This window comes from Pongo abelii, chromosome 17 (assembly GCF_028885655.2).
Source record: "Pongo abelii isolate AG06213 chromosome 17, NHGRI_mPonAbe1-v2.0_pri, whole genome shotgun sequence".
In the NCBI taxonomy this organism is placed as follows: Eukaryota; Metazoa; Chordata; class Mammalia; order Primates; family Hominidae; genus Pongo; species Pongo abelii.
This window is the reverse complement of record NC_072002.2, coordinates 79,982,301-80,054,389: the sequence shown is the minus strand read 5'-3', so window position 1 is coordinate 80,054,389 and position 72,089 is coordinate 79,982,301. Positions and strand designations below refer to the sequence as shown.

The following is a 72,089-nucleotide window of genomic DNA, read 5'->3' as shown; positions in this document are numbered from 1 at the left end:
TGTGGGAGAAGGGTGTCCTAGGTTGAGAAAATTGTAAGTTAAAAGCCTTGAGTCTGGCATATGTCTGGTGTCTGGGCAACCAAGATGTGGCCATTGCAGCTGGACGGAGGAAGTTGGAGAATAATGCATTGGGTTAAGGGAAATTAGATCCGATGATCCAGGATCTTGTATGCCATAGTGGAGATTTAAGTTTTACTCTATGGTAATGGCTAGGCGCTGGTGACTTTGGAGCACAGTAGTGATGTGCTCACTCATGTTTCTCACTGAAACCTTCTGTCTGCTTTCTTTAGAATAGGCTATGCAAACAAGAATGATTTTAGACAGTTCTATTAGGTAACAGGGGATGAGTGTGGCTTGGAACAACATGAAGGTTGGGAGAAGTGGGGATAGTTACACGTTTTGTACCTGTTTATATTATGATTATATTTATTTAACTATTTTTGTCTGTTGTACCAGGGGAATTTAAAAGTCTGTTTTCATTTGTCTTTTCAATCACATTCGGGACATCTGATTCAATATATGTGACCAATTAATTGTTATTAAATTAAAGTGATTATTTCTAAATAAACACTGATATAGAAGCTGCATAGATAATTATTCAAATTATATGTCCAGTTGTGAAACATTTTTTGTTTATTTATTATGCACTTAAGTACATGGCTATATAGTAGGATACTAAAAAAAGAAGATTTTGAATCTGTCAAGACTGGAAATTAGTCTTAAATAGCGAAGCTCCTGCTTTGTTAAAAATTTCTTATAAAACTTGCTAAAATATAAGGAACATATATGATGTTTATAGTTTCTTTTGAATAAATACTGAAATTGACTCTCAGTCTTAACACTATTTTAACTTTATAAAATTATATTTCTTTTTGAGTAGAAAACAATTATACAGATAATATGGTCCCTTTTACTGAAGCAAACAAGTGGGATCTGTTATGCATCATATATCATTTTAGGTCTAACAAGTAGTAAGTTGCGGTTTTAGGTGCAGAACCTGGGGCCCTGTATTACTCAGGGTTCTCTTAGAGGGACAGAACTAATAGGAGATATATATATATATATATATATATATATATATATCTCCTATATCTATCTATTCAGATTACACAATTCTTACTAGAAGATTAAAGGTGAGTGAACTTTGCACTCATGGGTGCCAAAATGGTTGCATGCACATTAGCTACAAACAAAAGCAGAGCTTTCAATGGAAATTTAAAAATAAGTAGGATCAAGATCTATCTATCTATCTATTATCTATTTATCTATCTATCTATCCATCCATCCATCTATCCATCTATCTATCTATCTATATATATATTACACACATATAAAGGGGAGTTTATTAAGTATTAACTTACACAATCATAAGGTCTCACAATAGGCTGTCTGCAAGCTGAGGAGTAAGGAGAGCCAGTCCGAGTCCCAAAACGGAAGAACCTGGAGTCCAACGTTTGAGGGCAGGAAGCATCCAGTATGAGAGACAGTTGTAAGCTGGGAGGCTAGAGCTATCTCGCCTCTTCGTGTTTTTCTGCCTGCTTTATATTCTAGCCCCACTAGCAGCTAATTAGATTGTGCCCACAAGATTAAGGATGCGTATGCCTTTCCTAGCCCACTTACTCAAATGTCAATTTCTTTTGGCAACACTATCAGAGACACACCCAGGATCACTACTTTGTATCCTTCGATCCAATCAAGTTGACACTCAATATTAACCATCACAGACCCCCATCTCATTTCTTTCTAGAACATCTTTCGCTACGGAACTTCCTTATCCACTTTTTGTAAAATTGGCTGTGTTGTAAAATAACGAACCTTAAAAGAAAGGACCATTATTCTGTGCATTTAAAAAATGTTTCTCATAGGTACAAAATTTCTTTAAGATTGATATCAGATAGACATGTTAAACTGTACAAACATTTAGTAAACGTTGTTTACTAAATTCCTACTTGAATTATTTTCCTTGATGGAAAAATAAAACTAGTAAAATTAAAACATAGAAAATGACAAGGTATTCCATGTGATGAATATAAAACCATAACAAACTTACACAAACATATTCATGGACAACTATGCATATACAGAAAATAAGCTTAACAAATCCCAATGACTTTAAAAATCATTTAAGCATTATAAATGATGCTTCAATTTAATACTTTATTTTTTCAGAATATTTTTACATGGGATAACTCATTTAAATCTAAGAATAATCTTGTGATATAAAAAATACATTAATACCTCATAACACAAATAGTAAAATTGAGTGTAGGCCCTGAGATATTTTTACCAATACTTGATTTTTATGAACTTTCTTTTTTGAAAAACAGCAACTAATAAATTCTAATAAAATTATTTTACAATGCATTTTTCATAATTAAGTGGGCATCTCATAAAACATAAAAAATAAGCTCAGGGTTAGTTGCATAAACTATGTTTTCTGGTATGATCTTGATTCTGCCTAAAGAAAAGACCACCTCCTAAGAAACAGAGAAAACAAAAAAACCTAAAAAACCCGTCATACTTGGAGGTTGGTTTGTCTTTAGTCTACAAATCCATTTTTATATTTTTTAGTACATAAACAAAAGTTTAGTCTATATATATAGATGAGTGTGTACATACATATGTAGACAGAGATAATAAATATAAATATATTTATCTATCCTTCTAATTTCCACAACACTTTATAAAATATTTCTGTATTCTAGGTATAGTAGGTGAAAATGAGCAAATAAGAGCACTTGGCCAGGAAAAAACTATAGTATTCTGTAACATACTGAAATAATATTTTTAAATGTATTCTTCTAATTTTTATACATATGGGATTTTGGAGTGGTTCGGAAACACTAAAAAAACTAACAGTAAAAGTATTCAAAATAAAAGCAATCATTTACTCACCAGAATGTGCTAATTAGAGATTTATTATCATGTACCCAGATTTCACAAATTAAAAGGTTATCACAGAAAAAAAAAACACTACGATACAGTTAAATTTCAGAATTGTAATTACCTTTAAATATTCCTTGGAAGAAATACAACTTAATAATACTGTTGTAACTAAAATATACTATAGAAAATACAGATGCTTTCTGATTCAATCCTGTTTTCTTGTTAGTTTATAAATAACATTCATTTATTGCATTTATTTAAATGTCTTTAAAAAATAATCTAGCATGTTATTCCCTCTTTACAGAACAAAACAAAAAATAAAATCCATGTCATATCTAAATTTCAGAAATAATATATCAAATTGATAATGATTAAAAATTGTTATGTTGAAAAATCACCAGGTGTTCTTTTGTAATCTGAACAATGATACAGTTGAGAACGAATTTGATACTATCTTATTTCTGTACAAAGGCCTTTCTTTGTGTCTTTAAAACTGCTACTTCTCTGCTGATGACAGATCTACACAAATCATAGAAGTTGGTACTACATAGTTGGGATAAAACCTTGACAGGGCCCCAGTGAGAAAGCGCATCATCAGGCTCCTAATGATGCTAATGTAAACTGCCAAAAGCTGTCACTCTAACAGTTATGGCAGGCCCAAAGCAGAGAGCAGGGAATAACGACACATTCTGAAAGCTGACAAAGGAAAACAAATGCATTATGTATATGGATATAAGAAAGCAAACAGTTGAATCTTCAAAGGGAGATGCCTTTATACCTTGCTATCAAGTAGGCTTGTCTGTGACACTTTGAAGCAAATATGGACAAGATCTATGTTATCTGCAGATCCAGCCTACCTTAGCATGACCATTCAATAAAACCTGAAATGATCGCTGCATGCATTTAGCAAAACACACTCCATCAAACTCAAATGTAAAGTGACAGATCCTGAGAGAATGGAACTTGGATTCCCCTCAGTATAAGATTTTTTAATGCTTCTCAACAGTTTCCTGGATCAATGCAATTCTATATGGAATTTGAAGGAAATGACAAAAGTAATAGTTGCTTTTCATGAAACAAGGGCTCTCATTTTTCTCCCCTGCTAACGCTGTAGTGTGCATGAGCGTATGTTTTACTTGAGGGATTTCATTTGCAGCACTTTCTTTTACATACTTGGGAGGATAATCAAAGAAAATGTTACTTAAATGAGTCTTTCAAAAATGTGTGTGTGTGTGTGTGTGTGTGTGTGTATTCTTGCAGGTGTATAATTATTGACAAAGATACTATGGGTTAAGCCAGAATTTTGCTTCAACTTCTGCTCCACATGAGTGAAACTAGAGTAGAAAGATTAATTGATTTATTCCGGGTCATAAAGGAGCACACCTAAACCTCGAGTTTAACCTCAGGAGACTAAGTCTCTGATCTATTGTCCAGTCAGTTGAGCCATTCAGAGACCAAAAATAATATATTGTCTGTTGGTATTAGGACAAAAATTATACAATGTAGTAATTCAGGCATCACATGATTATATTTACATTTGCGACCACTGTATAAGAATCAATGATGCAGTCCTTGTCTAGCAAGGATTTGCATTTGCTAAGTGCATTTTATTTTCAGAAAATGTGCAGGAACAGCATTATCAGAAATCAATCCCCCATGTTTCCTTATAGATAAAAGCACAGGTTATGGAAGTGAAATTTTTTGTACATTTAATTGTTAGTGTGACTATACCCCGACCAATAGAAATTACTTGTGGGTATAAAAGGATTACTTATTCTTGACACAGTCTTTACACTCTCCCTTGAAGCTTGTGGCATTGGTGAAAAAGACAACTATGATTTCAGAGCTCAACCAAAGCATTCCTTCATTCCACAGAACCCAATACATGTTAGTAGAAAGTAAAGACTTCCATCATCCTAGCGTGAGCTAGATTTATGCAAGTGACTTCAAAATTAATGAAAATCTCCTAGGCTATCTAGTCCCCTGGGAGGATATGAGAGGAGAGCAGTAGATGGCAATTGGACATTTATCAAGCTTATCTTCCTATTTGCTACTCAATTTCTGTGAGACCTTGGGAACACAAATTACAGGATTCATTTAATGATGTTTTTCACTCATTGGGACAGAAGGGTGACAATGTAATATTATAACATGACAAATAATAAAAATTCTTTGATGTTAATGCCATAAAGGATATTAGAAGCAGATTCTTAACATACAAAATAAAAAAAAATGCACATTATAAAGCATCATATTAATGCAGCAAGAACATTGCAACTTTATTCAAAGATGCAAACACTATTCATATCTATTATTATTTTATATAAGTTGCTGTGGCAAATTTAGTGTGATCAGATCAACAGCTTTAAAAATATAAGATGCACTTGCAGTCATCCAGACTTAATTATTCCCTTTCAAATGACGTTTTCCTGGAGTTCATTTACAAATAATGTTAGGTGTTAGACAGCAGAAGCACACTATATTATTATAATAATACATCTTGACATCTTATTTAGTATATTAAAAAGGTATAAAATATTACAAAATTATTAAAGAGCAGCAGCAAGGAAATGTTATCTGGAAATATAGTAATAATTGAAAGTCAGTGACTTAAATTTCACTTATTTAAAGAGTAAAACCTACGTGTAACACTATAATATGCTTATTATAAATAGGCACAAAATTAAAAGAATTATCAGAAGAGAAAATGATCACATATTCTAATTCTCCGGTGAGTTCCAAAGTTATTTTTTGGTGTAATTCTACTCAGACATTATTTTTTACATGTACCTGTTGAGTTTTTTTCAGTTTCAATCATAAGATGTATAACTTTGTCTTTCTATTTTGCCTTCATTAAAATCATACTTTTCAGAAGTAACAGATGACATCTCATATGTTATTTTGAGTATGAGGCATGAACTATATAGCAACAATTTAGGACATGTCATTAATAAATTATTCACCTTAAAAATGAGAACCTACATTTACTTCAAAAACAAAGCTTTAAAGCACTTGCAAAATTTTGGCTTAGGCAATTACCTCAACCTCTCCTGTCCCAAACTCTACTGATATTACAAGTAGCATGTATGGATTATCTCTCTCTTTCCTTCAGAGGAATCACTGGCAGCTGGTGTATACAATTCCAGCAGACATGCCAGTTTCCTCCTGAAAGAGTAAAGTTTCCTGAAGGTAGATCTTTGTCCTGAAACACCGACACAAATACATCCTGAGTTGGTTGGGAATTTGAAGTATTTTGGACATCATTTGGATATTTTCACTTCTGCTTCTTCCTTCTCTATGAAGTTTTTGACACTAGAGATTTATCAAAAGCAATTAAATGCACCATGTTTTTCTTAGAGGTGTCTTGTCTTCCATGTTGCACAGAGATAGATTATGATCTTTGGTCAGCCCAGAGATGTGTCTTTTCCAGGAGTGGTCTAAAAAGAGAGAGAACTCTGTGGTGGTGCACTTTCTCGGGGGATGCTATTTATTGGGTGGAGGAGGGGGTGAATTACAAATCTGAGAAATATGATATTAACCATGGCTTTATGCTACTATCAAACTGCCCCCATTACCTTCATCAGCACCCATCCCCCAACACCACTATCACTCTGGGCACATTCCTCCTTTATTTTTTCCCATTCCTGCCTTCTTTCCACTCCTACCTGTCCCACTGAGCCAACCCTAAACATTTTGTCCTCATAATTGTTCCTCGTCTTTCCCATACAGGGTTCTGTATGCCAGAAGGGCTGTTCTGCTTTTTTGTCAACTGTCTTTTGTAAGCATTTGGATAACAACAGGTATCAAACAGAGATCAGATGAAAGAAGGAAGGAAGAAGCCAAGATACTTTTCTTTCTCCCTTGTCTTGGGTGGTGTGTCCAACAATGGACACGTACTTTTCTTGCCTCAAACACCCACAAACAGGCTTCCTGCTTTCAGCTTCTTCCTGGTGACCCCTTGACCAGGCTCTTTGGCTCCAATGCCATTGCCTCTTTGCTTTGTGTTATTATTTTTTTCCAGGCTATGTATAGTGGTGATAACCTGCTGTTACTAATGTATGTATTTCTCACTAATCTCCAATCATCTACTTAGCCTCTTTTATCTTCTGTTACCTGTTTCCTGTATTAATTTACTTTGATCTCAAGTATTCACAGAGGTGTATGTATGCTGGTATGACACTTCCTCTTTTTTTTTTTTTTTTTTTTTTGAGACAGAGTCTCACTCTGTCGCCCAGGCTGGAGTGCAGTGGCGCGATCTCCGCTCACTGCAAGCTCCGCCTCCCGGGCTCACGCCATTCTCCTGCCTCAGCCTCCCGAGTAGCTGGGACTACAGGCACCTGCCACCATGCCCGGATAGTTTTTGGTATTTTTAGTAGAGATGGGGTTTCACCGTGTTAGCCAGGATGGTCTCGATCTCCTGATCTTGTGATCCACCTGTCCCGGCCTCCCAAAGTGCTGGGATTAGAGGAGTGAGCCACCGCGCCCAGCAGACACTTATTCTTATGTGTAGAACTTTATCTCAGCAGTGGTTGAAGAAAAATACCTCTCATGCTGTGCTTCCAGGAGTGAGCTTATCGCCTATTTGCATGTGAACACAATCATGAAGACCTTGCAGTTGGAAAATGGGAGAACTGTAATCTGTGTCATGCAATGACATCAATTTAACCTAAATAATTATCTATAGATACTTGAAATAAAGGACTGGTTAAAGTCAAGGGTTCGGAAAATCAAGCTGTTGTTATATTCAACTCTTACGGAAATAAGGATAATTACAAGAATAAAGGGGCACGCTGCCCACTTCTGAAGGTAAAGAAGGACTGACAAAAAAGAGGTTCACTTATGTCTGTAAATTTTCAGTTAATAGCAGGCTTAGGGTATATAACTTTAAAAGAGTTTATTATGTTCCATAGCTTCAGGGCAGATGTGGCTAAGGATCAGAACAAAAATTTAAATCTTCAGAAGCATAAAGTACAAGTTGACTGTACAGCAGTATCAGTTAAGCATTACATTAATGCTTTGTTTAGGGTATGAGTGAAGAAGTACCACAACTCTGAGATTTGACATTTGTGTGCACTTGAGCAGACACCCAGAGTTGTCTGACCACCAGAGTTCACCCATTTTTCATAATATTGGCACAAACTCCAACTTCATTGTTAGAAAGGTAGACTTCCCTCAAACAGATATTATTTAATTATGCCACCTGATTCGGTTGGTGAGTTCCTAGTCTTTTCAAACCTGCTCCACAATATCCAACTGCCTTCAAGGCGATAACAATACCTATTTCCCAATATGCCCCCAATAGAGAATTAATTCTAGGAGGATATAGTATATATAGCAAAATAGAATTTATTTTTATCTGTACGTATCTGGAAAACAATAATGGTACTAGATTCACAGAGTCATCCAAAAACAACAAAATTTAATTTTGGATGAAGTCGAATTTACTATAATGTTTAACTAAACTTCTTCTGAATTTAAGTGCTAGAGAAGCTGAAATTTGATCTGTTTGCTAATTTGGCTGTTGAAGTCTAGATTCAAAGCTTGTATTCATGAGGTAAAAAATGCCAGCCCTTCCTCTGTATAATGTAGGGGAAGACATTTGGATTCTAGAGGGAGAGTAATCCTGCAGTAGATCTGGTAAGTGCAATTCTCTCATTTTCCCTCATCAGTGTATCTCTGGAGTGCCCAGAAGACCGTACCTTTACAAAGGAATTGAAAAATATATGGTGAGACTACCAGTATTTTAAAAGCTCTGTGGCGGCTGTCATCTCTGTGCTCAGGATAATAATGGAATTGAGTTATCGTAAAATTGAGGTCCTTTTTAATAATGGGATTCTGAAGAGTGGGAAACTGGGGTTTAAGTGTGTGAGACAGTCTAACTTCAATTACCATAATAGGCAATCATATTGGAGTGGTCATCAGAATGCTTTGGCACCCAAGGTTTTGTGGTGGTAGTTAAAAGAACTCAAAGTCATAGATGTGCAGCCTACTGATGTATTCATAAATCAGCCTACTGATGTATTAATCAATATAATATGAAAAGATTTGTTTGGTGTTTGGTGAACAGAAACCCCACTTTTGTCACAACAAGAGGAGTGACAATTTTTCTCCCAGTTCCCAAACACCAAAGTCAATTCATAGACTGGGTTTCTAACTGTCTTAAGTCTTGGCTTTAGCATTGATAATCCCATATCTTGTGAAACCTTCCAGTCCTAGGCAAATTAGACCATTGGTCACTCCATCACAGATCTGAAGTCCCTTGATTAAAATTCAGCCTGAGTTCCTTGAGGAAGGACACTGCAATTAGAATATATTGAAATCCTTCTTCAGTCTTCCTCCCAAACAAACTTGTCTTCTGACAAGCAGGCAATGGGAGAAAAGCAACACTCAAAAATTTAAAAATGTTATGCTGACTTTGATTTTATGTGATTTCTAGCAACCTGCAATTCTGCTTTTACTCAAGCATCCAAGTAAAGAATTAAGGAGCTCAAGTAATAAATGCAGATTTGCTGCAAAGTCATTCAAGATAAAACCAGTTGGAGTATTCCTAGTCAGCAACCAGCAGACTCTCTGCCCAGAATAGCTCTCTCACCTATGGTGTGAAGTCCAGAAAAATAGGACAAACCAAGTGAAACCCCATGGAAGTAAATGTCTTTATCATTTTATTTAAAAAATGTCACACTTCTTAGAGAATCATGGTTGTTAAATCTGCCATCAAGATTTGAAAATAGATTTCATTCCTATTACACACACTTTTAATTCACCTGTTTGGTTGTCATAAAAAATCATGTACATGTTGAAAATGATATGGATCATTGAAAATATAATTAGTGACTCCAACTGCAGCTGCTGCAACAGATATGGTGTGTTTGTTAGAGGAATTAAACACATGTCTTGCCTTGAAATAGCCCTACTGGCCTGGAAACATATTTTTCCCCATGCCGGTCACCAAGGATAATCTAAGCAGTTTGCCTTCACATGGGAGAGTTAGTAAATACAATTTCACTATCTTCTCTCAGGGCTAGGTCAACTCTTCTCTTAGTATTAAAATTAGGTCTCTAGGACTTTGGTCTTGTAGGCATCCCACCGATCATAATTTGCTCAACCTAACAGTATTCAGATTTTCCCTGGTGAGCAGGTCAGGGAAATCACCCCAGATGTGCTGGTTAGATGTATATTTGACAAAGGAAGAATAGTGCAAAATTCAGGGACCTTCCATTTTAATAAATACTTTGGAGAGAAGATGGTCTGGGGGAATAACAGTATATCACCACTAAAATGAGAAAAGTTGTCTTATTTTGAACCAAAGCTGACAAAACATATAACACTTATGGGCTTCTTAGATTGTAGAGGCAACCTATACCATAAAACTTGTGCATTGTCACCATATTATTTTACCAAATAAACTTTGAGGCTTCTCCTAGTTTTGAGTGGAATCTAAAGAGAAGAAAAGCTTCTGCATCAAGTCTAGGATGTTATCAAGAGCCATATTGTATGTTAAGCCTTGGACACACCAGATTTGATGAAGCTCAAAATGTTCATGAGTTAATGTGGATCTTGTATCAAACTTCTGAAAAGACACAATGGAAGTTACACAATTACGTTTTACTTTTCAATCAGTTCAAAATTTATTTTCTGGTTTCCATATATATTTGTGTCTTCATTCATGGATTATTTGGAAGTATATTAATTAATTTACAAACATATGAGAGGTTTCTAGTTATATTTTTCTTATTGATTTATAGCCTAATGCCAGTGGGGGTCAGGGAATATTTTATGCATAATTTTAATCCTTTTCATTTTCTTGATATGTTTTTATGATCCAGCATATTATCTAAACTTGTAAATATTAAATGTGTATTTGAGGAAAACGTGTATTTTGCAATTATTGAGTGCAATTTTTCTCTACAGGTCTTTTAGGGTAAGTCTGTAAATCTTGTTGCAAATCTTTCAAATCTTATTTTTTTATCATTGTAATATGTCTTTATTTCTAGTAATAATTTTTTCTTTGAAATCTACTTACTCCAAAATTAAGTAGTTAATTTTGAATGGTTTTACATAATTAACTACTTATTTATTATAAAAATTTAAAAATATTATTGTTTGCATAGTATATCTTTTTACATTATTTTACTGAAAATTTTTCTGTATCTTTATATTTAAGGATTTATATCTACTTTTAGATAGTCTTTTTATTTTTCAATCTGACAACCTTTGCTTTTTAACAGTAAGATTTAGTCTAATTATGGTTAATATAATTACTGATCTATTTGGGTTTAAATATGTTATGTTACTCTGTTTTCTTTTTGTTCACTTCTGCCTCATTCCTTCTTGTATCTATTTTTAACCTTCTTTGGAATTTTTTTAGATTATTCTATTTCTTTTTTTTTTAATGGAGAACTGACAGTAACTTTAATATATGTAAATATCTCAATTGGATAATTCAGGCACAAAAATATATTGTAGCTTGGTGCTTATTAAGTTTATGTTTTATGCATTTCCATTGCAGGAGTTAATATGTTTCTTGGTTTCTTGTTTTTTTTTTATTATACTTTAAGTTTTAGGGTACATGTGCACAATGTGCAGGTTAGTTACATATGTATACATGTGCCATGTTGGTGTGCTGCACCCATTAACCGGTCATTTAGCATTAGGTATATCTCCTAATGCTATCCCTCCCCCTACCCCCACCCCACAACTGGCCCCGGTGTGTGATGTTCCCCTTTTTGTGTCCAGGTGTTCTCATTGTTCAATTCCCACCTATGAGTGAGAACATGTGGTGTTTGGTTTTTTGTCCTTGCGATAGTTTGCTGAGAATGATGGTTTCCAGCTTCATCCATGTCCCTACAAAGGACATGAACTCATCATTTTTTATGGCTGCATAGTATTCCATGGTGTATATATGCTACATTTTCTTAATCCAGTCTATCATTGTTGGACATTTGGGTTGGTTCCGAGTCTTTGCTATTGTGAATAGTGCTGCAATAAACATACATGTGCATGTGTCTTTATAGCAGCATGATTTATAATCCTTTGGGTATATACCCAGTAATGGGATGGCTGGGTCAAATGGTATTTCTAGTTCTAGATCCCTGAGGAATCACCACACTGACTTCCACAAGGGTTGAACTAGTTTACAGTCCCACCAACAGTGTAAAAGTGTTCCTATTTCTCCACATCCTCTCCAGCACCTGTTTTTTCCTGACTTTTTAATGATTGCCATTCTAACTGGTGTGAGATGGTATCTCATTGTGGTTTTGATTTGCATTTCTCTGATGGCCAGTGATGATGAGCATTTTTTCATGTGTTTTTTGGCTGCATAAATGTCTTCTTTTCAGAAGTGTGTCTGTTCATATCCTTCGCCCACTTTTCGATGGGGTTGTTTGTTTTTTTCTTGAAAATTTGTTGGAATTCATTGTCGATTCTGGATATTAGCCCTTTGTCAGATGAGTAGATTGCAAAAATTTTCTTCCTTTCTGTAGGTTGCCTGTTCACTCTGATGGTAGTTTCTTTTGCTGTGCAGAAGCTCTTTAGTTTAATTAGATCCCATTTGTCAATTTTGGCTTTTGTTGCCGTTGCTTTTGGTGTTTTAGTCATGAAGTACTTGCCCATGCCTATGTCCTTAGAGACCTACAAAGAGACTTTGACTCCCACACAATAATAATGGGAGACTTTAACACCCCAGATTATTCTATTTGAAATCCTCTAATAGCTTGTCAATAAACACTGTTTTTTTTTTTCAGTGTTACATTAGGCTTTGCAACATAAACTTTTTACTAACTAAAAATCTAATAAGTCATATTTTTATTCCTCTTTAGATAATATAAAATCTTAAAATATTTTTAATCCACCTATTCCTCCTACTTGTTTTGTGATTGTAATCATGCGTATTAATTCTATAATATTAAATACATATTTTAAGCTTTGGAAGACGTTATTTTAAACAACAGTGTTGATTTAGATTTTGCCAGATATTTACCTGTTATTTGGCTTTTTATCTCTTACTGCACTTCTATGTTTCAATCTGGGACCCCAATTGCACGTGTATTCAAACTGTTAACTCAGCCCCACAGATCTTTCAGGCTGTTTGTCCACATTTTTATCTGTGTATCAAATGTGCTACATTTTCTGATCTTCAAGCTCAGTAATCTTTTCTTGTGTGGTATCTAAAATATTTTCGAACTTACCTACTTTCACCTAAACTTCATTATATCTTTCTTCAATTCTGAAATTCTCATTTAATTATCTTATTATAGTTTTCATTATACATTTCTTCAGTTTTTAGTCTAATCTTTTAAATATATCTATATATTGAATTTAAAAACTCTTTCTCTGTGATGTTTAGTTTACTGAGCTAAGGTGTTCTCAGATTGGTTGCAAAACATTATTTCTGGGTGTAACCATGAGAATGTTTCCAGAATAGATTAACATTGGAGCCAGTACACCAGGTAGGAATGATGACCCTCAACAATGTTGGTGGGCATCCTCCAATCTGTGGCCCATAAAGAACAAAAAGATACAGGAAGAGAGAATTTGCTTTCTTTGCTTGAGTCTGGACATCAATCTTCTCCTGCCCTGAGACACTGGGTTCCCTGGTTCTTTTGACTGGGACTGGGACTGTATACCACTGGCTTCCTCAGTTTTCAGCCTTTCCATTACAACTAGAGCTATAGGAGCAGATTTCTTGGGCCTCTAGCTTGCAGATGGCAGACTGTGGGACTCTTCAGTCTTTATAGCTGAGTGAGCCAATACCTTGTAGTAAATATCTATCCATCTATCTTTGATGTATCTATGTATCTATCTATGTATCTATATGTCTATGTATCTATGTATGTATCTATTATCTATCTATCTATCTATCTATCTATCTATCATCTATATCCTTTTGGTATTATTTCTCTGGAGAATCCTGATTAACATAGTCGGCCAACTTTTATCTGTATCTCCTATGTGTATGCTTCTTCCTCTTCCTGTCTCTCTCTCTTCTCTGTCCTCATTTAATCTTCTTTCCTGGCATACTGGTAATTTTGATTGGATTCTGGACATTGTAGATTAAATATTTTAGAAATACTTTGAAGCTATGGATTTTATTATTTTTCTCCAGAGACTTTTCAAAATGCTGATTTTGGAAGGCAATTAAATTGGCGCCAGTTTACCTAATTCAAACAGAGATTGCACTATTTTGGTGTAGTGCTTCAGTCTTTACGAGGACTGAATTATTTTCTTTTGCTTTTTCCTGTTATTCCAAGGATATGACTCTTTGGAAGAACCAATTGGTAAATTGAGAAATTTCCTATGGTATTTAATGGTTGGTGGAGCTTTGGCCCCTCTAGCCTCATAAGACTGCTGGAAGCTCTTCTCACTTACTCAGCCTCTCCACTGTTTTGAGAATTACAAAATTCAGTGACAATTATCATGTTCAGTTCTTTGTACTTCTCTTTTATCTGGGGTCTAGGAGCCTGTAGTCTGTACTGCCCTAGTAATTCTCCAATGTCTTCAAGCAAATACTTTTAATATTTTGTCTAGTTTTTATGGTTGATTTTGTAAGATGCTTAGAACTCAAAAAGTATTTTGCTATTTACCATAAGTAAAATTTATGATTATTCAGACTGAGTCTCTCCTCCTTGTAAAAGAGGTGTAAGTGATTTGACTTTTAAAGACAGGAAGTTGTCTCAGCTTAGGTGGGACCATAAACGTCTGCATGGTAAATTAAAATTGGTAGATGAGTGAGAATGTTACTGACTAGCAAAATAGGTAGATAGTGCCTATTTGGTGACCCTGTTTGCTGTCTCTCTTTTCTTCTCCTTTACTCTCTTTCTTCTAAAAGGAAAGATAAACTTTTCAGCCTGTATTTACTAGACTTCTATGTCTCTTTCATTTGTTTTGGGCAACAAGAGGAATTTAAAAAAGACAGGGAGCTGCAGGAAAAGAGAGTGAGAATGACAGCATTTCTCGCCTTCACTCCTGTTGGTGAGGGGCAACTTCATCAGGGCCAGATCTCTTCCCTGCCATTTTCTGCTGTGCTCTGGGACAGGTGACTCCTCTCTCACTCCTGATAGCCCAGGATGCCAGTGCTTCCTGTGCTTCCTTATTTCAGGCTTGCCTTTTTATGCACTGGCTATTTTTTCACTTTTTCCATATACCTGACCAGTTCATTGTATTAAAATCCCTTTGTCTTAACTAGAAAAAATAATAAAGTCAAAAATGGAAGCATTTGAAGTAATTCTGTTGTGCAAAAGAAGGAGTATCCAATTCTTTTGAATTTTGACATGGCTTTTCTACAAAAGACTTGCTGCAAGAAGGGAAACACATTTGTTGAAACATGACTTTGTGTTTTCACGAACTTTCAAAAACATGCTGCCTCTTCCTAAGAAAACAAAGCAACATGCCATGAAGAAGGACAACCTGATTTTTGTGAAGATATAAAAGGATTCAACAAGAGACAAAAAATAAGATCTCTGAATTAAAATCTATGATGGATGTAGCAACTATTAGATTAAATTTTGAAGGAATTTAGATTGATGAGCTAGTATATAAATGAAAGTTTCATTTAGGAAAATAACTTCTTAAAATGGCTCACAGATTGGATTAAAAAATAAAAATTAAGTGACTTCAGGTTGATGAGATATTTTTTAAAAATTGACCCATCAAACATAAATGTAAAATAAAGGTTAAAATTACATTAGACAAGCATAAATGAAAGAAAACAGTGATTGCAATGTTGATACTGAAGCACAATCAAATAAAATATTAAATAGGGAATTCATTTCATATAGATAATATAAACAGTAGGCAAATGTCACAGCATCAAAATTCATAAAACATATGATATTATTAAGAAAATAAGATAGATCAGAAAGAGTTAGAAAGATAGTAAGAGAGCAAGAAAATGAGAAAGAGAATGAAGAGAGCAAGTAGCCAAAAAGTGGTCATATGGTATTTGGTTTGCTCAAAACTTTGAACTAGCTTTCTACATTTTGAAAATTCATTACATTGTGAAATCTGCTTTTTAAAGTTGAATATGAAAAAATTTATCCGAGGCTCAATTGCAGTTGGTTAAAAAGCATATACATGAGACTGATTCAGAAGTAAGCTACGTAAGCTACATAAACAAATTGACTCTTTTTTGTTTGTTTGTTTGAGGTGGAATCTCACTCTGTCACCCAGACTTGAGTGCAGTGGCACGATCTAAGCTCACTGCAACCTCAGCCTCTCAGGTTCTTTCAATTCTCCTTCCTCAGCCTCCCCAGTAGCTGAGATTACAGGTGAGCACCATCACGCCCAGCTAATTTTTGTAGTTTTAGTAGAGACAAGGTTTTGCCATGTTGGCCAGGCTGGTCTCAAACTCCTGACCTCAAGGGATCCACCCGCCTCAGCCTCCCAAAGTGCAGGGATTACAGGCATGAGACACCATGCCTGGCCAAGAAATGGATTCTTTATGGGACACTCATTTCGTTGATTTAAGTTGTGGTAGAAATAGCATGGCTTTAAGGTCAAGGTCTACTTTATCATGACAGTTCTGTGTGTGGTTCAGAATGCTAATTCTGAAAGCTCAGCCTAGCGTCTTTCCCCCTGGACATTCAGTGATTTTATGGGTCATGTAATATCCACTTTTACTAGAGTGACTTCTATAATCTTACCAAATAATGCTGACAAATGCAGTATTTTTGATGAGGATTTTCAGAAAATTAAAAAAAAACGGAAACATAAGAATTTGGCTTTCAAGTATTTTTTTAATGTGATAGTAATCTGTGCAGTATTACAGAATCGAGCACTGATCTTTTTTGCAGATATTGATAACTCTATTAATGCAGTTATTGAATCATCACTGGTGGTCACCTGGAATAAAATTTATATTTAGAACAAGACTTTTACACTTCAATGAATGCCACTATTTCCCATAATAAAAGGCAGAAAGAATATGTTTTTTTCAGGTGGAAATTTTTTTTTCTAACTCTGCCTGATAATTTAAAAATAAAAAAGGCAAGTAGAAAAACAACTCGAGGCATTGTCAAAGAACCAGAGAGCAACTATGACTACTAAAATACAATATTCCGTGTATTGAAGCCAAAACATTCATGTAGCAGAAGTGTTGTAAAAAGATAAATCTTTCAGATAGTTTAATTATTACATACAAATTCACAATGTTCTTAGCTCTCATATATAAAATTAGGACAAGAAATGGGTGACTATAATCTTCAAAACTGGAATAGGGTATTGAGGAGGGTTAGTTTTTTTCAAGAAGCATAAACCTGTTTATTCTACTGAATGTCCCGTACAGGAAAATCCAATGAGCCAGGTTCAAGACTCTGTAATGATTTCATCTAAGGTAGGTTACTTTTGCTCTTTGTTTTTGTTTTTGGAAGAAAATACCAAACTTGATTGTGTCTAGCTCCTATTACTTTACTTTGACCCTAGGCTTCTTACTAAACTCCAATTCAGCATAACCAGATAGTTAAACCCTGGAGGAGAAGACATAAACGTAAAATGCGTTTATAAATTAATATTGTTGCAACTGTGGGGAATATGTGTGACACAGATTGGAAGATGTTATACACTGAAATACATGTGATACAGATTTTGAAGTTTTTATACAAGGAAAATATATTTAGATTGGTATGGTTTTATCACTATGAAAAATTTATCAAAAGTTTTGAATTCTATAGGATACATAGAATGACTAAAATAAATTCTGTTTCTTTACCTGGTTGACTTACTTGATTTTAGGTCCATGTTAAGCTATAATAGATAAAATTGAAAAACCAGGCTGGGTGTGGTGGCTCATGTCTGTAATCCCAGCACTTCGGGAGGCTGAGGCAGGTGGATCACCTGGGGTCATGAGTTCAAGACTAGCCTGGCCAACATGGTGAAACCCCGTCTCTACAAAAATACAAAAATTATCCGGGCATGATGGTGGGTGCCTGTAATCCCAGCTTCTTGGGAGGCTGAGGCGGGAGAATTGCTTTAACCCGGGAGGCGGAGGTTGCAGTGAGCCAAGATTGCACCATTTCACTTCAGCCTGGGTGACAGAGCGAGATTCCATCTAAAAAAAAAGAAAAAAGAAAACAACAACAACAAAAACAGCAGTCTATTGGTGTAATCTAGGACAGGAGTCAGAACCATTTTCTGAAAAGGTAAATAGTAAATATTTTAGGTTTTATAGGCCATATTACATGTTTGATGCACATTGTTCATATTTTTCCTTTTAAAAAAACAACTTTTAAAATATAAAATCCATTTTTACTTGGAGTTCAAACAAAAATAGGCTGCAGACTGTGTCATAGTTTTCTAACCTCTTATATACAACAAATAGTAAAACAGTGGAATGAGAATGCTGTAGTGTTTTATTAATCATATGAGTTTACTTACTCACCAAAAGAGTATGTCTCTTGAGCAAGAACAGAAGATAATTAATTCATCAATGCATTGATTAAAAATGTTGGCTAGTGATCATGAGCATCCTTAAAATTTTTAAGTCCCTGTAGTCTCTGTAGTAGGTATGGTAGCCAGCCGCAAAAATAATTCTTAACTCCTGCGATTCACTACACCCCATAAGCTTCTCACAAACTAAATAAAGCTGATCTTTCTAACCAATCAGATAGTTCAGAAATGATGATGTGTGACTTCTGATGATTGATGAGTTATAAAAGACATTGTGACTTTTCCATTGTGATTCTGGAACATTAGTTCTGGTAGAGGCCAGCTGCCATGCCATAAAGACATTCAGGCAGCTGATGGAGATACTGACCTGATGTTGAGCTATGGCTTCCTACCATTAACAAGCATTAACCTGACAAGGATGTGAGTGAGCCACCTTGGAAGTCCGTCTTCCAGTCCCAGTCATGTCTTTAGATGACTACAGCCTCAGCTGAGAATCTGAGCATAATGTCATGAGAGTCTTGAAGCTAGAACTACTCAGCCAAGCTGCCTCTGAATTCCTAACTCACAAAAACTGTAAGAGATAATACATGTTTGTTGTTTTAAGCCACTGTATTTTAAGCTAACTTTAATCAACAAAATACTAAGTTGTTATACAGCAATAGATAACTGACATAGCAGAAGAAAAATTTAGTAATGTATTTATGATTTTATTGAAGATAATGTGATTCTAGAGTGACAGAGAATAGTAGAGACCCTTGGTTTGCAGAGGCAAGTAATAGTGACATTGGAAACAAGAAGGATTCAGAGTTAATCAAAATAGATTGTCCCACAAGGATGCTAACGTCACTGGTTGACCATGAGGAGACTGGAAGTGAAGTACATGGCAGTGGGCAAAATCACTATGATTTTACACAACTATAACACTGATTCAAGATGTTACTGTTGGATATAGTAAAATAATTTAAATCTAAATATTCTTCTGGAACCCTTGGGCTAAAGAAGTAGACCTCTGCTTCTTGTTAAATGTTAGTGCTATCCCCCAGCCCACATCTGACTTCTAAGACATAATGGCCTTTGTAAAATCCCCTACCTTCCTCTAGTGTCCATAGAAATAACTAAATTAAGTCACATAATTAAAAACAAGGGAAGATGGGTATGTTAATTTATTTGATTGTAGTAATAATTACACAGTGTATATGTATATTAGGCTATTACATTGTATGTCTTGAATATTTTCAAACTTTGTCAATTAAATATTTTAAAATAAAAATAACAAAGACATCAAGCCAATTACCTAATCTTTCAGTTTATGACAGTGAAAAGGAACAAACAAAACTGAAAACAAGTGGAAGGAAGCAAATGATAAAAATTAGAGTGAAAGTTAATAAAATGTGTAGAAAAACAGTACAGAAAATAAACAAAATCTTGTGTTTTTTTCAAAGATCTACAAAATAGACAGAGCTTTAACTAGACTAAGAAATAAAATGTAAAAAGATTGAGATAACTAAACTAAGTTATGAAAGAAGTTCCATCACTACTAAACTTACAGTGATAAGAAAATTAGATAAAAATACCATGAACCAGTATATATAAACAAACTAACCCGAATGAAAGGTACAAATCCCTAGAAAGACATAAATTGCCACAACTGACTCAAGAAGAAATAGAAAATTTGCATATACCTATAACAAGTAGATTGATTTAATTCATAATGAAAGCAAAAAAAAAAAAAAGGTCAGGTCTAAAGAGGTTTCGTTGGTGATTTTACTAAACATGGAAAGAAGAATTAACACAAACTCTCACAAATTGTTTCAAAATTAGAAGAGAAGGAAACCCTTTCCAACTCATTTAATGCAGCCAGCATTACCTTGTTACTTAAACTAGACAACGATATGACAACAAAATCAAACTGAAGACTAATATTCTATATGAATATAGATACAGAAAATCAACAAAATACTATCAAATAAAATCCAGTAGATAAAAAATGTCTGTACCTAGATAAATAAGTTTTATCCTTAGAATGCAAGTTTAGTTTAACATATAAAAATAAATTTAATATACCATATTAACAAAATAAAAGAGAAAAACCACAATCATCTAAATACAAATGAAGAAAGCATTTAACAAATGTACTACTTTTTCATGGTCAAAGAAAGTACTCAATCAAGTAGGAATAGAAGAGAATTTCCTCAACCTGATAAAGAGCATCTACTAAAACTTGACAGCTAACAGCATGCTTATCGGTGGAAGAATGGGTACTTTCTCCTTAAGATTAAGAACAAGTCAAGGATGTCTAAGATCAACATTTCTGTTCAACATTGTATTAGACATTCTAGCCACAGCACTAAAGGATAAAAATAAATAAAAGGCATCACAAATAGAAAGAAATAATTAAAATCTTCTCTATTTGAAGATGATATGCTTTTTTATGCAGGTATATAGATAATTCTGATAAATTCACATATATAAGAATGCTATTAAAACTAATAAATAGATTCAACAAGATCAATATAGACAGACCTTCGAGATTAAAAATTGTATTTTTACACACTAGTAATCAATAATCTCAAAATGAAATTCATCAAGCAATGCCATTTACAACTTCCAAAAGAATAAAATATTTAGTCATAAATTTAATATGAGAAGTTCAAGACTTGTCCACTGAAAGCCACAAAATATTGTCAAAAGAAATTAAAGAGCTAAGTAAATCAAAAGATATAGTAGTTCATGGATTAAAAGGCTTAACATTATTAAGATGACAGTACTCCCCCAAAAGATCTATAGAGTCAACACAATTCCCATAAAAATCCCCAAATATCACTTCTACATAAATTTTTGTGGTTGATCTAGAGCTCATATTAAAATGCAAGGGACCCAGAATTGCTAAAAACAATTTTGAAAGTGTAGATTAAATTTGGAGGACTCACACTTTCCAAATTAAGACTTACTAAAAAGTACCAGGTAACCAAGAGAGCATGTTTATACATACACATCAATAGAATAGAATTTAGAGTCCACAAATTAACAGTTGTGTTTTTGCTTAATTTGTTTTTGATAAACAGGCTAAATAAATTCAATTGGAAAAATTGATATTTTTAATAAACATTGTCAAGTCAGCTAGATACCTACATGCAAAAGAATGATGTTGAACCTGCAACCCATGCTATATGCAACAGTTAACCAGAAATGGATAAAAAATTTAAATATAAGGAAAAAAGGAATAAACCTCTTAGAGGAAAATATAGAAATAACTCTTTGTGACGTTGGTTTAGTCAATTGTTTCCCAGATGTCACAACATAACACAAGTGACAAAAGAGAAAAACTGATTAATTGGACTTCATGAAAATTTTAACCAGTTTTGTGCTTTAAAATTTACCAACAAAAGTATGACCGGACAATCCACAGATGGAAAAAAATTCAGTTTATATTACTTATAAGGGACTTATATCCAGAATATATAATTTATTCTTACAACTTAATAATAAAAAGACAAATAATCTAATTTTAAAATGGACAAAATATATGAAGACACATTTTTAAAACGATATACAGAGAGACAAGAACATGTGAAAAAATGCTCTGCATGATTCATCATTAATGAAATTAAAATCCAACCCCAATGAGAGCCAACTTCACACAAACAAGAATGACTAAAATAAAGACAGGGACAATAGTACATGTTGGTGAGGATGTGGAGAAATTGGAACATTCGTACACTGCTGGTAAAGTGCTAAAATGGCATAGTCATTTTGAAAAACATGCTATTCCTAAATATGTTAAATATAGAGTTATCAAGCAATCCAGCAATTCCACTCATGTATATACTTGAAAAAATTGAAAATATGTTTACACAAAAACTTGCTATATACTATATATGTTTAGAGACACGTTATTTATTGCTAGTAACAAAGTAGACAGCTCAAATGCCTATCAACTAATTAACAAATGAGCAAAATATGATATATCCATAGAGTGGAATATTATTTAACCATAAAAATAACGTGTACTAAAGTATGGGTGAACTTTGAAGAAACTATAGTAAATGGAAGAAGCTAGAAAGAAAAGGCCACATATTTCAGGATTCTATGTATGTTTCATGTCCAGGATAGGCACGTTGATAGAGACAGAAAGCAAAGTAGTAGCTGCCAGGGGCTGGGGAGAGGAGAAACAGGGAATGGCTGCTAATGGGCACAGGTTTTATTTATGGGGGTTATAAAATGCTCTAAAATTAAATAGTAGTTGCACAATGCTGTAAAAGTACCAAAAAAGAATCACTGAATTGCACATTTTAAAAGAGTGAATTTTATGGTATGTAATTTATATATCAATAAAGCTGTTTTTAAATGACTGTAAAAATAGTGTCACAATCTCTTGCCAAGTTTCCATATCTGAATCAGCTTTATGTTGGAATCTGTATATAGATGGAGAGGTCAGATCTTCAGGAAGAAACACTCTTACAATATTTTGCCAAGTGTTTATAAAAAAATAGTTCTCATTTCTTCCAAAGGAATAATTGCTATTTATTTGAGAACTATACAGTCAAGAAAGTGTAAAGCCCAATTATTTTGAGAATTGTTGGATGTATTGTTCAAGTTTACATTAATCTCCAGTGTTCCAAACCTCATCGTGACTCCATATTTGAGTGGGGACATATATAGAAATATAGGAAACAAATGAAATCCTGGCTGCGATGTAGCTCACAGTGAGTCCACTGGACCCATGGAACCACCGCTATTTATTCTTCCAGTTCCTGAAATTATAGTTGCAATGGGATACTTGGTCATTAATAGAATCCCCATATTAATTAGTTTCTTTACCTGTGGGGTAAGAGCTATTGTAATAGAGAAGGGTAAGTGGAAGTCCATAAATTAGGATCTAATACTTAGATGAGTTTGAGGTAATACACAGTCATCTTTCAGGATCCATTTGGCTTTTGTAGGGTCACACTGGTAAATTAAAATGATACATAATGAGAACCACTGGCCCTTTATCTTTTTGTTGTAGGACTAGCACTAATCTGCAATATATTTTATTTGTTTTTCTGCTGATAAGAGGGTGAGCATACCTGTTTTAAAGACACTATAGCTAGAATGATGAACACAGCCTTGGTTCATTATATGTAGTGACTGATATGGCAAATGCATTCTTTCCCATCTCTGTCAGAATGGAGAATCCAAAAGCATTACCTTCAATAGAAATAGACATAGAATACATTTTTGGTCTCTTTTCCAAAGTTTGTTCATTCTTCTGCCCCTTGTTATAGTCACAGGGACCTAGACAATGTATTTTGTGGAATATCACTTTGATCCACCATATTGATGACACCATGTTAATCAGATTTGTTGAGCAAGTTGACAGGTGTATGAGGAAACTTTGGGAGACAAAGGGTCTCCACACAATGAAAGATAAACCCTGTGAAAATTCAGGACATTGTCACAAAATACATTTTTAGAAAAATACTGATATACTTCAATTGCAAGACTTTTGCAAATTGCAAATACAATTGCAATCACTTACACCTTCCCCCAGTAAGATGGAAGTATAATGTCTGGTAGGTCTTTTTGGATTATGCATACAGCATCCTCCCTTAGGAGTCCTAAAACCTGGGCTGTTTTCACATTTTGTGAAGCAGAAGTAGTAGTAATTTCATCTTTATTGTATAATTTTACTGAAATTGATTCATTTTGGAGTACAGATATGCTTTTGTTAGTTGCAAAATATGCCTCAGGAAGCACTATTATCTGAGGATTGGTAAACATATTTGATGAAGCAACACATTATCACACATAATATTGCACCTGATCAAGGTTTTTTTGTTTTGTTTTATTTTGTTTTTATAGCCAAAGAGATGTAACATTAGGCAGGTGACAAGGAGATCCACTGGAGTTGTCACATGCTCACCATCCAGTAGCTGCCAGCCTAGTAATGAAACATGTTCTAATACACAATTGAAGTCCTCACTTGGAGTCCAGTCTGCAATAGTTGTTACAACGTTCATTCTAAACCAATGACCATTATAGAATTTTGTGTCCATAATAAGTAATAAATACAAGTGTCTTGGGACACAATTAAGAAATTTTGCTTTTTATTGTTACAACTTTGGGCTCTGCAGATTTAAAGATCCTGGCTGCAGAGGGAAAATACTTTCACTAGGGGACATAGAACAATTCTCAGTAACTACACCTACCACCTACTCACTTCAATATCCTTGTGCTTAGAGATGATTAGACAAATAAGTCAACATCTCGTAATGCTACTTGATCTTGATAATTAGAAGGGGGAAGGTCTGTTGTTATGCAATGAACAGGGAAGAATATTTTGTACGTTGGTGATATAATTTGATATTTCTTTGTAATATCTCATTTGCTTTATTTTAAATGGACAGGATCACTAGCTCCAGCTTGATAAGGGCATGGTGACTTGACTGGTGTATCAGATGCCTTAAAGATGAGGGTCTAAGTTTAAGTAAACTTTATTCCCAGGGACACTAGCCAAGGGTGGGTAGAATCTAGAATGAGCATCAGAAGATGGTGATAATGAATATTAGTTTCATCTGGAGAGAAAGATACAACATCCCATTAACCCTTCCCTTTAAAGATTCACCAGGAAAAATGCTCACCAGAATCACAGAGGAGCCTATTCCTGAACTGAGAAGAATAGTTTAGAATATGGTGGATGCTATGTTGTGCCAGTCAGAACCTTTTCCACCTTCAGGACTGACACATTAATTCCTCTATTTTCTGTTAATGTTGTTGGCTGAGAGCTTTTGGCTAAATTTCTCTTTAAGAATTTGTTCCTCTGAAAAGTGCTGTCATTCTCAATATTACACCTCTTTCCTTATACAACCCACAGCCAATGACCGGTGATGCAGAGTAATGATGGCCCAGTTCCTTTGCTTTGATTTATGACAATATGAAGAATGATTTCAATTCCAGAGCTCTCCACAATGTTTGCTGAGGTCTTTTGGCAATTTCTCTTTTTACGCAATGCTGCTTCCTTTAGTGCCAGGTGATCATCCTGTGAGAATTCTTATTAACATTCTCTCATCTCAGAGGCTTGGTTTGAGAGAAACCAATCTTGACAGAGAAAGAAGAGGCTCTTCATCTTAGTCTGACTGTTGTACAAGCAACTTTGATGCTTGGCTTCTGTGAGTCAACAAATAAAATTCATTCATATCAACTATGGCAGACCAAGACGTACAGAACCAGTGGCAGACATCGAGAGGAGAATCTCAGTCACAGCCCTTGGGATTTTAAGGGAAAGTGAAAGTAAAAGTTAAAGTAAAATTGTCCTTTTAACTAGTAGCTCTTTTAATGCTATGGGGCCATGGTAGGGACTAAATGTATGTTGACCGCTTATTTGTTTACCATGTGACCTGAACTGCTCATCATAAACTAAATATGGTTTGATCTATCTGCCTACAAAGTCAAGTGCAAATATTTTTAAACTTGATGAGGGAAAAAAAAGGCTTGGAGAAGTTATCTATAGATGGACCCCTTGGGATGTGTTCAGAGTGTCAGAACTTTTTTTTTCTATTGGAAGAGACTAATTTTAAGGATTAATTGGAAAAGGTGACCTTTCCATTCAATGTTCTTTCCCAGTCAGCTCAGCGCTTTTTCAGTGGGCTTATATAAAAACAGCCATGAAGGCAGTGATGGATTGTATATGTGAGTTTAGCAACTTAGATATGACTTCACTAAAGCTGACTAGTTTAATATCCAGCTTGATAGCCACTGCTACCTATCTTGAGCACCAACCCACGTGAAAGAGTCAATGTTGTTACCAGGCATTAGATGGCAGACTGGTTTCCCCACAACATGAGTTCACATTAAGTGGGTTTAGTGATGAATTAACAGAAAACACAGCCGATCTTTCACTGCCTTTGAGACATAAATATTAAAGACCAAAAGGGAAACTTCAATAAGTTCCAAATTAAAAAAAATTAAACAATAATGCAAAATTAGAATACAAAAACATTCTATGCAACATGTATAAAATGAATAAGAAAACTTTACACAATAAAACAAACAATTTAGCAATTAAAATTATTCATAATTAAAAAGGATATGCAATATGGAACATATAATATTTATAAAATCACAACAATGAGTAATTTATACATGTAAATTTGTGGAAGAAAATAAGACTGGGCTTTGTTAGTCCCCCTCCTTCACTATTTATAGCCATGACTGCTTGCAATTTTCTTTACTCACTGGACTCTTTGGAATTTATGAAAATTTTCGCCTGCTGAATAACAAGTAATTGATAATAAATGGTTTATAAGTTAAGCTTATGTGATGTCTCAAAATGAAATGTAAATTTTTAGCGTTAATTGAATGAATTATTTTAAAACAAAACATAAAGAAAGCCTTCAGCATTCAATTTGAAAAATAAGAGAAAGGATGAAAAACTAAATATAACGAAATCAGGATAAATAAAATTATGAATAAATATTTTAAAATCAGTTTATAAAATGTGGAAAATATTTAAATTGATCATTAAATCTAAAAATATAACATAAATATTAAACTAGATGAACTTCTTGCAAGTGAATATAGTTTAGCTTGATGCATTGTATTACTCCATTTGCACACTGCTATGAAGATATATTTAAGACTGAGTAATTTATAAAGAAAAGAGGTTTAATTGACTCATAGTTCCACATGGCTGGGAAGGCCTCAGGAAACTTACAATCATGGCACAAGGCACTCCTTCACAGGGCAGCAGGAGAGACAATGAGTGCCACCAGAGGAAATGCCAGAAGCTTATAAAACAATCAGATCTCATGAGCTATCACTCACTATTCTGAGAACAGCATGGGGTAAACCACTCTTACAGTCCAATCACTTCCCACCAAGTCCCTCCTGGGACCTGGGGATTATTGGAACTACAATTCAGGATTATACTTGGTGGGGACACAGTCAACCCTATCATTCTGCCCCTGGCCACTCCTAAATCTCATGTACTCACTTTTTGAAACACAATCATGCCTTTCCAACAGTCCCTCAAAGTCTTAGCTTATTCCAGCATTAACACAAAAGTCCAAGTCCAAAGTCTCATTTGTGATGAGGAATGTCCCTTCTGCCTATGAGCCTGTAAAATCAAAAGCAAGTTAGTTACTTCCTAGATACAATGAGGGTACAGGCATTGGGTAAATACATCCATCCCAAATGGGACAAATTGGCCAAAATGAAGGGGCTACAGTCCCCATGCAAGTCTGAAATCCAGTGAGGTAGTCAAATCATAAAGCTCCAAAATAATCTCCTTTGACTCCATGACTCTCATTCAGGTTAAGCTGATACAAGAAGTGGGCCTTGGGCATCTCCACCCCTGTGGCTTTTTGCAGGGTACAGCCCCTCTCCTGGCTGCTTTCCTGGGTTGGTGTTGAGTGTCTATGGCTTTTCCAGGCAGACAGTGCAAGCTGTCTGTGGATTTAAAATTCTGTGGTCTGGAGGACAGTGGCCCTTCCTCACAGCACCGTGTGCCCCAGTGGGGACTCTGCGTGGGGGCTCCCACCCCAAATTTCCCTTCTGCACTGCCCTAAAGGATGTTCTCCATGAGGGCTCCACCCCTGCAGCAAACTTCTGCCTCGACATCCAGGTGTTTCCATACATCTTCTGAAAATCTAGGCAGAAGTTCCCAAACCTCGATTCTTGACTTTTGTGAACCCACATGCTCAACATGACATGGAAGTCACCAAGGATTGGGGCTTCCACCCTCTGAAACAATGGCCTGAGCCATACCTTGGCTCTGTTTAACCATGGCTGGAATTGAAGAAGCTGGAACACAGGACACCATGTCCTGAGGCTGCGCAGAGAAGCAGGGGCCCCCTGGACCCAGACCACAAAACCATTTCTTCCTTCTAAGCCCCCAGGCCTGTAATGGAAGGCGCTGCCATGAAAGTTTCTGACATGCCTTTGAGACATTTTCCCCATTGTCTTGGTGATTAACAATCATCTCCTCATTACTTATGCAAATTTCTGCAGCAAGCTTGATTTTCTCCCAGAATTTTTTTTTTCTGTCACATCATCAGGCATTTCTGTCACATCATCAGACATTTTCCAAACTATTATGCTCTACTTCCTCCTGAACCCTTTGCCACTTAGAAATTTCTTCTGCCAGATACTGTAAATCATTTCTCTCAAGTTCAAAGTTCTACAGATCTCTAGGGCAGGGATAAAATGCCACCAGTCTCTTTATTAAAGCATAGCAAGAATGACCTTTTGTCCAGTTCCCAACAAGTTCCTCATCTCCATCTGAGACCATCTCAGCCTGGACTTTATTGTCCATATCACTTTCAGCATTTTGCTCAATGCCATTCAACTGGTCTCTAGGAAGTTTCAAACTTTCTGACATTTTTCTGTCTTCTTCTGAGCTCTCCAAATTTTTCAATGTCTGCCTGTTACCCAGTTCCAAAGTCGCTTTCACATTTTTAGATATCCTTACAGCAGTGCCCCAATCCCAATATCAATGTACTGTATTAGTCTGTTCTCATGCTGCTATGAAGAAACAACCAAGACTGGGTGATTTATAAAGAAAATAGGTTTAATTGATTAACAGTTCTGCATGGCTGGGATGGCCTTAGGAAACTCACAATCATGATGGAATGCACCTCTTCACAGAGGTGCAGGAAAATGAATGTCGGCAAGGAAAATGTCAAATGTTTATAAAACCATCAGATCTCATGAGAATTCACTATTGCAAGAAAAGCATGATCCAATCACTTCCCACTGGGTACCTCCTATCACACTTGGGGATTGTGGAAACGAAAATTCAAGATGAGATTTGCGTGGGGACACAGTCAAACCATATCAGGCATCATTAGGTAGAAGAGTTCCACCAATGTCTTTGAGACTAATTTTCTAGAATTTCATCTTGTGCCTGCTTACATCTACGCTGACTCAGGCATGTTAAATCTCACCAAGTATATACAGGAAATAGATTATTCATACTCAGATTATATTTCCTTCTCGGAATGTAATGTAGAGGATTCACTTCACTGAAACTGCATGGACCAAGACTAGCACAAACGTTTCCCATAATGAAAATAAAATAGTAGATGTTTCCATTTTCATCACTTGGTAACATCTGTCATTCACTTCACCATTTCAACTTTTCCACAAGTTCAATTTCACAAATGTCATTTCATTACTTACTGCAACAACGTTAAAATTTGCTAAAAATACATTCAACTCCATTTTGCAAAAAGAAAGGTACTTAAACACAGCTTTGGACTACTTTGGACTGGAAAAAAACATGAGTTAAATCTTTCTTATTTCTGAATAGAGTTTAGAACTCAGAAAACATTAAAAATGCAATACGTTAAAAGCATATGAGTAAAGATACTTTCAAAATGAGCAATGCAAATAGTTTGCCAACATTTCAAAAATGCTCTCCTCTATAAGCAAAAAAAGAAAAAAGCTCATTCCATCATAATAAACAATCAATGTTCTACACTTAAACAGGCAAGGATGAATAAAGAAACTAAGCAAAATAAGGATTTTTCTTAAAGCACCTGAGAGTGTCATCCTAAAGACACTCTAAAATAAAAGGAAACAAGTGTGATATAGGCACACTGTTTGGAGATATACCATTTTAATATGTCTGAAGAATCATGAAAATTGTAAGATGCCTTCAACCAGTAATTCTATGGCTAAGAGCTATTTTAGATAAAATACTGTATAATCATTTTCATATAAATTCTCATCTGGAGAAATTTACCTAAATGAATTTATACATATAATGATCATAAATATTATTTGTAAAATAAAAACATTCAGTCTGTACTCAATAAATTATACTTTATCATGTAGAATAATAAAACTTTAAATTATATTTTAAATAATCTTTAATAATATATGAAAATGAACATGAATATAATATGAAAATATGTATATATTTTGTATCATTGATTTATTGTGCCTATAATTCAAAGAAAAAGATCAACATAAACAGTAGCAAAAAGAAGAGTTAAAAAAAAACCTTTGACACAGAGATTTGCAGCAATTTTGGAATGATAGGTTTATATAATTTTACTCTACATATATTTCTACATTTCCATGTTACCTTCATTAGGCTAGTATTATTTTATAATATATTTATACATATTTATGTGTGTTCATGTCTATATATGTGTGTTTGTATGTACATATGTTTTATGTCTTAGTTTATTTTTTGTAGGCTGCTAACTCGTCATTGTTTATGGGAATAAAGGAATAAAAAATCCAAAATTTATTTTTTATTTAAAAATACATGCAGTCACAGGAATGCATTTGTATTTGGAAATGTGAAGTTTTTGTTCAGTGCCAATTCCCTTAGGCTCAGCCTACTTTGTCCATGTTTGGATGTACCTAGTGATGTTTCCTTTAAAATATAGTCTTCATTACATTAAAAAAAGTCAACAGGGTCTAGGTCTGGATGTCTAAGTGTATGTAATGTTTTTCTTTTCAGCTAGAATCATGCATGGGCTTGTTTTGTTTTGTTTTGTTTTGTTTTACGTATAGCAGAGAAATAATGCAAACAGTGGAAACAACTGGGAAGATAAATGGCAAGTCAAGTGCAATAACTATTAAGAATTAGTGATTATCATTTATTATAAGGGCTCCTCTCTTAAAAACGTGCCCTAGAGCATCTGAAAATCACAAATGGCTAAAAACTTGAGATTGATGTCAGATGTAGAGAGAAGTATTGTATTCTTTTTTCTAATATCTTCCTCAGATCTTATTCCAGAACTAATCCTTAGTGGATAATGTCATACACTGACCCTAGAAATCAAGTTATGGTCATGTGGAAGTATTGCTTGGAGGTCTTTAAATTAGTAACAGGTCCTGTATGACAATTTTTTTTTCAGTGAAAGTGATTTTGAACACAAGCTGCCATGGCTACAGGCAACTTTTAATTATCCACCAAGGGGAAAAAAGAGAAAGTATTACAGCAAAATGTTGATCCTTTCTTACCTTCATAAAAAAAGATATAGGAAATGAATTGCATGAGGGCCAAAAAAAGGAAATGGTGAAAAACTATTGGTTAACTTTGAGTGAAGAGTTTAAGTTTACAACAGAAAGAAAAAATACTCAGGGGAAAATAGGCTTTTGAGAGGAAACTTTTGGGGGATCTCATATATTACAGTGTTGTTTGTTTCTTTGTTTTTGCCTAGAATATGTGATGGAGATTTAGGATGTGGAGGGAAGTTGAAGTGACTATACAGGTAGCTAAGATCAAAGGCTTATTCGCTTATGAATATGTTGCCTTTTGAATAAAATCTCTGAAAATTCATTAAAAAAATTTCAGGAAGTAGAACTCTGTAATATGACTTGTGTTTTAGACAAAACGTTTGTATTAAGTTGTGAAGAATGAATTGAAGAATTCCAGGACAGAGACAAGGTGACAATTAGGAATTTTTCCAACAGTCTCAGTGAAAAATTTGAGAATCAGAACAAAGGAAGTGGCAGGGAGAATATGTAAGGAACAGAGATAAAATGAAGTAAAATCAAGAGTAAGTGACATTTTGTAAGGTATGTAATGATAATGAAAAACTTTCTGCCTTAAGTAGTAATAGGATTGATGGTAGTACGCCCTTGCCTGTTAATAAACGTGTCGGGCCTGATCACCCCAATATTCTGGGAAAGCAACCAATTTGCTGGGGAGGTAGTCACTTTAATTTTGGATATGTTGAATTTGACGCGATTGTAGGACATAGAGATGGAAGGTGACCATGGATACATTAAATATAAAGCTTAGAGTTTAGAGAAGACTTAGTGTTTAGGGAAGGGTTAGAAAAATGTAAATACTAGCTTATAGCCAATATCTTCATTTATTCTAGCTTTTTCTGACTATGTCAGAAAATATGACCTAGCGAAATATATTAAAATCAAATAATATAATAGAACACATGGCAGTATTTTCCGCAGTATTTTAAGTAAAGTAATTTTTAGCCATGGGATAGCTATATAATTTTGAATTTAAGTAAAGGAATGTGAATATCTAAAAGAGGAGCACGCTTGTCAAATTCTCACTGTTTACTGTTTATCTACTATAAAAGAGAGCTGAGTGTTCGGTAACTTTCCATTTTCATTCCAATCTGAGACCTACATAGGATGCAATCTGTGCCCAACTTTGGGAGTTGTTAGTTACATCAAAACATTGACTTGACAGTTGCTGAGTCCTAGAAGTTTGACATTAGACAGTGCCTTATTAACTCTAAATTTTCTCTCAGAAATGACTGGACTATGTGATCATTCAGATTCTTTTTAGATCCGACATTTAATCTGTTTTTTTTTCTGAAAACTTATATAACATGGAAGATAAGACTATCATTTCTAGGAATTAAAACATTTAGAGTGGTGATATTAAAGTCATTTGATATTTGGAAAACAAAATGAGAAATAAAATATGCTAATCTATATTACCAGTTAATTATAACTATGAACAATCAAACTGAGCACTGTTGGCCTCCTGGTATAAATTAACCAAACTGCAATGTATAAGCAAGGTGGAAATAAGCAGTCTCAGGCATATGTCTTCTGATAGCCATACAGGTACTTAATGGATTTTCTAGATCATTCCATTCGAATAACCTCTGTAAAAGAAACTGGGTTCCATACTTGCAAGTGACAGAACAGCCAGTGAATACGAGTAAATGCTGCGAAGGTGAAAACAATATGTTTTCTCCATATAGTAAATAAAATGTAAGTAATACATGGTATCTAGATGTTTTACTTGAGTTACCAAAGAGCTTAGTTGGGCTTTTTTGAAACACCAAAGGGATCAAGGCCAGTCTACATACACACATATGACTACTATATATTCCAAAACTTTAAGAACTCTGTGGCCACTAAAATGTGCCTTTCTTTTCAGAGCATCTAGTGAGTGTATAGGTAACAAACACAAACCTACAGGATATAGAAGTTAAAAAAGGGCAAAGGAAGTCATTTCACCACACTAGTAATAAACATGACACCTGCAAGAGAGTAGATTCTAGAATAAAGTAAACAGCTGGATGGCTTCTGAATGACTTAGAAAAGAAATTCATGCTCACTACAAGTTTAAGTGGAGTTAATAGCAGACCTTATGATCAGCAGATAATCATATTACTATATATGGAATGTTCAAGCTTAGGCAAAGTATTTGTTACCATTCCTAACAATGTAGATTTAGGCAACACAAAGAAATATCAAGCACATATTGTAATAAGTAAGTGGATTAGTGATTCAGTATATTTCTTAATGCTCTTAAAAATATTTGAAGTGAACTAATAAATTTATGTGAACTAGGAATTGTCTTTTTTAGAAATATGTAGCAAATGCATTTCTATGTCATTTTTAGAAATGTTTCTATATTTTAATAATATTTGCCCCAATATATGTTAATAAACTGATTTACCAACTAAATGAATGATTGGAATGAAAAATGGAAAAGATGCAAGTAATTTTTGTGACTATTATTATTTGATACTAACAGCAAGTATTTTATGTGACAAAATTATTATGTATGTGTAGAATGTGTGTAATCATACTGCATTATCTGTGTGTATGTGCTGGAACATTGATTCAAAACACAATATGAATTAAATGGTGATTAATGTTAGTTCATAATATTAGGTTTTAATATCTAACTATAAAACAAGGAAGAAATGCATTTTGGATAGGAGAAATGTGTGAGGTTTAAGGGTGCATGAAGACTTGCTGTCAACTGAGCACATGTGAGAAAATGTTTGTCCAAAACTTGCCTAAAATGAAAGTAAGATTACTATGAGTTAAATTTGAAATGGCCATCAAAGTCTTTATATAAACTTAGGCTGTAATTACAATTAGAGTGTCTACAACAATAAGAAGAGAAAATATTACTCTTTTTTCTGTTAGCTAGACCATGCTTAGGATATGCATGTATTTCTTGATATTTCACAAGTGATATTAGCCCTATTACTTCATTGTTTCACTGTATTAGTAAAGAATAAATGTAATACAGGGGAATTACAAACTTACTTAGATTAAAAATATACTTTTTTTCTATAAAACAAAAGTTTTAGGGCAAATATGACAGGTGGCTTTCAAAATTTGGAAGGAATGTTATTTAAAAAGGATATATATGTTTTCTCTATAATGCTCATTGATGGAACTGGCATTAGGAACGCTACCAGAAGACAGATTAATTAGTTAGATAACTAATGAAAGATTTGGGTGTTAAAAAAGATTAAAATGTACCATTGCTTTTCACTAGCTGGTCTTAATAAATGTGTAAAATATATAGGCAAAAACAATTATAATACAATCTAACTAAGGGGTCTTTAAAAAGTCAGTCCAAAAGCTCCAAAAAATGATGACAAAAAATGGGGCTCCATCTGTGTCTGTGACATTCAGAGGAAGCTTTATGGTGGAATGCTTGGATAAGTATTCATTTATTTCAAATACATTTAAAAATAGCCAAGTGGAAGACTTTTAAATAATTTTATTCCTCAATTACATGCAACAGTCCTCAATTTTAGAATAAACTTAAAAGCTCTCAAAATATTTTTAATATGGATTCCTACTGTTTCCATACAAACATAATTATTAGCTTTATTCAAGTAAGTTATATTCAAAATATATATAATATTTTAAAAAGTTTCAAAGTTTATTTATTATTTGTCCTTATATGGACCTCTTCAGCCTTTCAAATGACATCTAGTCAAGGCCTGAGGTTTATTTTTAACCTATTATTATTTTTTCTCATTTTCTTAAATAATTTTTCTGGCCAGATGCATTATATTAAGATTTTCAGTTTCTATACAGACTAACTGCTGAAATCATGGCAATATTTTCCCACTTGAAATTATTCAAGTGGGAAGAGAATGCTCAGGTGACAAAATATTTTTGGTCAGCTACATAATGAACTTTGATAGCAAAGAGCATTCAAAAGAGAAAATATTTGATGCTGCAAAGTCACATATTTATTTTCTTATGGAGAATAAAATAAGAAATTGCAAAATTAAGGAAAAGTATGATTTATAAACAGAACATGACAGTGACTGTCAAAAGCATTTTATCTAGTGATATGTTCTATTAACTAGATCCAACTGTAAGAATGCAAGTCTATTTTTTTTTATCTTATGTTTACCTGGGGAACCAAAGAGCTCCCTATTGTAAAACTGTGGCTTATAACATTTTTTAAAGATGATTTCCGTTTTTGGAACTGCTTTTTTATCATTTGGTTTTTAAAAGCTAAAGGATTGATACTACCACTGTTCTAAAATTACACAATCATATTTCTAATAACTGCTCACATGACTGGGCACTAAAATAAAACAGGCAACTGGCCATTATAGTTATTTTAATTTCTGTGGATACTGTTTACTTTTCCTTGATCTTGAGGCACTATATTGTCTACTTATATACCCTTGTATACCTATTATTTCTAGTTGTCATTAAATTATGGGATTCTTAAAGAAAAATATATATGATACTCTGTGATAGATATTGGAAATATACAGCCAAATAAGATAAAATGGCAGCTCTCTAAGAGCTCAGAGTTATACAGGGGAGATAGAATTTAAATAGATAAATTACTAAAACCTATAATAATGGGCTTGAAGTATGGAGAAGGCAATGTATTCGTGCAAAGCAGTGAGATATTAAGCCTATCTGAGTCCATAGATAAGGAGAACTTTCTCAAGTAGGTAATATTTAAAATGGGCTTAACATGATATCTTCCCAAATTTCAGAATTAATACAATGATTATTTTTACAAATGGTAAACAAAAATTTGATGATCAAAAATAATCTAGTTGTTTATTTTCAAGATTCTAGTTCATGATTTGACACTTGCAAATGTCATAAGCCCTCCTATTTATCTGTCTTTAAGTTCTTCCATTTTCCCTGTGTCATTGACAAAATTAAGAAATTGTTAAGCTATACGTATTTGAGAAATGAATACATGAATGAAATGTTGACTAGAAAACACAATGATCACATGTCTAAGTTTTAGATTGACATTGTTCAAATAATTTTCTTATCATAATAGAAAAATGATGTTTTGAGAAAAATGTACAAGAAACATGTAAAAGGACACATTTTGTTTCTAAGATAAAATAAAAATCCTATATTAGTTTTCCCTATTATCAAAGATATTGGTTGATCATATCAAATGAACTCAGAGGATCTTTCCTATAGTATGTTCCATGGAACAGAGGATGGGTGGAGCAAATGATAATGTAGATGCTACACTCAGACATTCCATGTGCTGAATTCTGCTTATTGGAAACAGCTATGGCCTTTGTCTCATCACAGGAACATACTCCATCCTCTTCCAGACGTGTTGATCTGTTAATCCTCCCAAAAGGAGAGAAGAGATATTAGTATGCAAATAAAGTCCCCTAGTTTTCTTTCCCTTTCATGACATAACTGAAATAACTTTGAGACATGTTCAGCACTCTCTGTCCAAGTCCACTAGTAAAATTTAGTTACCGTTGTCCACAGCGGTAATTTGCTTGACAATGCAGCTTTCTGAAATATCTTTCTTTCCCTATGTTACTTCCTTCCCTCCCCTGCTAATGTAGGATCAACTCTTAAATAGAATGCATGCATTTGTATCCTTCAGAGTCTTCTTAGGAAACCTCAACCAAGATGGAGTATTAATAATCATTTATTCATATTTTTGAAGGAAAAAGAAAATTTATTTTATGTTTTAAAGAGTTTGTACAAAGTTAGGGAAAGTTTTTTTTTAAGTTTCTTTACTGTGTCACCTGATGAGGCTGGTGATAGATAAGTTATGTGATATGAGCCATTTTACATTGTGTAATAATGTTTCACAAACTTATTTGACCATAGATTCATTTTCATTTTGGTAAGTACATTTTTAGGGCCATTCCATGATACAATCTTTAGAACAAGTTGCTTTTGAAGAAGAGTGACGTTTTTATCTTTCCTTAATGCTGTTAGTGTCTCCGTCTTTCAAACTTCAAGACCATGGACACCCAAATGTACCTTTACTGCCTTTCCCTGAGTCTGTCTCTACTATTAAAGTCACTAGCCAATCCTAAATAAAATTAAGAAACATTTCTGTCACTTACTCTCCACTTTATTATTATTGTTTTTGGTGTGTTTTTAGGTTGACCCCTTCATGTCGGACTTAGTTCTGGCTCTTCATAATCATGGCATCATTTCAAAATTTTCTAGGATGTCTGAAAGTGCTATTATTCATATTAGCCCAAATGAGAAAGGAAGTTGGAGAGATTTTATTCTGGTATAAAACAGGAGATTTGCCTCCCAAATTGACGCATCACCTCTATCTGCTCATGTATGCGTTTCTCTTCTACCAGAGTTTAAGTTATTCTTGAGGACGAGTAATGACCAATATATTTCTATTTTACTCAGGTTGGTACTATAAAAAGAATAATATGTGAAAGCATTGCAAGAGTAAAATGTCCTTTCCTCCTTCTCCTTTTTCTTCTTTGATAATAAAGAATATTGCATTGGCAAATAATTCAATGTTCCAGAACCTGTGAACAATATTGACGTTTGACCTCTTTGTATGCTATAAAAGCAGGCAGCTTGAACAAACACAAAATATAGTTTGAATAACAGCAAAAAGTTGATAACGTGATAGTTACATTTCCATTAAGTATTTCCTTGCTATATTCAATATCAACTACCTCTGAGATATCCTAATAGTCATTTAAATGATGGGCTTTAAAATGGTTTTATGCTGGGCATGGTGGCTCCTTCCTTTAATCCCAGCATTTTGGGAGTCCAAGGCAGGCGGATCACGAGCTCAGGAGTTTGAGACCAGCTTCGTCAATATGGTGAAACCCCATCTCTACTAAAAGTACAAAAATTAGCCAGGCATGGTGGCGGGAACCTGTATTCCCAGCTACTCCGGAAGCTGAGGTAGAAGAATCGCTTGAACCCAGGACACGGAGGTTGCAGTGAGCCGAGATCACGCCACTACACTCCAGCCTGGGTAATAAAGTGAGACTTCATCTCAAAAAAAAAAAAAGAAAAGAAAAAATAACAACAAAAAATGGTTTTATAAGCTTGTTATTTGACAAACAATTTGGGAATACATTATTTGAGAATTTAGTTTCAATTTCACAAATAAAAAGTAATACTTATATTTTATGTACAAATGAATAATTTGCAAAAGTTGCACTATTTTAGTGCATGTATCTCCAACATTGTATGTCCCAGAATTTCTTAATAAATTTGGGTTTCTTCTAAATTACTTATTATTTCCCTCCAAAATAAGTACATATATCCACCTGCTTTCTTTAGCTGAGCAGAACTATCAGATTCCTAAATATCACTTTATTCATAAATGATAAATTATTCATTGAATAAATAAGTATTATATTTCACATTTGTGTCTGGAATGTGTTAATGTTATAAGCAGTTGAATAGAATCTAGGTTAGTCTCCCAAGAATAAAGGAAAAAATATGAAAGACATTCAATCTCATGGGAAAAAATACAGAATATGTTAGAAAACCAAAACTATAACTTAAAGGTACATAGATTTGTAACTTGCATTATATAAATGACATAAAATGGTCTGGAATTGAGATTTTGAGAAAATTCACAAATGATTATTTTGGAGACTCTTGGACCCTCAAGATTGACAGACAGAGTGCCTCTCCTCATTCCCACATATACAAAGAAATGCTTCCAGGAGGTGAATTTAATACAACAAAAGGAGGAGACATTGTTGGAGAAAGCAGTATGGTGATCCCAATTCCATCTACTGGAAAAGGGGGAGAGAAGGAGCTACCACCTCACGTCAAGAGAAAGCAAATGTAATAAAATCAGTGGAGAGGTTCACTTGAGTCACCTACACTGATGTACAATTCACTGCTAGTTAGCCTGTACTCAAGGTATAAAAGGCTATGAGAAGTGGTCTATGACAAAAAAAAAATTGGAAAATAGCTTTCTTTCCAGAATTTGTCGAGATAAAAAACACATTTGTGTTTCACAGGAGCCAAGTCAGTCCACGTGGAAGGAAGAGCCAGTCTGTATGTCTTAGGCTGTGTCCAAAAACACTGCACGGAGAGCTGAGGTAATTATCAGGGAGATGGGTGATGGTAGAGAGCCAAAAGTTGCCTAAATCTAGTGGGATGTGTTATACTAAATGTTGGGTACAAGCCCCCCAAAATCTGGCCACAAACTGGCCCCAAAACTGGCCATAAACAAAATCTCTGCAGCACTGTGACATGTTCATGATGGCCATGATGCCCATGCTGGAAGGTTGTGGGTTTACTGGAATGAGGGTAAGGAACACCTGGCCCGCCCAGGGTGGAAAACCACTTAAAGGCATTCTTAAGCCACAAACAATAGCATGAACAATCTGTGCCTTAAGGACATGCTCCTGCTGCAGTTAACTAGCCCAATCTATCCCTTTAGTTCAGCCCATCCCTTGGTTTCCCATAAGGGATACTTTTAGTTAATTTAATATCTATAGAAACAATGCTAATGACTGGCTTGCTGTTAATAAATATGTGGGTAAATCTCTGTTCAGGGCTCTTAGCTCTGAAGGCTGTGAGACCCCTGATTTCCCACTTCACACCTCTATATTTCTGTGTGTGTTTCTTTAATTCCTCTAGCGCCGCTGGGTTAGGGTCTCCCCGACCGAGCTGGTCTCGGCAACCAACCCCAACCAGAAAAGAGTTGGCTTTGCCTCTTGGAAAGGACAGAGGAGAGATTCCCAGCAATGGAATGAACTGCAAAACCACCCATTAACATGCCCCAAAGAGAAAGCTTCCACTTTAAATATCCACTAAGTTAATTGATGATAACTTTTCATGGCAGTTCTTGTAAAGAGAAGACCTTTCTCTTCTTCCTTGAACTTGTTCCAAGCCCTGGAAATTTTGGCTAGTGAGATACAGGTAGAAAAGTAGAGGCCCACAGAAAGAAGAAGAGAACGTGCTGACTACACCTCATTTTTGTCAAAGCATTTCTAGAGGTAGGTACAATTGGAAGGATGGTTAACACCTCAAATTGAAAATGGCTTTAAAATATCTGTTATAATTGGGCATTAAAGTTGCTAAACTAAAACTGTCTTCTGTGACGTTAAATTGTTGTAGTATGTCTAATTCCAAAAGATTGACCAATGGTCATATGGAACCTGCCTAAGTTTGTATTTAAGTTCAGGTGAAGAAGAAAGTCCACTGAATATTTTTAAGAGATGAGAGAGACATGAATAGAGCTCCTTCCCATTCTCTCCTGCACATCATACCCTTATTTTTCTGTGACTGTTTTGCTAAGCACTGATGATCTGGAGATGTACTGTTGTACCTGATACTGCTTCTGCTCTATAGCAGCTCACAGACTTACTTAAATTAACATATTTAAAGATGTTTAGACTATTGTGTGTAATAAATGTAAGTAATACTTGCTGTAATTATAGTGATTAGAAAGTGCACACAAAATACATACTAAATAGTATCTAATCGGATGGAGGATAGGTGTTCAAGGAATTTCCTACTATTATGGTTACATTAGAACAAGATTTTACAGGATTAATAAAAGACCTTTGGATGCACATGAATGAGCAGGTAATCCAAATGTCATGTGCAAAGATATTAAACACAAAAAAGGAAGGCGCATTTTCAGACATGTTATAAGATTTTGCCTTGTTTGTATTCTGCTCTTTCTTAATAGACTAAATAATACCCCATAGTAGATGCCTTACTTAAAGTAATAATTTATAACCAGAATAATATTTTAATGGGAAGAACAAGATGCTTATCTATTAGCCCTGAATTTTTCTACCAGCTAACTTTTGACTTTGAGCAATTTATGAAATATCGCAAGGCCTTAATTTTCTCATCTTCAAAGCAGAACAGTTGCCCAGAGTATTTTTCAACTCCAATTATTCACAATTGTATCATTTTATCGTTTGGTGGTAAGATAGGTTTTTAGGAATAATTAAAATCATCACTATGGTATTAGTGATATATAACATAAAAATAGAAAGGGCTACTTGATGTTTAAAAGGAAAATATTTCATTTAAACCTTTAATATCATCACAATTTATCTAATAATCTGTTTCAAGAGTAATCAAGGTGATCCATGTAAATAAGTAGATTATCTCCTTGGTTTCTGCCAATGAAGGTTAACAAAATCCACAATATTTCAGACCTTCAGAATGCAATAAAATGCCATAAAGAAATTGATCATGAAGCTAAATTAGCTGAACTCCCCCTTGAACCCTGTTTTTCTTTTGATAAGAAAAACAAATCAGGGGACTTTCCTTGAATTACAAAAAGAATAAAAAGTAAATCAGGACACCTTTTTTTTTAAAAAAAATAACCCTCCCAGGTTCGAGACAATGAGATCATCTCAAATGCAGCAATATTCAGTTTTGTAGAAATTGCCAAATATGTTGAAACTTGTGGTACCAGTGATACATGATTTATTAAGAGCTAACTTAATAAGAATTAATACAGTATCTATCACCAAAGTAAGAATAAATTCAAACACGCTGTTTAGGACTAAGCAATTTTCTTCAAATGTTTGCCATTTATTTAAGCATTTATTCATTTGACAATACTTTTTTGAGCAATACTGTTTGACCAGCCTTATGCTAGGTATTGGGAATGTAGTTATGATCAAGACTAAAAGTATCCTTACCCTTATATAAGGAGCTTGCATTATATCATGGAAAAACTAAACAAGTAATTATTTAAAGTTCCAGTGTACATGTGCAGGATGTGCAGGTTAGTTACATAGGTAAACGTGTGCCACGGTGGGTTGCTCCACCTATCAACCCATCACCTAAGTATTAAGCCCAGCATGCATTAGCTATTTTTCCTGACGCTCTCCTCTGTACCCACTGGACAGGCCCCAGTGTGTGTTGTTCCCCTCCCTTTGTCTATGTGTTCACACTGTTTAGTTCCCAGTTATTAGTGAGAACATGAAGTGTTTGGTTTTCTGTTCCTGTGTTAGTTTAGTTTGCTGAGGATAATGGCTTCCAGTTCCATCCATGTCCCTGCAAAGGATATGATCTCATTCTTTTTTATGGCTGCATAGTATTCCATGGTGTATATGTATCACATTTTCTTTATCCAGTCTATCACTGATGGGAATTTGGATTGATTCCATGTCTTAAAACTAAACAAGTAATTATTTAAGTAAAAAGTTATGATAAATGCCATAAAAAGAATAAACAATTTAGTATACCTCAGGGCACCTGATTTGCATAAGGATGTCTTAAAAAGGGCTTCAGGGACACCACCTTGAGGAAATATAATCTGAACTGAGAAGGAAAAGTAAGGGTGAGCCAGTCCTGAAAAGACGCGAGTCAACCCAAAGTAACAAAAAATAAACACAACCTAGAAATAGATCCAAATATGGATTAAGTCATAGGGTAGTCTATCATCAGCAGAGTCTGTAACTTAATATTCTTGTAACCTTGAAATTGGCCACAGTAAATTATTAAAATTACAGATAAAAATACCATCCCTTTAGTATCCCATTCTATCCTGAACAATCCCAGCCAAAGCAATTCTGTCAAAATCTGGATGATATAAGCTTTTGTTTATTGTTGTTCCACAATCATTGTTAAAACCAATGATCACAGAGATAAAGAATATCAACATATTAGACATCCACTGCAAACAAACCATGGTATATGGAAGAAAAATAGGAAAACCTTTGGGTGAGTTTTGTCTCTAACAGGTAAAGCTACTGAATATATTTTCCTTTCTCAGCCCAGCATTCAACTCTCCCATGCTATTGAATTTGCCAGTTCTGTTGCAATTGTTCCTAAACAACCTTCAGTGGTGTCATCTACGTTGTGAATGACTTAATATAGCAGAAAAACATTTACACTGGATCCAGAGAAATCCTGACTTGAATAAAAGACTGCATTATTACCAGCTATAATGAATCCAGGGTGTAATTATATACAAGAGTGGCAAACATATTTTTGCAGTGTTCTGACAGTAATAACCCGAGGTACTGTACATATGCTTGTAATTCTTGTCCCAGTCAAGCTGGAATTCATAGTTGATCATTTGGTATTTAGATTAGAGGTCAATTATGAAAATATAAGCTGGGTATGGGAAAAGTCACACACACAATACATAACACAGATGGTCAAAGAGATATCTAGCTCAGCTATCTACAAAGTTTTTCTTCTGTCATTTAAAAAAAAATATATAAAACATCATCTTTTAAATGGTTTAAATGTATGAATAGGCACAAGATTTGGCCCAAATTAGGTAGTGGATAAAGGTGTGTGTTTTGTTGTTGTTTTTCAGACTATTTCTGTGGAATGTATCTACACAGCACACAAAATTTACCACTTTACAGTTTTCTGTTTTTCAGCTTACTTCAGGGCTCAGATAACTTTTAATATTTGTTTGAAATAAATGCATGATTTCCATTATTTTGCTATTTATTTAATTTTTAGTCAAGAAAATATTTTCGAAAAAATATTGTATTTTAGACCTCATAATTAACAATGTTAAAATTTTGATAAAAGGATTATAAACATTAACAATCAAATTAAAGCAGCATTTTGTGATCTTTCTTATCCCTATAAAATAATCCTATGATACTGATTTGGATAATACGCATGTTAAGAAAATATTTTCAAATTCAGTATAACAATGATTTGATATTCAAAGATTATAAACAATAGCATAACACCAATATAAATAAAAAAGAGTAACTAGACTCTGTGAGTGTACTGTCTTGGGAAACATTTATTCCTATAGGTATTCCTTGGAAAGGAATTTTTCAGAACTATTATATCATATATCTTTCTCAGAAGAAAAATAACAAAGGAAAAGTCATTCCACATAGAAAAAGCACTAGAGGATATGCAAATATACTGAAAATGCAGTCATGTTTCTTTCTATCCTCCCAAGGGTTTGCTACCCTTTGAGCACAACTGTCATTTCAAATTCTTGCCAATGTAGGCATAACATATAACTCAATTTTATTATCAACGTACTGCCCAATAAAATAGATTGAAATTCTTGATGGGAAGGAAAACAACATTTTATGAAACACTTGCTTATAATTACTGTCATCATTATTGACCATTTATGGGAAGATATTTTGACTTTTGAGTTATCATATTATACGTTATATTCTTATATAATCTTTTTCTTCCCCTAGAGTGCAACTAAATGCATGTATTGAAACCTGGATCTAATGAGATCGTGAAGATATCATTTTACTAATCTTTTATTTATGTCCCACACTTGGTAGGGCACAATTCAGAGAAAGCAATAAACATTATCTGTTAATTATTGAGTTGCCAGAATTTTTCATTTTTAGGAATACAAGATTTGTAGACATCCTAAAGAAAAATAAATTAATAAAACTTTTCCAAATTAGCCAGATGACACATTAAAACAGAATAAAAAGCAAAGCCAAAAGTTGATGTTTGTTTGGTTGCGTTCTGATCACAGACACTTGAAACCTTTGCTCTATGTAAAACATTGAAAATAAGTGAAAAGATAGCTACATGTTTTTATTAAGCTATCTTCACACCCCTCCCCACCTACGAGAATTTCCTAGTATTATACAAATGTGAAGATTCACACTTAGCCCAGGATAGGAGAGAGAATGATTGTGATTATCTGTCATTGTTAAAGCTTTCAGTGTTCAATTACCATGAAATGTATGTATGGAATCCCACTGAGTAAGTCTAAGACACTGTTAGATCTGTATAATGTTACCCATTCAAATAGGTTATTTTCACAATGTAGTAATGAGCACAGGGAAGACATACTCACTTGTTGAAGGGATGTTGGGCTATGTGATCTACTGCAGTCATAGTACATTTACATTTCGACTCAAATTGTTTTATCACTTGGCATTTTTTCTTCCTTTTAAAAAATAAGTTTCCAATATGCTATGTAGGAAGTTGATATCTTAAGCTATTATAAGCTCACAGTTACTACTAAGATATTTTGAAATACTTTGTCAGAATTTGGAGGAAGGTCACAAAAGACAAGTAAAAGGTATGCCAAATGGAAAATATTCTCCTGAAGCCAGAAAAATAGTGTTTGCTATCTGAAGACTGGAGAGGCATACCAAAAAAGTCTGTCTAGTTCACAATTTCTCTAAAGTTAGAACCTATTTTTGAGTATCTCATCCTTGAGTATGTGAGTCATTCAATAGGGTTTCTTCGGTTAACTAAAATTACACATAATTATATTCTAATTTAAACATTCATTCACAGTTAAAATTAAGTATTCTATGTATACATTATGAATAAGAAGAAATTAAAGAGTAAATTTAGAAATAACTTTATGACCTATATTTATTCACCCAATCAACAATTATTTCTTAAACTACCATTGTGTTCTGGGTCAGTGTTTGGCTTTGGGGACATAGAGAGGTTAGAGTATTGCACAGGTGAGAACTTGACCTCCTGCTTATGACTGGATCTCAGATCCTCACGGATTCATTTACATCCTGTGATATTTCTATGCAGTTTTCAAAGACTCAGATAGACATACGTTATGGACTGAATGTTTGTGTCCTCCCAAAATGCATATATCCAAATCTTAACCTCCCGTCTGATAGTATTGGGAGGTGTGGCCTTTGGGAGGGAATTAGGTCATGTGGGTGGAACGTTCATGAAGTGGAATTAGTGCCCTTATAAGAGGAGGCAGGAGAATTTTTTCCCTCTACTCTCTCTCATTTGCTTTCTCTCTCTCTTTCTCTCTCTCTCTCTCTCTCCCCCCCTCCTCTCTCTGCCATATGAGGACATAGTGAAAAGACAGCCATCTGCAAGCCAGAAAGAGAGTCCTCACCAGACACTGAATCTGCTGACACCTTGAGCTTGGATTTCCCAGCCTCCAGAGATGTGAGAAATAAATGTTTGTTGTTTAAGCCACCCAGTCTGGGGTAATTTGTTATAAAACTTAACTGCCTAAAACCAACATAGTAATCAGACTGAGAGAATATCCTTCTGGAGAAAGAACATGTAATAGAAGAGTTTGAGCTCTGACCTTAAGCAGAAAATATATTTTGAAGGTATCTGCTCCTAAAATAGGAAGAACCAGTTATGATGAATCAGCAATCTCTGTAGTTGTCTGTTATATAATAAACTCACTACTCTATATTTGCTGACTCTAATTTCTACTTGTGAATTCTTACACCTTTTTTTCCCTGAAAGATCCAGTGAGTGTCTTCTGTGCATAAGAAACCTTGTCCACTGATCATGAGCTATTTAACAGTGTCTACTTCTACCTCAAGCCATATCCTCCCACCCCCAAATGATGAATACTAATAATTCTCTTTTCAAAAGCTTCAAACTGTCCACTTTAACTGTCATTCCAGCTGATCCACATCCCACTAAAAACCCCATTGTCACTGTTTAATACCACTATCTTGTTTGTATTTTACTGAGTTCAAAATCTTGTATTCTATCCAAAAGAGTCAAAGAAGTTCTCTCATCTTTCCTTAGTATTTTAGTAAACAGCTACTAAAACATGTATGTTTGGCTTGGAAAGCTTACAGGAATTTTAGTCAAAGTCGATTCCATTTTTACTTATTTCAACCTGTCTCCACAGGACTCAGCCAGGTGTCTGTGAGAGGGCTGGCTCCAAGACAAATTTGAAAAGCAAAACCTGTTTCTGTATGTACAGCATAATTTTTCTCCCAAAAATATTTTTGGTCTGATATATAGTGTGTTTTTTAAGATGTAAAATGCCTCATAAGCGATTGGGTAAATGGTGAATGATGTCCAAATAATGTGAGAGGCATTCTATTGGTTCAAAACTGATTTTTTCCAGAATATTCTTTTGAAACAAACAAGAAAAAGTCTTTTCACATTAAATAGCAAGCATTAGAAATAAATGAAGACCTTAACAGAAACCTGAGTAACTCAAAAGTCCAAGTAGTAACTAGTTTAGTATCTTCAACAAATTCTGCATTACATTAACTTATCTAGGGGAAACTATGACTGAAGATAAAGAAGCTGTAACAAACACATTTTCTCTCTCTTACGCATATTGAGAAATTAAACAAGTAAGGCAGATTGGAGGTCTAGATATCAATCTATTTCTTAACAAATGTTAAATAGAACTATGTAACCTAATGTAAACTCCTCTAGGATGTGAGATCTCAATTCCAGACCTAGGCAGACTTATATAACTAGTCATGGGCAAAACAGACTGAAAAACAGAGTGGATTTGCTTTCCCGTGTGTGTGTGTGTGTGTGTGTGTGTGTGTGTGTGTATGAGTGTAGGGGCTTTCAGAGATGAATGTGTGAAATATTAGTATGTTGAAAAGCAGAGCAGAACTCTCATTAGGTTATTTTCTTGAGAGAAGGGACAGAACTTAGACAAGTGCACCCAACTTATTCTTCCCACATTTATGAGAAATGCAGTGTAGGCCTTATCAGTGCAGTCATCTTCTGTAAAATTTGCAGAGGCAAAGATTTTACCTGCTATTACATACAACAAAGGTCTCTTTTCACACTGACTTCCCTCAATTACACTTACCCTTGTGCTGGGTAAGGTTGCCCTAGGTATAGATTTGGTTTTGGATTCATCAATGGGAAATTGAGTTGAGGATACATTTACTTTGAGTTTATTGGAATTTAAGTATGTGGTTCAACTTCATGTATAGTTAGGTTAGTGGTAGGCATTCAGAAAGAGAAATGTAACTGTGCTGAATACCCATCTTGATATATTGCAAAATCAGAGGTGATATCACATCCCATGACATCCAAAGCTGGACCAATGAGGGTAGCTGGAGGATAAAGAGTTTGAAGTGTAGAGCCAGAAGTTAGCTTGGAGAAAGTTATGTTAAATCTTACACTATTGGGCCAGGTACCATGGCTCATGCCTGTACTCCAACACTTTGGGAGGCTGAGGTGGGTGGATAACTTGAGATCAAGAGTTCGAGACCAGCCTGGCCAAAATGAGTAGAACCTATCTCTACTAAAAACACAAAAATTAGCCGAGCCTGGTGGTGTGCACCTGTAATCCCAGCTACTCAGGAGCTTGAGGCAAGAGAATCACTTGAACCTGGGAGGCGGAGGTTGCAGTGAGCTGAGATCATGCTACTGCACTCCATGTTGGGCAACGGAGTGAGACTCTGTCAAAAAAAACCAAAAAACAAAAAACAAAAAACTTTACACTGCTATTATGAAGGAAACATGAGCAGAGATTTTTCTCCTATTTAACAGTGATTTTAAAAGTTTATATGGCATCATACTATAAATTGTAAAGTTGAAACACATAATTATCAGCTATCAACATAAAGTAAATTTTATCTGTTTCATAAATAAATATGGTAGAAGAATGACAAAAATTTTTTTCTATTATATCTATAAAAATGATATCAGACACTGTTGGTTATAAAAGGGGATGATCAAAGAGTGTGAAGCCGAGAAAATGGAGTGGGGTTGTTATAGAGATATGAGGCCATTATTTGACAAAAAATATTATACCTTTTTGATTTTTTTATATTTAAAGTAACTGTCAGCCTTTTAAGATGTGAAGTTTGTTGTAATCTGTTTTCTCAAGGTGAATATATTCATTTCTGTACAACCTTTTGTATTTGTACACTTGAATTTGGTAAGAGGACCTGTAGAATTGAACAGGCTTCAGGTTTGTCAAAACCTGAGCCAAAGCCTGCAAAGAAGTGACTGCACCTTCTCTTCCTCCTCTCTGTACCCCACAGAACAGGGAAGAGTGCTCAAGAAGCACTCTGGCCTGCTGGGAGGCAGGAAAATCCTCTTCCTCTGAGGAAGCATCAGGATTAAAAAGAAACATTTTCTTTTTGGAATCTTTTGGCTCTTCTTCTCCTAACCCACTCATTTTATTCATTTATCCAGAAAAAAAAAAAAGAAGAATGAGTTCCCCCAGGAATGGAAATCAGGGTAATTCTGTGCTTACCTCCTTGCCAGTTCACTCACTGACAGGCCCTGAAAGAATCTATAACAATGCATGTATCAAGCCCCCTTTCAGTCAGTATCAAGGCTGGAAAACAAGGCTGTAGGACATTTTCCACCCAAATTATGTACAGCTACATTCTGTGCTGTGGGACTGCTCCACACTGCAAATGTCAAAATACCAATATTCCCTGGCCTTATTAAAATCTCCTAATTGTGGTTTAAGCTCTAATTTTTACTTCCTTTCTTATTTTCCAATTTTCCTGGGCCATTCTCCAAATATCGGTGCTTGAAAATGACACACTTTTCTCCACTTGAGCTCTGACCAAATTAAAAAATAAAATGCTATCAGGATTATAAAAGCCAAATAAGTAATAATGATAACGACAATGATGATAACAGTATTTTATATTCATAAGGAAAACTTTTCTGGGTAAAGCACTCCTCCAAGCCCATTATATGCATTAACTAATTTAATTTTCACAACACACTGATATTAGGGACTGTTATTCTTTAGGTCACATGGATGAGAATACTTATAGATGCATGTTTAAGTAGCTTACTGAAAGCCACCCAAGAAAAACTGTTAGAGCCAAGATTTAAAGCAGGCCATTGACCCCCGGAATATGACCTTTTCAACAAATGGACTTTATTATAGACCAGACCTATGACCCACGGGGGCATTGTGGCTATTCTTTGGAGGAAAGGGGAGAAATAATGGTTTGGAGAGGCTTGGGTACTTGGGACAATATTTCAAAGTGGAGGCTTTGCTATTGTTTCATATAGGTAGCTGACTATTCTGAACCCAAAACACGTATGGTACTACGTAATAAATACAATGAACAAACAAATAAAATAACACTTAGGTTTGGGAAGATTAGAAATGTTATGGCTGTTTAAAATTCAGAAATTGTTTTTGTAGAAATTTAAATGTTCTTATATGTTTCTACATTTCTCTGCTATGGTCACAAGTTTTCAGATGTCTGTGCTAATTTCTTCTTGAATAGAACATCTACACCCTCCAGCAGCTATTGATGTTCAGCTTTAGGTGGTAAAAGCATCAATGCAATACTGTTCCCAACTGCTAAGCTTATTCGAGAAACATTTTCTCCGTCTTAGTACAGTTCGTAATATCTCCTTTTTGTAAAATTGCTTTTTCTATCATTTATTCCTTCATTTGAACTATGCAGAAAAAAATAATAAAACCCGAAATGTTTAATAGTATTTTATTTCAACGAGTGAACGTAAACATATATATGTGTGTATATATATATACACACATACATATAGTAGAGCTGATTTTATATATATGGCATATATAACTATAGTGATAGTACATCTAACTATAGTTATAGTAAATAACTATATATATATATATATATATATATATATGGTTAAGTTATTTTCCTAACTTGAGCAGACCTGAAAATTAAAAAAAAATAAGCTCTAATATATATGTATGTACAGCTGCATTCTACGCCACGGTACTGCTTAGGTTAGGAAAATAACATAGAAAATCTAACTTAAATTTTGTATACTGATAACACATATACATTGATAAAGCTTTCTTTAGTGCATAAGATGTGAGAAGCACTCTTCCAAGCACAATGAAAATCAACCAAACACAAAAGATAATATGAAAAAGAACAGAAGAAAAAATATGTCATGTTACCCCTACATTATAAAATCATTCCTTCTCTCCCGTATTGCAAAGTTATTCTTTGGCCAATTGCTCTGTTTTATTATTTTAATAATTGTCAGTAGCTGAATATCACTAATCAAATTTATTTCATTTATGTGTTTACTTGGCTATTTTTTTGTTTTGTTTCTCCGTATAATGTAAAACAACATGATGTCACAATCCTATTTATTTATGGCTATATCCTCAACAATTAGAACAGTGCTGAGATGACTAATAAATATTTGTGAGTGAAATGTACTTGGGAGATGAGTTTCAGTAAGCACAAAAGGAGTCAGGCGATAAAACCAGGTCATGAGAGGAGATAAGAAGTCTCAAAAGGACAGAAGAATTGGACATCAAGATTTCTGTACGCTGATACATAGAGGAAGACAAATACTGATACAGGCACTGTCTACATCTAAATAGACACTCCCAAAGTCTTATATAAGTTGTGCTTTATTTTTCATTTCTACATTCAGAACCTGACTCTCTTTAAATGATGAGTTTCTCAAAAAATAATCTAGGCTCAGCAAACTTCAAACAAGTTGAAGTTTATTAGTTAGACCTAACTATTATCCAATTTGTTTTATACCTGAAAGTGCTTACGTTAAATGCTATCAGATAAAATTCAAGTGTTCAGCTATGGGGTTAGGCACTTCAGCTTTGGAAATACTCCATTATGGTCTTCTAGAATTGTAATTTTATGGTGTGGCTTTGAATCTAGGAGATATATTCACATATTTTCTGTTCTGAAACATCCTGGCCATTTCCTGACCATACTACCTTTATAAAAACACGGAAATTAATGTTCTTGTGACCTGAGTTTGAACTCCTGGAATACTTCATATAACCCAAAGGGTATATTTAAATATCAGCAAAAGATGTACTGACTTAGAACCATCATGATGAGCTTTTAGGTTTCCCAGTTAACTACTGTGGTTAATATTGCACAACTTACCTGTCAAGTTTAAAGTGTTTGCACATCTTTTTAATGATCAGATTTACATCCATGTCAGTCTTAGCCCACCTCAGCAAGTTGATTTCAATGTCATGTGTATCTACTACACTGGGACTTGTATCCTAGATGGGATGATGACCACTCAAGGTCACAAAAAGAGATCTACCGCTTAACAATTTTAGCCCTTGGAAAACAGAAAAGGACAACAAGGAAGTCCATTTTTAAGGTCTAAATGTTCAATTTCAAAAAATAGCCAATAAATTTATGAGTTTTGAAATTATTTAACCTTTTAGAAAACTGATCAAGGGTAGATATAGCTAACTGTCACTTTTCATTTGTTTAATGTGAAAACTACATGCTTCTATGAAAGTCAAGTTGTGTGTAATGCCGTGTGTAAAAAGTCATAATGATTGCAGGACTTTCTTTGAAATATCCCATTCAGACAATACCTACAGAGTAAATCCTTCTATAGAAATGATTAAATGTTTTGAAGAGCAAAAGCAATAGGACAGAAATGCCTAATGTCCTAAAGATATGTATCACCCATTCACTGAGCAGTTTGCCTTCAAAGGTAAAGAAGACTTGTAATAACTAGCGCTATATCCACCAAAACTAGTAATTTCTACTCATCACTTGCATCTCTCGTGCTTCTTTCTTAACAACTGAAAAGTATATTGAGGATGACTGCACCACCAAGGAAAGCCCAAGATTACTCTTCAATGGAATGGAAACGTGTCTAGGATCATGGGTGGTAAGAATCAGACTTCCACATGGCAATGCTGACTATCAGGTCAGGAGATCAATATGGATTTTGTTGTATTTGATTATTCCTTTTTAAAAAAAACTTTTTTTTAAAAAAGTTTCATTTTGCTGTCTACACAACTTATTTCTTCTGTAACCAAGAAGATACATTTTAAAACCCATCTAAATGCATCTGCTAACAATGCTATCCTGCTATTTATGCGTAATGGAACAAAGTCAAACATCTATGACATGCCAAGTCACCTTTGTTGAATGGTTTAGATGATTACAATAAAAATTTATTTTCATCAGCTCCAAAACTTTATTGTTTATGTGTCATATAACATAGGACATGGCTTGTAATGTTAAAATATATCAGCACAAATTTGTCCAGGAATAGTTGCAAGAAATGGAAGCTGGTTCCCAAAATATAACTACACTTTCATCATGCCTTGCCTTGAGACTTATAAGAACAATTGAAATAAATGATAATTTTCAATCAAATGCACATTTCGACATAGGATGTCTTATTGTTTATCTTAATATTTCACTGTGACTGATGTATATTATGCTCTCAATAAATGATTGTTGTTAAATTTTGGATGGATTTTAAAATAATGTTTTTTAAAGGGAATGATTATTTTTCTTTTCTTCTGACAGCTTTGTCCACTGATGAACCAATAGCCTTAAATTCCTTCTCTTGACTGCGGCTAGAATGAGTTGAAAAAGTAAATGTGCATCTGATTATGTCGGTCCTCTGATTTACTTCCTAAAACAGGTCAGCATCACCTTCAGGTTAAGTTTCAACTCCATGACAGGCTTACAAGTCCTCTCCACTTTGGGTATCATCTCCCAGGTGTAAGGTGATACTCAATTCCAATATTATAGTCACATATACATGTTTATTCAGTTATTTATTTATTTATTTATTTATTGAGATAGAGTCTCACTCTGTCTCCCAGGCTGGAGAGTAGTGGCGCAATATCGTCTCATTGCAACATCTGCCTCTGGGTTCAAGCAATTCTCCTGCCCCAGCCTCCCGAGTAGCTGGGATTACAGGCGTCCAACATGCCCAGCTAATTTTTGTGTTTTTAGTAGAGACAGAGTTTCGCCATGTTGGCCAGGCTGGTCTCGAACTCCTGACCTCAGGTGATCTGCCTGCCTCGGCCTCCCAAAGTGCTGGAACTACAGGCACAAGCAATTTAATATGCTCCCCAAACTATCATTATTTTAATTAGCATTTCTATAGTAATCACGTTTTATGCCTTTAACCTCTTTTGTTCATTTGTGGCCAGGTAAATTAACCCCCAACAAATTAAATTAACCCCTACCAAAAAGGCTTAGTTGTATATTTCTGTCTTATTAAATCAAATAAATAAATTAAAGAATTTTTTCAAGCAAAAATGTCAAATGACTGCTTATTGCATTATTGTGTAATTAGTAGAATTTCTGATTGGTAAACGGTCACTGCACATGCACACAGAATTTGTGGTGACATCAATTAAATGCCATTTAATCAACCAGTTACTCAAAGGTAACCAAATTTATAAATAAATAGAAAATATTAAAGAGTTAGTTTGAATGCATGGCTTAGAATGCTTGCCACAGCAAGTAACAGAACACCCAACTCAGAAAAACGGGCTTTATTGTCTCTTGAAACTGAAATATTGAGAGGTATATCAGGCTTCAGGTACAGTTTTATCAGGGTGTATTAGTCTGTTCTCATGATGCCAATAAAGACATACCCGAGACTGGGTAATTTATAAAGGAAAGAGGTTTAATTGACTCACAGTTCCACATGACTGAGGAAGCCTCAGAATCATGGCAGAAAACAAGGAGGAACAAAGCCACTTCTTAAATGGCAGCCGGCCAGAGGGTATATTGAGGAGAACTCCCCTTTATAAAACCACCAGATCTCGTGAGACTTATTCACTATCACAAGAACAGCAAGGGAAAATCCTGCCCCCATGATTCAGTTACCTCCCACCTGGTCTCTCGCACAACAGGTGCGTATTATGGGAGTTACAATTCAAGAGGAGATTTGGGTGGGGACACAATCAAACCATATCACAGGGTTTTTGCTGTGTGTCTCTAATTTCATTACTGTTTATTTCTGCTTCTTTTTGGGCTAGCTTGCATTGTGTTCTCTAGATTATATAATAAAACCATTCATTTTCTATTATGTTATTACATTTTATTCTTTTAAGACAGGAAGGGGAACATCACACTTCGGGGACTGTTGTGGGGTGGGGGGAGGGGGGAGGGATAGCACTGGGAGATATACCTAATGCTAGATGACGAGTTGGTGGGTGCAGCGCACCAGCATGGCACATGTATACATATGTAACTTACCTGCACGTTGCGCACATGTACCATAGAGCCTAAAGTTTAATAATAATAATAATAATAATAATAATATTAAAAAGAAAAAAACAAAAAAGACTTGAGAAACTTCATGAAATTCATCTTTTGTACTTATCACATGAAGGTGAAGTTTCCAAGATACTCTTTATAGGAACAAATCTCTTATGGGAAGATGAATGGCATTACTGATCTTGGTCTTTCATTGGAACATAAATTAAAAGACTTTCAAGAAGTTTAACTAGAGGAAGTTTCAGTGTACACTATTTCCATACCAGTGTGTGCAATTCTTATTACTAAAGCCATTTCAAATTATTAAGAAGGAGTTTGCATTAATGCAGACAGGAAAACAATAATTTAGGAAAAATATAATGAGAGAAACTCTAGATTTTGGTCAGAGTCCAAGGGTATTTTATTCCAATATGATTTTTGTTAACATTATTATGAAGGTGGATCCAAAATCTCTATAGCTCCTAAGAGAATAAAATTAATGCAGTAGGAGATGAGAAAAAAGGATGTCGAACAATTTGGTTGAAAAGACATTTTGCTTAAAGTATCAATAAAATGTAAACAAATATTATTAAAGTACATGGCATTCAATTAGATTATTTAGATTTTGTTTTTATAAGCAGAATTATGGGATGAACTAAAAATGTTTTGATTATATATTTTTCATGGTTTATGGAAAGCTCTGTTAACCTGTGCCAGTGTTAATTTGTAATTCCTTTATTTTGTCTCTCATTACTCCTGAAATATGCAGTATAGTCAGGTTTTCAAAGACTGGGGGCAATACCTGAGAGTCAGGGATGATGGTACTGAATTATGATTTTGGGAGGTTCAAAATTTGGGCCAATTCCCTTGGAATTGGTTCTACCTTTTTTTCACTGTTAGTTCATGACATTTTTTGTTCTACAATTAAGTTCTTAAGCTTGTTATATTACAGATTATGAAGAAGATCAAAGTATATCAAACACACTCTGTCTTTATCAGTAAAGATTCACAGTTCTATATATAATGTTATGGTTTCTGGCATAATCATAGCTACCAAAAGAAGAAAAGGGTTTAAGTATACACGTTAGAATGGAAATCTTTGAGGCATCAATTGAAATTAGAGCGTATTAACCACACTTTTTCAGGCAACTTTGTCCCCTAGAGAGATAGATTAAATACTAAGATTATATTAGTAATAAATTATCTTTCTCTAGAGCTCCTACTTGCTGAAATGGAGGCACATCTAGCCCCATTTAAATATCACCTGAATATTTTTAGAAATCCCTAAGGGATGTCTCCCGTGTTCATTCCTTCACTGGGATTCCCTGTTTCTTCTGTTTTTGTTGATTGTTTCTTTTTGTCTTAGTTTACCTATTCAGAGAACACTGATTCTAGGTAATCACTGTGGCCTCCGTGGTAAAGAGAGTCTACCCTCCCTTGAAAAATCTGAAAACAATGTTTATAATCAGATACTTTCAAAAAAAATTTCTGGTGTAAATCTCACTTCTAGATAAGTAAATTTTATTGCTTGCAGAATAACCTTGTCATAGACACAAGACAACAAAATGAATATTATAGCATTAAAGCATTCATTCACTCATTCATTCGAATTACTAATTGGTTCTACAAGAAATGCATCTGAGAAATTTTATAGATGACGGTTTTATAGAAATGCTGATAAAGCAAGCTGCCAGGCAGATCAATGAAGATGCTTTTATTCTTGCAAAGAACTTTCTACATTCTGAACAATTACCCATGATTGAATCAATGCAGGAAAACTTGCCTTCTTACACTGCCCTATTGAAAGATAGTTCATGGTTACATACTTTTAAAAACTATCTTGGGAAGAGTAGAAAACACATTTGAAGAAAGACAAGGCAACAGGCATTTCCCTAAAAAGATCTAGGTTTCAATTTCCTAAGCGGGTTGTTACAAATTGCTTTTCTCTTGGCTTTAGATTCCTATTTTCTTGGATTTCCCCTGTATTACCAACATTGCTGTCCTCCTCTTCATCTGTAGGGATTTTTTTCCAGTACATTTCAGCCAGAAGGCAGGAGAGCAGCTGTCGCCACTGGAGAAGCCAATTATTTGCCAAATGGATGAGCTTCCGCCTGGATTCACTGGCTGTTTTTCCCAGCATCTCAGGGTACCATGTAGTCAGTTCAGTATAACGAAAGCCTTGTTCAGCTCTGATGCACAGTCATGGGTTTACTCTGCAGCTGATGAAGGTTACAAAGACCAAAAATTATATAAACTACATCAACACAAAATCTGGATCTATCCTTGCAAATGCAAATTCAAATTCTTATCATTTCAGTAGAATATAACATCTTTGTAATCATTTACTACTGAAACTTGATTTTTTTTGGCTGTTGATTTGATACTTGAGAGACTCTGAACTGTGAAAGGAAAGTCAGAATAATACTCATATGATACAACTAAATAATTCAGATTTTAATCATACAATATTGAGTGAGTTATCTCGACACAGGAAAGAAACATTTTTCTCAATGGATTGCTGTGTAAACTTAATATAATTATGGATATAAAAGTAGTCTTTCACTATGCTTAACACAAAGTATACATTTAATAAATGTTTGGTGAATAAATAAATTGGTGGGTAATTTACTAAATTTATCTTGCCGGTAGACTATATATATATATAGTCTCTCTCTCTCTGTATATATAGACTGTGGACTATTTTTCAGTTTTTATATCTTATGTTTCACTGATTGATTTATTAAATAATATAAACCATATTTAATACAAAACATCTTTTACTTTTTCTAAAGTGAGTCCTATTTATAGGCATATATTTAATACCTCAGTAGTTTTTTATAAATAGGTCCATGTCACACTAAACAACAAGTACCTTTGGTTGAAAAACACAGGATGAGATATCCTGTCATTAAATAATTTCCTTCCCTTCTGGCACAGATTTTTAGTATAAATTTATGTTTAGAACACAACGTCTATAAAATTGAGACTATTGTTAAAAAATGTGTTTTTAAAAATATTTCCAGAGGTTGATGGCAGTCGTCATCAGTGGAATGGGTTAGTTTCTTTGTTAAAATGAAAATTGTCACTTATTATATAAGCAGAAAGTTTAATTTACTTAAGTTTAAAATAAAGGAAATACATATTCCATATTTTTAATATTTCTAAGAAAATCAAGTACTTATTTTTTAATATATTTATGTACGATTCAGAGGCAAATGACCTGGGCAGATATATATGCAACAAAGCATGCATTTTTAGGGAACTCATGGGAAAAATTTGATTAGATGAGAAAAGAATGCACATATTCTCAGATGTAACATAATTGAACAGAATGGAAAATTTTTAGGCATTGTTTTAAAATATGCAGGGAGTTACACTGAAATTGACACTTGGAAGAATCTGAAAACCATGACAATAGTTCTGTAAGGGGATGGTAATTTGGCTATATAATTAAATTGGAATGTGTTCAGTAAGCAGATGTGTGCAAATAAAGAAGAATCTAAGCTTCGGGTTTGCACTTCTGATCTTTCGTTTGCTTTTTTATGAGGACACCCCATGGCTTTTTGTTGTTGCTGCGTTGTTGTTGTTGTTTTTCTCCTAACTAAATTAGCTTCAAGCCTAATACACTTCTTAGGGTTTACTCAAAAGCTTTCCAGCCTGCAGAATTCCATGTTGTCAACAGATGGCGTAAGATGTGATTCACCATGCTCAATGACTTCAAAGAAGCAATTTGCTACTGCTGTCTCAAAGTTGATTTGAAATTATTTCCATGCTACACTTGAATGGAAACAAACTTCACTAGATTTTAAATGTCATTGAAATGTGTGACATTATTTGGGAATAAAATAAGAACAAATGGCTTTTGTTTGATTTGTTTTTCCATTTTTATTTTACTTTTTTTCATTTAAAATAGCGGCTTAAAGAGAGGAAACATGAATACATATTTTTTCTGCCAACCACAATGGACTATCAACTACTCTTTCCACTACGTATATTCCACAATGGAGAGCTCAAATTGCCAACAAAATGTGGATAACATTTTGTATACAGACAATTCTCAGCAAATTTGTGATATCTGTTATTTTGCTTGTATAAACTGATATAGTTTGGCATTTTAGTGCCAAAGTAACATATGGAATTTAATTCTAATATACGCTTGGACATACAAATAATGATAAAAACTTTAAAATACAATAACAGAGAAGAAAGATAATAGGTTTGAAGAATTTAGGGCTATAAGTTACTTTAGACACCTGTAAGTTTAAACTGCCATTTATTGATGAGTTACTTGGAAACAGAAAGTACAGCTTGACTTGTCCAAATTATTCAAGAGTACCTCGATGTGCAGTGTTCTTGTGAATCATATCTCAATAATAGGGATCTATTAAAACTTTCATAGGAAATCTGGTCCTGCCTCAGTCTTTTCTGGTGATCCCGAGAGGAGAAATAATACTGAGAAAAACAAAGACACTTTTTATTAATACCTGGACATCTGACACCAACCCTGTTTACTAGATAAACACATAACTTACATAACTGGGCTAGAAATCCTAGAACCGAGGGACTAATTTTACATGGACTAACAGGTTTAGAGGCCTCCTCATTTGAATATTTAACATATGGATGGTACTGTGTTGGTGATACTGTTATTGAGAGATGGGAGGTACTTTTCAGGGTCAAGCAAGACCAGCTAGAAAAAGAGAAGAGAGAGACGAGGTGGGGAGGGGAAGAGAAGAGAGAGGAGAGAAGAGGAGGAGTGGGGAAGGAGAAGGGAGGGAAAGGCAGGGAAGCCATATGCTGTGATTTTGTGAGGTGACTATAAAACACCATTCTCCCTCCAAAACTCATGAGTATCCCTTTGTTCATCTCTGACGCATCTATATAGAGTTCGAACTAAAACCAGTATTTATTTTACTAACTTACTTGACTTTTCAATCCTATGAAAAGTGTTTATATTACTTTGCTATTTTTTAAAACTTGCAAAAATTAAGTTTATTTGAAAACGTAAAGAATATAGAAATTTAGAAATTCTCAACAATGTCAACAGAAGACAATTTGTAATATTTCAAGCAATTTTATGTTATCTTGTATTATACACTACTATATGGCAATATACAATTTGCATAATAATGTTGAACATTTATGAATAACTTACCAAATTCGTATTCACTGTCCTCCCTAACGACAACATTATTAGCTCGACTTTTTAATACTGAAGCACAGCGTGAGGCTTTAGAAACATTAAGCCTAGAAAGAGAAATGTAAAATTTGATAAGCAAATCAAATAGTTATTATCCTGCATACAGGGTTGGAATACCTTGGCTTATCTGCCCCTTTTCTGTTTGGGCTTATTTTCATCCTTCTCATAAGCACGTCTATTCAACGTCTGTTATATTGAACTTCGAATCAAATGCATTTGATAAATAATCAAAAAACAAGAACTAGCTGTTTAAATATTAAATAATACATACTTTTTTTTGTTTTCAGGAAATAATGCATCATTTTGTAAGAAGATCCTAAAATGTTAGATAAGGACAACTGATCAGGAAGTTGTGAGATTAACTTCAAGAACGCACTGCTGCATATGCTTAAATCAATCTTGCACATAACACATTGAAAATAAACACTAAGATGTAAAATGTAGCTTCCTAAAATTAAGCTGGTTATTTATACTGTTATGAATGAATTATGAAAAAAAATAGATCACATAATGAATACCAGGAAGGGATGAATGGACACTGAAATTGTTGTGGACAGTAATGACTAGACTCATTCTGTGATATTAGGAATGCACCATTTAAGCCCAAATGTGTGACAAATCTCTCTTCTAAGCATGGGATGGAAAAGAGTCTAGCAATTTCTAGGTTATTGGTTAGGAGTTGGAAACATTTGTATAATTGGGAGCATTTATTTAAAAAATGAATTATAAACCCCTGCAATAGCATTTTGTTAAACAGAGAAAAATAAAAGTTGATATATGGAATAAAATCAAAGTATAAGGATCTTGAAATGAGTTGCATCCTGATTATTAGTGGTTTCTCTGCAGGATTTAGGTATGAGTTTTAAGAAGCAAAGCTACTCCTACTCTCAAAATATACAAGCAAAATCAACTTCAAAGCTCATGAAGGAGCAGCCCTCCAATTCTCCTTAGCTCTCTTTCTCATATTCATGTAGGAAATCCTACAAAGCAAGATCATCTTTGTTCAAGTGTCTTATACAGGCAGTAAATTAACTTGATAAAACTTATAGTAGTGACAAATTGATGCACAAATTATATATAATAACCTGGTTATGAATATTTTCATTATTTCTTAAATTTGTAGATTTAGAAATAAAAATATTTTCAATAAAATTTGATTAAAAGTTCTTACATAAGGCTAAGCACTGCTTAAAATCTACTAGGTAATCCACAGATCCTTATTAATTTTATTTTTTTTTGAGTTTCATTTTATTTTTCTTTTTTATATATACATATATTTTTATTATATTTTAAGTTCTAGGGTACATGTGCACAACGTGCAGGTTTGTTACATATGTATACTTGTGACATGTTGATGTGCTGCACCCATTAACTCGTCATTTACATTAGGTATATCTCCTAATGCTATCCGTCCCCTGCACCCGCACAACAGGCCCTGGTGTGTGATGTTCCCCTTTCTGTGTCCAGGTGTTCTCATTATTCAATTCCCAACTATGAGTGAGAACATGCGGTGTTTGGTTTTTGTCCTTGCGATAGTTTGCTGAGAATGATGGTTTCCAGCTTCATCCATGTCCCTACAAAGAACATGAACTCATCATTTTCTATGGCTGCATAGTATTCCATGGTGTATATGTGCCACATTTTCTTAATCCAGTCTATCATTGTCAGACATTTGGCTTGGTTCCAAGTCTTTGCTATCGTGAGAGATGCCACAATAAACATACGTGTGCATGTGTCTTTATAGCAGCATGATTTATATTCCTTTGAGTACATACCCAGTAATGGAATGGCTGGGTCAAATGATATTTCTAGTTCTAGATCTCTGAGGAATCGCCACACTGTCTTCCACAATGTTTGAACTAGTTCACAGTCCCACCAACAGTGTAAGTGTTCCCATTTCTCCGCATCCTCTCCAGCACTTGTTGTTTCCTGACTTTTTAATGATGGCCATTCTAACTGGTGTGAGATGATATCTCACTGTGGTTTTGATTTGCATTTCTCTGATAGCCAGTGATGATGAGCATTTTTTCATTTGTCTTTTGGCTGCATAAATGTCTTCTTTTGAGAAGTGCCTGTTAAATTTAGACCTAAAACCATAAAAACCCTAGAAGAAAACCTAGGCAATACCATTCAGGACACAGGCATGGGCAAGCACTTCATGTCTAAAACACCAAAGGCAATGGTAACAAAAGCCAAAGTTGACAAATGGGATCTAATTAAACTAAAGAGCTACGGCACAGCAAAAGAAACTACCATCAGAAGGAACAGGCAACCTACAGAATGGGAGAAAATTTTTGCAATCTACTCATCTGACAAAGGGCTATTATCCAGAATCTACAAAGAACTCAGACAAATTTACAAGAAAAAAACAAACAACCCCATCAAAAAGTGGGCAAAGGATATGAACAGACATTTCTCAAAAGAGTTAATTTTCTAATGAAGTGCTGTAGGACTACATTAGATGCTGTGAACACATCAAAAGAGATGACAAATACCCACCACTTTCTCGAATCTATTAGGTTGTAATTATATATTATGAAAATTGTGAAGTAATTATTCAAACTGGATATAGAGATTGTATACTACCTTTTTTTCCAAAATGAAACTGGATTCATCCACATAGAGAGCAATGGGATAGCTCAAACTTGAGTGTTTTAACTTGATTTAAAGTTTAAACACCTTAAATTCATGTTTGTTTGATTTAGTTTTAATGTTTTTCTGTTTGTTCCAGGTTCTCCTGAAGTAGCACAGTCAGTATTTTTCCTGTATTTTTTAAAATTATTATTTTTTTATTTTTAGGACACAGAATTGCAATAGGAAGAAACTGATGTTTCTACCATTGGTGAGTGAGTAAGTACAAATTCTGCATTTTCTGTGTTGGTCGCATGAATTGTTCATAAAAATATTTTAATACAAGTTAATGCAATTTCATATGATTGTAAAAATTTCACGTAAATTACACATAATTAAGAAAGAAATATACTTTTATATCATATTTTACCATTTTTATTTAAAAAAAGATTACTGGAGGCTGGGCACAGTGGCTCATACATAGAAGCCCAGCACTTTGGTAAACCAAGGTGGGCAGATCACCTGAGGTTGGGAGTTCAAAACCAGCCTGGCCAACATGGCAAAACCCTGTCTCTACTGAAAATACAAAAATTAGCTGGGTGTGGTTGTGGTGCCTGTAATCCCAGCTACTCAGGAGGCTGAGGCAGGAGAATCACTGGAACATTGGAGGCAGAGGTTGCAGTTAGCCAAGATCGCACCATTGCACTACAGCCTGGGTTACAGAGTGAGACTCTGTCTAAAAAAAAAGATTACTGGAAAAAAAGGCCAAAAAGATACTTAATAATTTAATAAGGTAAATTGCTTCCAATTTTCCTTGTTGAAAACAAAATCTTTCCTAATTTTTATATCATTCATATTCTTGTTCTCCATTTAAATATAAAAGCATGTTGTGTACAATGATTACGTTTGCCTATCCAAAATCAATTTCTTCTTTCTTTTGGTAACAGAACAAATATATTCTCTAGTTTTCTCCATAAAAACCAATTTCAGATGGTCTCAATGGATTGACCCTTCCCCAGTTACTTTATCCAGACATTGTCATCAGATCATCCGTTATTCAACCAACCTGACTGCTTCAGTAAAGGCCTCATTATTCAAGTTCGTCCAATTCAAGAATTCCTTGAGATTTTTCCACACGAATTATAAATTAAGACTTTATTTCAAAATGGCTTGATTCAAATAGTAAATTATGTGACTGAGTCTTCAAGATAACATTATGCCCTGTATGGATAGAGGATGCCTGAGCATAAAGCTAAATAGAGGTTATTAAAGCCTAGAAATTGAAAAAAGAAAAGGCTCTACGATTGAATGAACAACTTATTTCACCTTTGCCCAAACTACATCTTGGATTTGTCAAATAAATAATTTCCCTTTTATATTTATGATTGTTGTTATTGTTTTAAATTTGTTTAAGCTACTTTTAGTTGGAATCCAGTAAAGTCGAAAGAAGATACATTATTAAAATAACCTGAAATTACAAAATAATTATAATAAAAGAAGATGAACAACATGTGGGAAAATTCTCACATCCGGAGATAGATAATAAGTTCAAGTGCTAGAACTGAGATTGTGAAGGGATAGAATCATCAACCTACAAAACACCTTATTATCAGAATTCATAAAAACTTGCCAATTGGAAGACCTAGTAGGATCTAAAATGCAAGCAAACTGGCAGATCAGGACCGTTTAGGAACTCAGATGATTATCAGGCTTTCTCTCAACTAAGATTGTAGTAATAGATGATTTGGGGTAAATTATTAATTCTTATAAACCTCTGTTTATTTGTTTATAAAGTAGCAGTAATAACAGCATCTTAGGATTGTTTTCAAGATTGGATGAGCTAATAAACCCAAAAACGAAACTGTTGGCACAATTCTTGGAAGCATTCAAATAAAAATAAAACCACTATTTTTCCCCTAAGGAGTCACTGTTCTAGACAAATGAAGTAGAGAGCACAGAACGATTTCAGCTCCAACAGAGAAATTGGAGAACTCTGCATAAAGAAGGCAGGAGCCTCATAAGGACTGGCTCTGCACAGTAGGGTTGAGGAGAGACAGTCTAACTGGAACCCAGGTCAGAGCTTTCAAGGGCAACCAGACAGAAACGTGAGGGCAATGAGGCAAAATCTGGATGCACCTGCTGCTGAACAATCATTTATTAATATATCATCTGCTTGGCTGAGGAAAACCCAGGCCATCTATTGGGCTAGAGGAAGCAAGGATGTGACTGCAAAATGACTTCTTAGCTATAGGGATTAAGAGAGACTAGAATAATTGATCAAAATGATTCCATAGGGATTAGGAGAGACTAGAATCATTGATCAAAAATATGCCTCACTCCACAAGCACATACAAAAAGCTTACACTCTTTCTTTCCTAAGGAAGTGGACCTATTGATTAGTGTATTGTATGAAGGAAAGATTACCAATTATCCCTTCCCATATTCTCCTGCCTCTACTTAAGGTTAACACTTACCTCCCAGAAATAATGTGTCTCAAGACACAAATAACAGCTCATATCTCTGACTAGTCATTGACTCCTATGCCTGGAAACAAAAAGAGAAAATGAAGTTGGGCCTCATAGTATATTCTAGAAAGGATGAAAATTACACCAATGAAATTCTCCTTACCAATCACCTGGACTCAAACCATTTAGAATGCCTGCTCCTAATTCTCCTTTCCATGATAGTGTGGCTTTCCTCAGACTAGTTGATCCACCTTCACAGCTGTCATACCAGAAGCTAAAAATTATATTCCATTGGCTTTTTCTTTTTTTAGATTTAATTAAAGTGTGTTTTATCCTTATTAAATTAATTTGTATTGATTATAAAATCATAATTCGACCCAAATTAGGAAAAAGAAAGTTGTTGTTGTTTGTTTTTGCTTTTTTTAACTGACTGGTGCAAGGCTGAATCTAATTAATATACTGAAAATAATATATGTTAAACCCAAACATTCAAAATTATTTATACTTTTTTCCCTTCATAAATATGATAATTAAATTCACAATTACATGAAATCCCTAAACACAAGCTATATTTTCCTCACCGTCCAAGGTTGAGGTCCTCATTGAGGGAGTAACATGGAAGCATGCTTCTCAACACTTTAAAATACAAGATGTTACAAGCCTAAGTTGTCCCTCAGGGAACACAAACTAACCAGGCTTGAAATCCTCACGATAAGTACAAGAATAAGACTCTCCCAAGACTTATTCTTTGCACTTTCTATCTGAATGAAAATGGTTCTTAGGTGGGGGAAGTTCCAATTATTTTACTAGAAAACGCTTTTAGATATGACCATTTTAGCCACAATTCCAAATCTGATGTGAAGGACACTTAATGCTATTTTCTCTATATAGATGACCTTTATATCTGAGAAGAAATGCCCCTATAATATATAACCTCAATAAAAAATTGCCTATAATAAAAAGAAAACATGATTGATTTCTAAAATTGATATGAAATATAAGAACACATTGAAATTGTCTTAAAATGGAAATGTCAGAGACAATTGAAAAGCCATCCCAATTTTCCATGAATCCAGGATGAACTGCCTTTATTTCACCATCAGTGGCCAAGGTGAAATGGCCAGATGTCTCAGCTTGAGGGGCCAATCCTTGCTTCTTAATAGGCTGGCTCTAGTTCCACAGCATTTTGTCAGACTGCAGTACATTCTGAGGTTATTTCTCATCAGTTCCCTCTCTTATGGGGAACTGATAAGTGTCTCTGCCTGCTTCCCGGATCCTGACCCTCTGTCCCTCTAAGCTGCACATTTATATAGTTTCATCAAATCCCCATCAACTCTAGGGCAGCCCAATCTGGCACCTGAAGAATATGTTCAAATGATGAGCCCTGAAGGTTGAAAACCTTTTGTTTAGTGCCAGAGCTCTTATTAAGCCAACCACCTGGTTCCAAAATATATCTACCCAGGGCACAGAAAGCTGGTTATGAGGAGTCCACATGACGTTTTTCTATATGACACTGAATTTTCTACAGTTTTGTTTTGTCTTGGATAATCAATTCTATTTCATGTGCCTACGATTGTTTATCTTCCAATTACAGATTTTGCTTTGTTACCAAATGGAAATATTTGTATGGACAAAGAACAGAGATAGACATAAATGAGAGAGGAGAGTAAATGGTTTTGTAGTCTCTTAAATGAAAAAGAGTTTCCAAAAGTAAGTGTTTTCTTGAATATAAAATAAGGGTGGTATTTCAGGTTTAAAAGGAAGTATTCAGGTTTGAAATAATTTTATTTTGACATTATATCTTATTGAAGAATGTCCATAAATAGGAAAAAAAATCAATAACCACTCTCTGCCATGTATTTAAAACTTTGCTTGATACCCTGGGTGATATAACATGTGTGTGAAATAGACACTCTGTAATAGCTTGCAGTCTTTGTTAAAAAAAAAAAGTGCCAAAAATTTAGAACGCAAAAATAATACTACCATCAATATCTAATTTTACATAATACAAACTATGAGTACTGCATTTGCTTAGAGGAGAGCAGAGAGAACTCAAGAAGCCCCGAAAACTTCATGACGGTACTTAAAAGGATCCTGAGATATTAATAAAATGTGAAAAGGTAGAAGAGAGAGGCAAGAGTATCCAAAATGCTATTGGCCTTGAGAGACCCTAAGTGGAAAACCCAACTGAGCACAGATATCTGACCTCAGAATTTTGAGATAATAAATAGATGCTGTTTCCAGCTGCTAGGTTTGTGGCCATGTGTTACAGAGCAATAGAAAACGAATACACAAATCACTGTGTCATCCTGAGTGTAACAGACACACGCAATATTACCTAGAAATCATAATTTCTTCATTTTTATTAACACATGCAGTATTATTTCAGGAAATACTCATAAGAATCTTTAATGTCATACTTGAAAATTAGTAAGATGCTCTTTGTTTTCCTACTCTAAGAGTTGGCTTGTGACACACATACAAGTCCCATCTCATTTTCTACCTGGACTTTGTCTCTAAGTAAGGGATAAAAACATTTGGACCTGAGTCATCTCAGAGTTGGCCTTCTTACAATCTATCACATTAGTTATAAATTCCCTTTGACTTTTGACTTCTTCATATAATTTCAATTTTTTTTCTATTAAATTATGTTGTTTTCTGTTGCTTGCGCCAGATAAACCATACTATTATTGTGAGCTTCTCCTGTGAAATGAATACTTTAAAATTTAATCCTACTCATTTGAAACACATAAGACAAAGTACCATCGCAGTCATCTCTTTCAGTCCCTGTAACGTATGATTCTGAAGTCATTAAAATAGGTCAGTAGGGATGGAAATAAAACTACACTTTAGACGTGAAAAATATTATTTGCTGCTCAATTTCATATTTTGGGCAGGTGCCAGTAGCTGCAGTGGCTGGTACAGGACTCTCTCAGTATTTTAAATCAGTTAGAGTTTATGCGTTCCATGTTGCCTTTGCCACAATTTCTAGCTACCTACCTAACTCATGATGAGTGTTTTCATTTCAAACGAAGTAACCGACATTGGGTAAATTGGAATTCTCTTCTTTTGATTTCTAGGCAAATATTAGCATGGTTTAAGATAAAATTGTATTTCAACAATAAAAAATATTGGAGAAGGGCCTTTTCTTCCTTGGGTCCTACTTAGTCATGGAAAATGTTTTGTCCAGCTGAATTTCTGTCATTCTCAATTCATACTGATAAATTTCAGTTCTCTACTGTGAAATAAAGTGGATTATGAGTTTCTAACCTTTGATGTATGTTTGCCAGATGTGAGCATTCGGGGTCAAAAATCTCTTTAATCATTGAGGATGTGCAACAACACTCACTAGAAATGTCCCTGTCTCTCACAGAACAAGCCTAGAGGCGCTAATTAAGTAGTTAGTACAAATTAACTTTAGAAACCTGTGCAGATTTACTTGTTTAGGGAATCTACAAACTCAATGCCTACATAATTTCTTTTTCCTGATAGTTCTTAAAAGAAGAGTTAATATTACTCTTCTAACTTCTGGTAGCAATATCTTCCGTGCTTACTCGTTTTACATTATAAATATTTTCACTTGAACTGTAAGCTAATTTAATTTTATAATCACCAAGTTTATTATACCAGCAGGTTTCTGCATACTGTCTCCTGAACATGAATAATTAGCCATTGCAATCTTTAAATGAAAGTGAAAAACCCTTTGATGCCCAGTAATGGGATGGCTGGGTCGAATGGAATTTCTAGTTCTAGATCCCTGAGGAATCGCCACACTGACTTCCACAAGGGCTGAACTAGTTTACAGTCCCACCAACAGTGTAAAAGTGTTCCTGTTTCTCCACATCCTCTCCAGCACCTGTTGTTTCCTGACTTTTTAATGATTGCCATTCTAACTGGTGTGAGATGGTATCTCATTGTGGTTTTGATTTGCATTTCTCTGATGGCCAGTGATGGTGAGCATTTTTTCATGTGTTTTTTGGCTGCATAAATGTCTTCTTTTGAGAAGTGTCTGTTCATGTCCTTCGCCCACTTTTTGATGGGGTTGTTTGTTTTTTTCTTGTAAATTTGTTGGAGTTCATTGTAGATTCTGGATATTAGCCCTTTGTCAGATGAGTAGGTTGCGAAAATTTTCTCCCATTTTGTAGGTTGCCTGTTCACTCTGATGGTAGTTTCTTTTGCTGTGCAGAAGCTCTTGAGTTTAATTAGATCCCATTTGTCAATTTTGGCTTTTGTTGCCATTGCTTTTGGTGTTTTAGACATGAAGTCCTTGCCCATGCCTATGTCCTGAATGGTAATGCCTAGGTTTTCTTCTAGGGTTTTTATGGTTTTAGGTCTAACATTTAAGTCTTTAATCCATCTTGAATTGATTTTTGTATAAGGTGTAAGGAAGGGATCCAGTTTCAGCTTTCTACATATGGCTAGCCAGTTTTCCCAGCACCATTTATTAAATAGGGAATCCTTTCCCCATTTCTTGTTTTTCTCAGGTTTGTCAAAGATCAGATACTTGTAGATATGTGGCATTATTTCTGACGGCTCTGTTCTGTTCCATTGATCTATATCTCTGTTTTGGTACCAGTACCATGTTGTTTTGGTTACTGTAGCCTTGTAGTATAGTTTGAAGTCAGGTAGTGTGATGCCTCCAGCTTTGTTCTTTTGGCTTAGGATTGACTTGGTGATGCGGGCTTTTTTTTGGTTCCATATGAACGTTAAAGTAGTTTTTTCCAATTCTGTGAAGAAAGTCATTGGTAGCTTGATGGGGATGGCATTGAATCTGTAAATTACCTTGGGAAGGATGGCCATTTTCACGATGTTGATTCTTCCTACCCATGAGCATGGAATGTTCTTCCATTTGTTTGTATCCTCTTTTATTTCCTTGAGCAGTGGTTTGTAGTTCTCCTTGAAGAGGTCTTTCACATCCCTTGTAAGTTGGATTCCTAGGTATTTTATTCTCTTTGAAGCAATTGTGAATGGGAGTTCACTCATGATTTGGCTCTCTGTTTGTCTGTTATTGATGTATAAGAATGCTTGTGATTTTTGCACATTGATTTTGTATCCTGAGACTTTGCTGAAGTTGCTTATCAGCTTAAGGAGATTTTGGGCTGAGACAATGGGGTTTTCTAGATATACTATCATGTCATCTGCAAACAGGGACAATTTGACTTCCTCTTTTCCTAATTGAATACCCTTGATTTCCTTCTCCTGCCTAATTGCCCTGGCCAGAACTTCCAACACTATGTTGAATAGAAGTGGTGAGAGAGGGCATCCCTGTCTTGTGCCAGTTTTCAAAGGGAATGCTTCCAGTTTTTGCCCATTCAGTATGATATTGGCTGTGGGTTTGTCATAAATAGCTCTTATTATTTTGAGATATGTCCCATCAATTCCTAATTTATTGAGAGTTTTTAGCATGAAGGGTTGTTGAATTTTGTCAAAGGCCTTTTCTGCATCTATTGAGATAATCATGTGGTTTTTGTCTTTCGTTCTGTTTATATGCTGGATTACATTTATTGATTTGCGTATATTGAACCAGCCTTGCATCCCAGGGATGAAGCCCACTTGATCATGGTGGATAAGCTTTTTGATGTGTTGCTGGATTCGGTTTGCCAGTATTTTATTGAGGATTTTTGCATCAATGTTCATCAAGGATATTGGTCTAAAATTCTCTTTTTTTGTTGTGTCTCTGCCAGGCTTTGGTATCAGGATGATGCTGGCCTCATAAAATGAGTTAGGGAGGATTCCCTCTTTTTCTATTGATTGGAATAGTTTCAGAAGGAATGGTACCAGCTCCTCCTTGTACCTCTGGTAGAATTCGGCTGTGAATCCATCTGGACCTGGACTTTTTTTGGTTGGTAAGCTATTGATTATTGCCACAATTTCAGCTCCTGTTATTGGTCTATTCAGAGATTCAACTTCTTCCTGGTTTAGTCTTGGGAGGGTGTATGTGTTGAGGAATTTATCCATTTCTTCTAGATTTTCTAGTTTATTTGCATAGAGGTGTTTGTAATATTCTCTGATGGTAGTTTGTATTTCTGTGGGATCGGTGGTGATTTCCCCTTTATCATTTTTTATTGCATCTATTTGATTCTTCTCTCTTTTTTTCTTTATTAATCTTGCTAGTGGTCTATCAATTTTGTTGATCCTTTCAAAAAACCAGCTCCTGGATTCATTTATTTTTTGAAGGGTTTTTTGTGTCTCTATTTCCTTCAGTTCTGCTCTGATTTTAGTTATTTCTTGCCTTCTGCTAGCTTTTGAATGTGTTTGCTCTTGCTTTTCTAGTTCTTTTAATTGTGATGTTAGGGTGTCAATTTTGGATCTTTCCTGCTTTCTCTTGTGGGCATTTAGTGCTATAAATTTCCCTCTACACACTGCTTTGAATGCATCCCAGAGATTCTGGTATGTTGTGTCTTGGTTCTCGTTGGTTTCAAAGAACATCTTTATTTCTGCCTTCATTTCGTTATGTACCCAGTAGTCGTTCAGGAGCAGGTTGTTCAGTTTCCACGTAGTTGAGCGGTTTTGAGTGAGATTCTTAATCCTGAGTTCTAGCTTGATTGCACTGTGATCTGAGAGACAGTTTGTTACAATTTCTGTTCTTTTACATTTATTGAGGAGAGCTTTACTTCCAAGTATATGGTCAATTTTGGAATAGGTGTGGTGTGGTGCTGAAAAAAATGTATATTCTGTTGATTTGGGGTGGAGAGTTCTGTAGATGTCTATTAGGTCCGCTTGGTGCAGAGCTAAGTTCAATTCCTGGGTATCCTTGTTGACTTTCTGTCTCGTTGATCTGTCTAATGTTGATAGTGGGGTGTTAAAGTCTCCCATTATTAATGTGTGGGAGTCTAAGTCTCTTTGTAGGTCACTCAGGACTTGCTTTATGAATCTGGGTGCTCCTGTATTGGGTGCATATATATTTAGGATAGTTAGCTCTTCTTGTTGAATTAATCCCTTTACCATTATGTAATGGCCTTCTTTGTCTCTTTTGATCTTTGTTGGTTTAAAGTCTGTTTTATCAGAGACTAGGAT

At 34.6% G+C, this 72,089-nt stretch overlaps 2 long non-coding RNA genes across 8 annotated transcripts; one reads left to right on the top strand and one right to left on the bottom strand.

Moving 5' to 3' along the window:
- Positions 1-16,599: 16,599 nt before the first annotated feature.
- LOC129051617 (uncharacterized) lies at positions 16,600-18,478 on the bottom strand. 2 transcript variants are annotated; one of them, XR_008515994.2, is made up of 3 exons: positions 18,260-18,478; positions 17,591-17,929; positions 16,600-16,725 (listed from the first exon to the last, which is right to left on the bottom strand). It is a non-coding gene; the product is annotated as an uncharacterized LOC129051617 (long non-coding RNA). The 2 variants fall into 2 exon arrangements; XR_008515993.2 differs by having other exon boundaries at positions 17,604-17,929; positions 18,260-18,477.
- An 82-nt stretch (positions 18,479-18,560) lies between these two features.
- Positions 18,561-63,988, top strand: LOC129051616 (uncharacterized). Of its 6 annotated transcripts, XR_008515989.2 has the most exons (8): positions 18,561-18,840; positions 39,213-39,293; positions 40,043-40,196; positions 45,972-46,065; positions 46,775-46,839; positions 52,414-52,533; positions 53,145-53,262; positions 60,324-60,478. It is a non-coding gene; the product is annotated as an uncharacterized LOC129051616 (long non-coding RNA). The 6 variants fall into 6 exon arrangements; XR_008515990.2 differs by lacking the exons at positions 45,972-46,065; positions 46,775-46,839; positions 52,414-52,533; positions 53,145-53,262; positions 60,324-60,478 and adding exons at positions 62,836-62,886; positions 63,555-63,988; XR_010137606.1 differs by lacking the exons at positions 45,972-46,065; positions 46,775-46,839; positions 52,414-52,533; positions 53,145-53,262; positions 60,324-60,478 and adding exons at positions 62,836-62,878; positions 63,555-63,984.
- The last annotated feature ends 8,101 nt before the right edge of the window (positions 63,989-72,089 follow it).